This window comes from Salvia splendens, chromosome 7 (assembly GCF_004379255.2).
Source record: "Salvia splendens isolate huo1 chromosome 7, SspV2, whole genome shotgun sequence".
NCBI classification, from domain to species: Eukaryota; Viridiplantae; Streptophyta; class Magnoliopsida; order Lamiales; family Lamiaceae; genus Salvia; species Salvia splendens.
Window position 1 is genome coordinate 18504502 of NC_056038.1, and position 72089 is coordinate 18576590.

The following is a 72089-nucleotide window of genomic DNA, read 5'->3' on the forward strand; positions in this document are numbered from 1 at the left end:
AGACGTAAAAGACCTATATGGTAGTTTGAACGATCAAAATGCTTACTCCGAGTAAGATAAGTAAGCCACAAGAACAAAGACTCAATTATGGGCATGTAACGAAAGCCATGGAGAAAGTACGAGTGTATTCGTAGTTTATGTTTGACGGAACAAATCCCATCAGCAAAAGGGATTCGTCTAAGAGGTGGCCAGGAAAAAGGCTAAAGCTGGAGAGACATTCGGGAAGAGGAACGCGTGATAGCACCGCTACCCTCACCGTCCCTACTATGAAGGGAGAAATTGAATTTTTCCTTTTAAAAGAAGTTATCGCAAGAGAACAGGATTTAGAGCCCTATAATATAGAGCAAGGGCAAACGTGGGCAATAAAATGCGACGAATTATTCTACGATATGCCACGTCTCAATTAAGCAGCTCAGAAAGGAGCTGTCGATAGAGTTTTGTGTTAATCTGGACACGAGATCTAGATCACTTTGGAAAGTCATGCTAGATGATTTCACCATGAATCGCTCAGTCGAACCAAAAGGGGCATGGAGACAGTAGCGTTGGGAGAAAGAAGCCAACACCTCCACATGCACTAAACCAATATTCAAGGATTGACGCGAGTAGAACAAGTCTGTACTAAATCATGACGAAAGAGTCGCAGTAAGCACAAAAGCACCTTGAAAGCGGTAAAAGTAGACTACCTCAACTGAGCGAGAGGTTACGAGATCATTATGGCAGCTCAATGACTACCTTTACGATCGATGCAAGCGTTAGAGAACTCAATACCTGGCGATGAAATCTAAGATTAGAGATAGCTTCATCACCCAGACGAAATGAATTACTAAAGGAATGACTTGAATCAGTCATATTATCTCAGTCACCATATAGAATGGCGCTCAAGAAATAAGAAGAACTTAAGATCCAGTTACAAGAATAAGTAGACCTGGGTTTCATCAGACCCAGTGTATCGTTTTTGGGCGCATCAGTACTCTTCATGAAGAAGAAGGATGGGACTTTGCGAATGTGTATCGACTATCGAGAGCTAAATAAGTTAACCCTCAAGAACAAGTACCTCTACCGAGAATCAACGACCTCTTCGACCAGCTGCGAGGAGCCAGCGTATTCTCGAAGATGGGCTTGAGATCGGGTTATCACTAGCTGGGAGTTCGACAAGACGGTATACCTAAGACTGCACCTCGCACCAGATATGACCATTACGAGTTTACTGTAATGCCTTTTTGGGCTTACAAACGCCCCAGCCGTGTTCATGAACCTAATGAACCGCGTGTTCCGCCCATATTTGGACAAGGTCGTCCTAGCTTTTAAAGACGACGTGCTCATGTACTCAAAGAACGAGAAGAAACACGAGGAGCGCTTGAGAACTACGTTAGAGACGTTAAGAGCCGAGAAGTTCTATGCTAAGTTTAGCAAGTGTGAGTTCTGGCTTAACAAAGTGAACTTTCTTGGACACTTAGTGACAGCAGAAGGGATCCGAGTAGACCCTGCTAAAGTTGAAGCCGTGCAACGTTGGCAGTCACCAGCGACGCCTAATGAAATTCGGAGTTTCCTAGGACTGACATGATGCTACCGAAGGTTCATTGAGGGGTTTTCTAAAATAGCGAGGCCGATGACTCAACAGCTCAAGAAAGGAGTTAAAGTCAATTGGACCCCAGAATGTGAAGCAAGCTTCCAGTTGCTAAAGGAAAAGTTGACCACAGCGCCAGTTCTAGCTGTGCCAGAAGCGGGAGTCAACTATGTGGTGTATACAGATGCATCGAAGGTTGGACTCGGGTGCGTGCTGATGCAGAAAGGCAAGGTGATAGCATATGCGTCACGCCAGTTGAGGCCGCACGAGTTGAACTACCCGACGCACGACCTGGAACTAGCAGAAGTGGTACACGCTTTGAAGATTTGGGGACATCACCTCTATGGAGTTCGATGTGAGATCTTCACAGATCATAAGAGTCTCAAATACTTCTTCGAGCAGAAGGACCTGAATATGAGACAGCGCAGATGGCTGGAACTAGTCAAAGACTACGACTGTGGTATAAATTACCACCCAGGCAAAGCCAATGTGGTAACAGATGCCTTGAGCAGAAAGACTGCGCCTCAAGTGGCTACTTTCCTCACCCTAGAGGAAGAGCTTATCCGGGAATTCGCCAAGATGCGACTGGAGATAGTGAGAGCCCCGGAGACAGTGGACAACAGAATATCCACCTTGGTCTTAGAACCAGATTTAAGAGCTAGAATCATTGACGCCCAGAGATACGATGAAGCCCTAGAAAAGGTTCGTCTCAGAGTGAGGACCGGAAAAGGGGATTGTTACCGCGAAGAGGCGGATAATGCTCTCACTTTCAAAGGGAGACTATGCGTACCCAAAGAGGAGGCACTTAGGAACGAGGTCATGAGTGAAGCTCATGAGACACCCTACACTGCCCATCCTGGGAGTACAAAGATGTATCAGGACTTGAAGAAGCAATTTTGGTGGGATGGCATGAAGAAAAGCATAGCATCGTTTGTAGAAAGATGCCTGGCTTGCCAGCAAGTGAAGGCGTTACATCAACGACCCTATGGAAAGTTACAGCCTCTCGAGATTCCAGAATGGAAATGGGAGCATATAGCAATGGATTTTGTGACAGGATTGCCAAAATCACAGCAAGGAAACACTGCCATCTGGGTGATTATAGATCGACTCACCAAAAGTGCTCACTTCATACCAATTCGTATCACATACGGATCTGACAAGTTGGCACAGATTTATGTGCAAGAGATTGTGCGCCTACATGGTGTACCAGTAACGATCACCTCAGATCGAGATTCAAAATTTACTTCTAGATTTTGGATAAGCCTACAGCGAGAGTTAGGCACTCAGCTGAATTTCAGCACAGCATTCCATCCACAGACAGACGGACAGTCCGAAAGGACGATTCAGACATTAGAAGATATGCTAAGAGCCGTAGTGCTCGACCGTGGAGTAAGCTGGGAGTCAGTACTTCCACTTATAGAGTTCGCCTACAACAACAGTCACCAGGCAACTATTGATATGGCCCCATATGAGGCACTATATGGGAGAAAGTGTAGATCACCACTTTACTGGGATAAAGTTGGTGAGAGAAGGATTCTCGGACCAGACTCGGTAGAGGAGATGATAGAAATTGTCCGACAAATCCGAGGGAGAATCAAAGAAGCTCAAGATAGACAGAAATCCTATGCAGATGCTCGCAGAACGGATTTACAGTTCAAAGCAGGAGACAAGGTCTTTCTGAAAGTATCCCCATCGAAAGGGATAACCAGATTCGGCGTCAAGGGCGAGCTGAAACCGCGTTTTATCGGACCTTACGAGATCCAAGAAATAGTCGGCCCTGTGGCGTACAGATTAGCGCTCCCGCCAAGCTTCGGGAATGTTCACAATGTGTTTCATGTATCACAGTTGAGAAAGTATGTGTTTGACCCCAAACACATAGTGCACCAAGAAGAAATGGTGTTAGAACCAGATTTGAGCTATGAAGAAAAGCCAGAAGCAATTCTGGACAGAAAAGTTAAAGAGTTGAGAAATAAAAATATCGTAACAGTGAAAGTCCTATGGAAGCACCACGGACGCGAGGAGGCGACGTGGGAGCTCGAGGACCAGATGAAAGAAAAGTACCCGCAGCTTTTTGCCTAACCGAGACAAAATTTCGGGACGAAATTTTTGTTAAGGGGGGTAGAATGTAATAGCCGAGACTTAGATTCTCGGGAGTTACGAAATAAAATACTAAAACTTTAATTAAAGTATGAATGAGTATTTTTATTTCTTGAAAAAGGGTACAGTTATAATTTTTTTCAGAATCTCAAACAAAAGAATTTCATTCTTTGACGACAAAAAAATAAAAGTCGAGCTACACTATTACATCTAGAAATCCCTAACAACTACTTTGGCCTTCGTCACCGGGCCATCTCGGCCCCAGATTTTCAAACGAGCCGGGAGGGTGAGACCACGAGGAAAGACAGCCTCGTTGGCCAACCGCAACCCCTGCCAGAAACCACAAAAAAAGGAGAGTTAAATGTATGGAATAGAATGCAAACTAACATCATGTATTGAAAGGGGAAAGAGAGACAGTACCTTTTAGAAAAGTGAGTGAAGGTTGGGCCGAGAAGGGCAAGATCAGCCAGCCAAGTTCCCCTCCAATCGCTGTACTGCGAGGCTGCAGATAACAGCCTGTACCACCCCTTTCACACCTGATATGGTCATGGATATCAGCCACAAAAGCTATCTCCTGTGTGCACCTGCAATAAGAGACAACAGCCATTAATTCACCAAGTACTAGACCCCAGATAGAGCCAAATTCAGTTAAAGGTGGAGCAAGGAATGCAGGAGTTTGTACACCAGAAATTCAGTGTTAAAATCATAACACAGCAAGGAGCACTATGCTCATTCATCTCACGAGACACCACCAAGAAACACCAGAAACAGTTGGGAAAGAAGCCAATAATTCAGAGATACACTCTGCAAAGCTGCAGACCCTCTTTAGCCAGAGATCAGCCTTTTTCAGGCTTTCAGTTAGGCCACAAGCATAAGTAAGGCCTCAGCCTCTCCTTTCCCTCAGCACAAAAAGATCGATCACAAGATAGTGAAGTAAAGGGTGAGAAGGACCAAGGCAGAGAGGGATCGAAGCCAAGGAGGAAGAGGAGCCGAGTTAGGGATCAAGGCCAGAAGCAGAGGCGACATAACAGTAGCAGTGAAGGTAACCCCTTTCACTCTCAAGACAGCTTGGCATTTCATGTCATCATATAGTTAAAATCCAAACATAGAAACATTAGGAAGCATGCTCACACTTAGGCTTACCACTCCAGATCTGTAGCTTCAAAAACATTGATAGTACCAGCCTCGTACCATAAGAAAAACTACAAGGCTATCTTTTTGTTCAAATCAACAGTAAACTCAAAGATTTCGAAACCTGTTAAAATCCCATGAATCCTTAACCAAGTCGTAAGGGAATTTCAAACTAGCTAAGTAGAGAGACTTAGCTTTAAGGGTTCGTCGGCGGCGCTGACTGCGAGACAGCGGCGACCCGTTGTCAGAGCAGCACGTGCGGCGGAGAGTCGAGGCTGCAGGCGATCCCCGACTCGCAGACGCCAGGAGTGGGATGAACGAGCGGCGACTACCCTGAGACGAGCCGAGACAGGCGCGCTCAAACCCTCCGTCGTCTTCACGGTAGTGGCTGGACGAGCAGCGTCGGGGTGAGCGACGGACGATGTTCTTCTGGGGAGGAGTCGACCACGAAGCCGGCCGGACGGGGGCGAGAAACCGTTGGTACTGGCGGCGAGTCGATGGACTCCAAGGGACGATGGCCGCGTGGTTTCCAAGAGAAAAGAGAGGAAGCAGCCACTGAGAATGAGAGTGTGAGACGAAAGAGAGAAGGGTAGCGCCGACGATGGTGGTGCACGGCAGCCGGTGCATCAGCGATTTCCGTCGAGAGAGGGGGCAGATTGAGAAGCTAGGGATTTAGAAATCAAATTAGAGAAGAGGAGGTGGGCCGATGCTATATGGAGGAATAGAAAATTGGGCCTCAGTTTAAAACAAAAAAAAAAGAAAGAGAAGGGGATTTGGGCCTGAGGGAATAAAAATAGTCTGGGCCGAAAATGCCTAAGAATTTACTTCTGGAAATAATTCCTAAGCCACGGGAGAAGGAAATAATAAGCCGTGAGGGACAGCCTTTCGGAAAATAATTTAAGCCGTGTTGAAATGGTAGTCGATAAAATAATTAAAGCGGACTTTAATAGTCGCAGTTTTAATTAAAGAATTTAGATCTCTAAGATTTGGAACGAAAGAGATGAAATAAAATAGCGCACGCTTAGGCATGCATTCATGCAAGATAAACAATTATATTTTTTTTAAAGCCTAATTTAAGTATATTAAATTTTGTAAAGGAAAGTCGTCGCTCGACGAGTAATCTCAGGACAGGAAAGCACCGTTTTGCAAGAATTTAAGCAATTAAGGTGGACCTTCTCTTCCTTCTTTTAAAGCGTGTTTTATGTGAAAACATGATTATTTGAATGAGTTGTCATGCCATGTTTTGTTTTATGATTGCCTATCTGTTGGCTATGCCAACCCAGTTAAATCGAATTCGGGTCCCAGTAGGTCAGTAAATCCTACTCGGACTAGTGTACACATAGGGACCGTGAGCTAGCGCTAGGTTGGCCGGTCCGTGGGTCGTGAGCTAGCTCCAGGTTGGCCGGCCCAGTGGTCGTGGAATGTGGCCACATTCCCGATTCACGCAGCTGATATGGCATATCATCAGAAGTTTAAATGACTGCAGTCTATTTTCAGAAAGAAATAACAGATTTTAGTGACCGGGATAGATTTTCAGTAAAACCCCGCGTTCACTCAGCTTGGCTGACAACTAAAAGAAAATATTTTCGGCATGAGCCCACTGAGTGCATCAAGTACTCAGCCCTGCATTTTGTTTTCCTTAATGTGCAGGTTGATTGTTGTCGAAGCCGAGGAGGTGTTGGGACAGAAGACTAAATAAGCAGAAGGATAGCTGGTGTAGTATGTCTTCATACATACTACATCTGTCTTGGTACTCTTCCGTTGCGCAAATTTTAGAACTTGCTTTCAGCAAAGACAATTGTTCCATAACTACTCTGATTCAGTATAATTTGTACCCTCAACACATTTCAGACAATGTTTTCCTTTGATCTAAGCATCTTATGATGAGTTGAGACAGCTTCAGTAAGTTTTAGTCGCGATATAGCTACACTTTCTTTGACTAGGGAGATGTGGTCGTGACAGAGTGGTATCAGAGCACTTTTCTTTCGCTCTGACCCAAGAACCTTCTTTCTAAGCCTCAGTCCAGAACAGTAGCACTAGGCTAGAAAGTGAACAGAATGATCAGTACAAGATCCCAACACCTCAGCTCGACACGATCAACTGCACCAGAAACAGGGGTCGACGCCCGCTCGTCCAGAAAAGGGAATTTTAAAGAAAGAAAATATTTTTCCATTTTGAGAAGGAAAATGAAATTTTCTAAGTTTTCAGAAAAAGAAAAAAAAAAAAAAACAAATTTCATAGCCCTAAATGGGAACGAAAATGTTTATTTGAAAAGTTTGCAAGACGCAACGTGCTAGCTGATACTTTGCATGAGATATGCTTAATGTATCTGTGATTTATGTTTAAAGAGCTTGACATGAATGTATAGATGTCATGGGGACTATGTATGTGAACCTAGAGTGCTTTAGAAAAGTACCTTAGGTGAGACATGCAGAATCAAGTACTAGCAGAACGAGAATTTGTTACCGCCCCCCAGGGCGACGAGACCAACTAAAACCCATCAGTTTGGGCAAGCTTCAAATTCCAAGGAATTATAAGAAAGGAAAGACGAGCCAAAAAGTACTATTGTACTACTTATAGACAGCAATTAAAGGAAGTCCATTCTTTTAAGCAAACAGATAGTATACATATGTATACTAGACGATGAACCAAGAAGTTCCCAATGTCTTTACAAAGACCAAGTCATAACGAAAATAGTTTACTTTCCAGCCTGTTCGGGAGATGCATCCCTACACGGAAAGAGATCATACCCGCGATCTAGTAAAGTGATCTAATGTGGCGTAACAAGCCCAAGTGGCTACGTGATCCAGAAGCGATACTTATAGCGTGCTACGAAGCACGAGGGAGAATGTAATGTTTTACCAGAATCAGCGTTCTAAGTTATCGAGAACGATATGAAAGTATGACCTCCAGCTGCGGTTATCAGTTTAACAGCACGAGGAACCCCATCTTGGAATGTATGGTTTCCCAGAACGCGTTTATCATGTGCGAGCTCCACAAGAAAAACAAGGGAGTGTCACATAACTAGAACCGATGATTATAATCAATAGTACTTACTTGGATTCCCAATGAAATCCCTTCTAAGAGTCCTTCCAAGGACGATACCCTCGTCTATTCAGACTCTAGTTTTGACTCGCAAGTACCATGTCAGTGTTCCTTTTTCTGTGCGAGGTTTGACTCATTTCCAGCTTATGGACTGCAGTCCTTTTTGACTCATCGTACATAAAGAGTAAAGTTTTGACTGTTTAAGCTCCAGTCGTAAACCCTAAATTCTACAGTTGTTCATATCCATGATCTTCGGAATGAGCGTATTCCTCAGACATTCTTTGAACCTCCGGGACAACGATGTCCTGTCGGCTATTAAGACCTTTGATTGACTCACGTTCTGCAAGTAGTACGCCACTTTCATTCTCTTCAGGAAAGCGGCGACTCAGTTTCAGTTCCCAAATTTTGGATACCTTTATGTTTCAAGCATCGTTATTTGTTGTTGTCTCCTTTGAGCCACAATATTGGAGATTTATATCTCGATTTCTTAGACCTATGCAATGAAATTTCATTCTTACGATGCTTACGTTGTGATCCCCAGAGTGATCAAGACAGTTAAACATTTTCCTCAGGGAATTTCATGTGGTGCTGGAACTTTTGTTTACCTCCCTATTTTGAAATCCTACAAAGGTGAAATTTTTCGACCTCGATCCCAGTACATGTATTATTCCTAGTCTCGGAATTTTTCTGCAGCTCGAAGTTAAGGCAAGCATATTGCACCTTTCCCTAACGAGCTTGCCCTAGCTGATTTTTCTGAATAGTTCATTTCAGTGTGTTGCCTTAATGAACCTATGAAATCATTGATGTGATTTTGTTATTCCATATCAAGATGCCTTTGAAGCATGATCAATGTTTCCTTCATTGCAATCGCCTACGTTTATAAATTTTCACGGTTGATCATCTTAGGCGATGACATGTTTGAACCACTGTCCTTGATGCTCAGATCCTTTCAGTTTAATTGGACAACTATATTGTCCTATTTTGCAGCTTACTATGGGAATTTACAGTTAATTCATTTCCATCCAGTTTTCATGACCTATCTCATGATTATTTCTATCTCCCACCAGGGGTGAGCCTCAGCTTCTATGAGTTTGCCTGGAACCAGTTGAGCTACGTAGTTCTTTGAATGAACTCAATACTTACCTTCAAGGTCGATTATCGACGAAAATTCATATAAGTTGAACAAGAGATGTTATTCTAGTCCAGTTGGGTATTCAGTAGCCCTTCAAATTTTCAGTCATACTCTCTTGTGTGAATAATAATCCAAGTTAAGACTATTAGATTAATCATCGAGTTATTGATACGAGGCTAGCAGAAAAAGGCATGGTCTCAATTTCTTTCAGATACGCATAATAAATACATCCCCATGGAGACACGTGCAGGAAATGATGCACCAACCAGAAGCGTCGCATAACCGACAGCAAAGCGTTAAATACTTCGAATCTACGTACCGCTTGTGACAAGCAGGTGGAAGATCGAATATTTTGTTGTATAGAGAAGCAACTAGCCTTGGGTAGAGAAATATCAAGGAATATTTGTGGATTAAATGATGTCCGAAGACGTAAAAGACCTATATGGTAGTTTGAACGATCAAAATGCTTACTCCGAGTAAGATAAGTAAGCCACAAGAACAAAGACTCAATTATGGGCATGTAACGAAAGCCATGGAGAAAGTACGAGTGTATTCGTAGTTTATGTTTGACGGAACAAATCCCATCAGCAAAAGGGATTCGTCTAAGAGGTGGCCAGGAAAAAGGCTAAAGCTGGAGAGACATTCGGGAAGAGGAACGCGTGATAGCACCGCTACCCTCACCGTCCCTACTATGAAGGGAGAAATTGAATTTTTCCTTTTAAAAGAAGTTATCGCAAGAGAACAGGATTTAGAGCCCTATAATATAGAGCAAGGGCAAACGTGGGCAATAAAATGCGACGAATTATTCTACGATATGCCACGTCTCAATTAAGCAGCTCAGAAAGGAGCTGTCGATAGAGTTTTGTGTTAATCTGGACACGAGATCTAGATCACTTTGGAAAGTCATGCTAGATGATTTCACCATGAATCGCTCAGTCGAACCAAAAGGGGCATGGAGACAGTAGCGTTGGGAGAAAGAAGCCAACACCTCCACATGCACTAAACCAATATTCAAGGATTGACGCGAGTAGAACAAGTCTGTACTAAATCATGACGAAAGAGTCGCAGTAAGCACAAAAGCACCTTGAAAGCGGTAAAAGTAGACTACCTCAACTGAGCGAGAGGTTACGAGATCATTATGGCAGCTCAATGACTACCTTTACGATCGATGCAAGCGTTAGAGAACTCAATACCTGGCGATGAAATCTAAGATTAGAGATAGCTTCATCACCCAGACGAAATGAATTACTAAAGGAATGACTTGAATCAGTCATATTATCTCAGTCACCATATAGAATGGCGCTCAAGAAATAAGAAGAACTTAAGATCCAGTTACAAGAATAAGTAGACCTGGGTTTCATCAGACCCAGTGTATCGTTTTTGGGCGCATCAGTACTCTTCATGAAGAAGAAGGATGGGACTTTGCGAATGTGTATCGACTATCGAGAGCTAAATAAGTTAACCCTCAAGAACAAGTACCTCTACCGAGAATCAACGACCTCTTCGACCAGCTGCGAGGAGCCAGCGTATTCTCGAAGATGGGCTTGAGATCGGGTTATCACTAGCTGGGAGTTCGACAAGACGGTATACCTAAGACTGCACCTCGCACCAGATATGACCATTACGAGTTTACTGTAATGCCTTTTTGGGCTTACAAACGCCCCAGCCGTGTTCATGAACCTAATGAACCGCGTGTTCCGCCCATATTTGGACAAGGTCGTCCTAGCTTTTAAAGACGACGTGCTCATGTACTCAAAGAACGAGAAGAAACACGAGGAGCGCTTGAGAACTACGTTAGAGACGTTAAGAGCCGAGAAGTTCTATGCTAAGTTTAGCAAGTGTGAGTTCTGGCTTAACAAAGTGAACTTTCTTGGACACTTAGTGACAGCAGAAGGGATCCGAGTAGACCCTGCTAAAGTTGAAGCCGTGCAACGTTGGCAGTCACCAGCGACGCCTAATGAAATTCGGAGTTTCCTAGGACTGACATGATGCTACCGAAGGTTCATTGAGGGGTTTTCTAAAATAGCGAGGCCGATGACTCAACAGCTCAAGAAAGGAGTTAAAGTCAATTGGACCCCAGAATGTGAAGCAAGCTTCCAGTTGCTAAAGGAAAAGTTGACCACAGCGCCAGTTCTAGCTGTGCCAGAAGCGGGAGTCAACTATGTGGTGTATACAGATGCATCGAAGGTCGGACTCGGGTGCGTGCTGATGCAGAAAGGCAAGGTGATAGCATATGCGTCACGCCAGTTGAGGCCGCACGAGTTGAACTACCCGACGCACGACCTGGAACTAGCAGAAGTGGTACACGCTTTGAAGATTTGGGGACATCACCTCTATGGAGTTCGATGTGAGATCTTCACAGATCATAAGAGTCTCAAATACTTCTTCGAGCAGAAGGACCTGAATATGAGACAGCGCAGATGGCTGGAACTAGTCAAAGACTACGACTGTGGTATTAATTACCACCCAGGCAAAGCCAATGTGGTAACAGATGCCTTGAGCAGAAAGACTGCGCCTCAAGTGGCTACTTTCCTCACCCTAGAGGAAGAGCTTATCCGGGAATTCGCCAAGATGCGACTGGAGATAGTGAGAGCCCCGGAGACAGTGGACAACAGAATATCCACCTTGGTCTTAGAACCAGATTTAAGAGCTAGAATCATTGACGCCCAGAGATACGATGAAGCCCTAGAAAAGGTTCGTCTCAGAGTGAGGACCGGAAAAGGGGATTGTTACCGCGAAGAGGCGGATAATGCTCTCACTTTCAAAGGGAGACTATGCGTACCCAAAGAGGAGGCACTTAGGAACGAGGTCATGAGTGAAGCTCATGAGACACCCTACACTGCCCATCCTGGGAGTACAAAGATGTATCAGGACTTGAAGAAGCAATTTTGGTGGGATGGCATGAAGAAAAGCATAGCATCGTTTGTAGAAAGATGCCTGGCTTGCCAGCAAGTGAAGGCGTTACATCAACGACCCTATGGAAAGTTACAGCCTCTCGAGATTCCAGAATGGAAATGGGAGCATATAGCAATGGATTTTGTGACAGGATTGCCAAAATCACAGCAAGGAAACACTGCCATCTGGGTGATTATAGATCGACTCACCAAAAGTGCTCACTTCATACCAATTCGTATCACATACGGATCTGACAAGTTGGCACAGATTTATGTGCAAGAGATTGTGCGCCTACATGGTGTACCAGTAACGATCACCTCAGATCGAGATTCAAAATTTACTTCTAGATTTTGGATAAGCCTACAGCGAGAGTTAGGCACTCAGCTGAATTTCAGCACAGCATTCCATCCACAGACAGACGGACAGTCCGAAAGGACGATTCAGACATTAGAAGATATGCTAAGAGCCGTAGTGCTCGACCGTGGAGTAAGCTGGGAGTCAGTACTTCCACTTATAGAGTTCGCCTACAACAACAGTCACCAGACAACTATTGATATGGCCCCATATGAGGCACTATATGGGATAAAGTGTAGATCACCACTTTACTGGGATAAAGTTGGTGAGAGAAGGATTCTCGGACCAGACTCGGTAGAGGAGATGATAGAAATTGTCCGACAAATCCGAGGGAGAATCAAAGAAGCTCAAGATAGACAGAAATCCTATGCAGATGCTCGCAGAACGGATTTACAGTTCAAAGCAGGAGACAAGGTCTTTCTGAAAGTATCCCCATCGAAAGGGATAACCAGATTCGGCGTCAAGGGCGAGCTGAAACCGCATTTTATCGGACCTTACGAGATCCAAGAAATAGTCGGCCCTGTGGCGTACAGATTAGCGCTCCCGCCAAGCTTCGGGAATGTTCACAATGTGTTTCATGTATCACAGTTGAGAAAGTATGTGTTTGACCCCAAACACATAGTGCACCAAGAAGAAATGGTGTTAGAACCAGATTTGAGCTATGAAGAAAAGCCAGAAGCAATTCTGGACAGAAAAGTTAAAGAGTTGAGAAATAAAAATATCGTAACAGTGAAAGTCCTATGGAAGCACCACGGACGCGAGGAGGCGACGTGGGAGCTCGAGGACCAGATGAAAGAAAAGTACCCGCAGCTTTTTGCCTAACCGAGACAAAATTTCGGGACGAAATTTTTGTTAAGGGGGGTAGAATGTAATAGCCGAGACTTAGATTCTCGGAAGTTACGAAATAAAATACTAGAACTTTAATTAAAGTATGAATGAGTATTTTTATTTCTTGAAAAAGGGTACAGTTATAATTTTTTTCAGAATCTCAAACAAAAGAATTTCATTCTTTGAAGACAAAAAAATAAAAGTCGAGCTACACTATTACATCTAGAAATCCCTAACAACTACTTTGGCCTTCGTCACCGGGCCATCTCGGCCCCAGATTTTCAAACGAGCCGGGAGGGTGAGACCACGAGGAAAGACAGCCTCGTTGGCCAACCGCAACCCCTGCCAGAAACCACAAAAAAAGGAGAGTTAAATGTATGGAATAGAATGCAAACTAACATCATGTATTGAAAGGGGAAAGAGAGACAGTACCTTTTAGAAAAGTGAGTGAAGGTTGGGCCGAGAAGGGCAAGATCAGCCAGCCAAGTTCCCCTCCAATCGCTGTACTGCGAGGCTGCAGATAACAGCCTGTACCACCCCTTTCACACCTGATATGGTCATGGATATCAACCACAAAAGCTATCTCCTGTGTGCACCTGCAATAAGAGACAACAGCCATTAATTCACCAAGTACTAGACCCCAGATAGAGCCAAATTCAGTTAAAGGTGGAGCAAGGAATGCAGGAGTTTGTACACCAGAAATTCAGTGTTAAAATCATAACACAGCAAGGAGCACTATGCTCATTCATCTCACGAGACACCACCAAGAAACACCAGAAACAGTTGGGAAAGAAGCCAATAATTCAGAGATACACTCTGCAAAGCTGCAGACCCTCTTTAGCCAGAGATCAGCCTTTTTCAGGCTTTCAGTTAGGCCACAAGCATAAGTAAGGCCTCAGCCTCTCCTTTCCCTCAGCACAAAAAGATCGATCACAAGATAGTGAAGTAAAGGGTGAGAAGGACCAAGGCAGAGAGGGATCGAAGCCAAGGAGGAAGAGGAGCCGAGTTAGGGATCAAGGCCAGAAGCAGAGGCGACATAACAGTAGCAGTGAAGGTAACCCCTTTCACTCTCAAGACAGCTTGGCATTTCATGTCATCATATAGTTAAAATCCAAACATAGAAACATTAGGAAGCATGCTCACACTTAGGCTTACCACTCCAGATCTGTAGCTTCAAAAACATTGATAGTACCAGCCTCGTACCATAAGAAAAACTACAAGGCTATCTTTTTGTTCAAATCAACAGTAAACTTAAAGATTTCGAAACCTGTTAAAATCCCATGAATCCTTAACCAAGTCGTAAGGGAATTTCAAACTAGCTAAGTAGAGAGACTTAGCTTTAAGGGTTCGTCGGCGGCGCTGACTGCGAGACAGCGGCGACCCGTTGTCAGAGCAGCACGTGCGGCGGAGAGTCGAGGCTGCAGGCGATCCCCGACTCGCAGACGCCAGGAGTGGGATGAACGAGCGGCGACTACCCTGAGACGAGCCGAGACAGGCGCGCTCAAACCCTCCGTCGTCTTCACGGTAGTGGCTGGACGAGCAGCGTCGGGGTGAGCGACGGACGATGTTCTTCTGGGGAGGAGTCGACCACGAAGCCGGCCGGGCGGGGGTGAGAAACCGTTGGTACTGGCGGCGAGTCGATGGACTCCAAGGGACGATGGCCGCGTGGTTTCCAAGAGAAAAGAGAGGAAGCAGCCACTGAGAATGAGAGTGTGAGACGAAAGAGAGAAGGGTAGCGCCGACGATGGTGGTGCACGGCAGCCGGTGCATCAGCGATTTCCGTCGAGAGAGGGGGCAGATTGAGAAGCTAGGGATTTAGAAATCAAATTAGAGAAGAGGAGGTGGGCCGATGCTATTTGGAGGAATAGAAAATTGGGCCTCAGTTTAAAACAAAAAAAAAAAGAAAGAGAAGGGGATTTGGGCCTGAGGGAATAAAAATAGTCTGGGCCGAAAATGCCTAAGAATTTACTTCTGGAAATAATTCCTAAGCCACGGGAGAAGGAAATAATAAGCCGTGAGGGACAGCCTTTTGGAAAATAATTTAAGCCGTGTTGAAATGGTAGTCGATAAAATAATTAAAGCGGACTTTAATAGTCGCAGTTTTAATTAAAGAATTTAGATCTCTAAGATTTGGAACGAAAGAGATGAAATAAAATAGCGCACGCTTAGGCATGCATTCATGCAAGATAAACAATTATATTTTTTTTAAAGCCTAATTTAAGTATATTAAATTTTGTAAAGGAAAGTCGTCGCTCGACGAGTAATCTCAGGACAGGAAAGCACCGTTTTGCAAGAATTTAAGCAATTAAGGTGGACCTTCTCTTCCTTCTTTTAAAGCGTGTTTTATGTGAAAACATGATTATTTGAATGAGTTGTCATGCCATGTTTTGTTTTATGATTGCCTATCTGTTGGCTATGCCAACCCAGTTAAATCGAATTCGGGTCCCAGTAGGTCAGTAAATCCTACTCGGACTAGTGTACACATAGGGACCGTGAGCTAGCGCTAGGTTGGCCGGTCCGTGGGTCGTGAGCTAGCGCCAGGTTGGCCGGCCCAGTGGTCGTGGAATGTGGCCACATTCCCGATTCACGCAGCTGATATGGCATATCATCAGAAGTTTAAATGACTGCAGTCTATTTTCAGAAAGAAATAACAGATTTTAGTGACCGGGATAGATTTTCAGTAAAACCCCGCGTTCACTCAGCTTGGCTGACAACTAAAAGAAAATATTTTCGGCATGAGCCCACTGAGTGCATCAAGTACTCAGCCCTGCATTTTGTTTTCCTTAATGTGCAGGTTGATTGTTGTCGAAGCCGAGGAGGTGTTGGGACAGAAGACTAAATAAGCAGAAGGATAGCTGGTGTAGTATGTCTTCATACATACTACATCTGTCTTGGTACTCTTCCGTTGCGCAAATTTTAGAACTTGCTTTCAGCAAAGACAATTGTTCCATAACTACTCTGATTCAGTATAATTTGTACCCTCAACACATTTCAGACAATGTTTTCCTTTGATCTAAGCATCTTATGATGAGTTGAGACAGCTTCAGTAAGTTTTAGTCGCGATATAGCTACACTTTCTTTGACTAGGGAGATGTGGTCGTGACAATGAATGAACTTGTGGATGATTCGTTGGTGAATGATATGTGAATATATGAGAACATGGTGGTGAGATCTTTTTAAAGTATGATTATGTGTTGGAAGCATGAATATATGTGTTTGGATGAATGATAGATAAACCCTAATTTGAATTTGTGAAGCATGAAAACTGTGGTGTTCGGACAGTGGATTCCAACGTGTGTTTGACCGATCAAACGATCTTATTTTGGCACGAATTTTTAACTGAGTAAAATTTGAGATGTCTTCTGTGTTTTGTATAAATGTCAGCCTCTTTTGACCAAAGATGAATTTTAAATGAATTTGTAAAGTTAACTGCGCAGTTCTGTCAGAAATTGAATTCTCGTCTAGTGAGTTTCATTTTTGATTTGACTGACCTAAAGATGTGATTTAGATGTTAAATTTTGATTGGATAATCATTTATGTGTCTACTGTATTTTGGTAAAATTTCAGCCCCAACGGAGGTCGGATGGATTTTTAATGATTTTTAAAAAACGACCGCGCAGTTCTGTCTGATTTCTGTCATGTTAAAATAATACTTGTTGTCAAGTTTTGAGTGAATAAACGATACATGTGTGATTAAGGAACGTATCTTATGGCGTGGTTATGTGTTATACGTTGAGGTATACTATGGGGTGTTTCCTTATGTTGGTGAACGTTTGGGATGTGTAATTTAAGAAAACGATGAAAGGAACGATAGTACGTGCATGATAAATTGTATTGATGGAAGGCTGATTGTGCTGTATTATGTGGTTATGGTATTGATAAGGGTTATTGTGCGTACGTGGGTACGAAGAGCATGGATTTCAATAAAGTTGTGAACCGTGTTTGTAAGCAATCGAGGTGGGCTTTCTTTTACTAAAATTCTTTTATGTTTCGAAATATGATTGTGGAGCTATAAGGGTGGTTTAAAGTGTTATGTTATGTCATGATTATTTTGATGTTGAGATTGTTGCCTGATGCCTAGTTCGTTTGAGCTTGCTCCGTTAGGCTATAGGGCTATGTTGAGATTGTGCTTGATGCCTAGTTTGTGAGTGTGCTCCATTAGGCTATAGGGCTATGATAAACGAATTCGGGTCTGAGTAGGGCCGCAAACCCTATCAGGCTGTGTACACAGAGGGGATCTTGAGCCGTCCTTGCTAGTCGGCCGGTCTCGTGGGCGAATAGTGTGGCCACACTTTCGTCGCACTATGGTAAGAGGATGTGATTGATTGATGAGAAAGTGGGGAGATTGTTTTGTCTGGCCAGACTATGAAAATATTTTTGTGTTCTCGATGATATTTCTTAACTACATGTAAAACTCGAGTTCATTGGTATGGATGACATAACTGTTATAAAATGTTTTCGGCATGAGCCCATTGAGTACAACAAGTACTCAGCCCTGCATTTCTTTTTAAAATTTTGCAGGTTGAGCGGGATGTTGCGATGGATGTTGAGTGAGCTTTAGGAATTCCCGGATGCGTCGTGTCTTCATACATGGGCGTCATCGTATGACTCGCCTTTGATACTTGTTTTTCCGCTGCATTGTTTCAAATCATTCTTGATAAAGTTTTATTTTTTTTTCCAAACAACGTTATGACATTATTTACCTTGAGACATTAATCTGTTGTTTAACTATTCGATAGACCAAAATATTTCTTTTTGAAGTTAATTGGGTTTTCATATTCAATCTCGTCCTTTATTGTTGTCTTTCATTGCGTCCCCCTTTTCTTCCCCGCTCCTTAGTCCCTCCCCTCATCACGTTTTCCCCGTCTTCACTATCCTTAGTAAGGGCGGTCGTGATAAAGTGGTATCAGAGCTTCGTTCTTTCGCTCTGGTCTGAGAGTCTTCTTTCAGATTAAGTCTAGATTAGTACCCCTAGACTAAAAGTGTCACGAAGGCTCAACATCCAAAGCATCGCGCTCAACTAAAGAAAGTGATTTATGTTTTAAGTTGTTGAAAGAATGTGAGATCGATGTATAAAATTGATGATGATATGATGAGAATGTTTTGGCAAGTGTACGCATGTGAATAAATGTTATGTGTGAATATGATAATGTGATAGTGTGATTATGTGGAATATGAGCATGATTGGCAAAATGATCTAAGCACGTGTTGTATGTGCGAATATGATATTGTTATGGTATGATTATGTGGGACATGAGCATGAATTACATGATGTCATAAGTATGTGTTATGTGTGAAAGTACTACGACGTAAGCATGTGAAAATAGGAAGCCTTAGGACGGCCTCAAATTTGGTGATGTGTGACGAACTCTAGATCTATCACAAATAATGAGATGAAATATATGTTGGAAAACCTTCGTCTTCGCGTAGATGACACGGATAAAACAACGCGCACACGAGGGCGCTCAATTTAGTGTCAGAGTGCGACGAATGCAAGGAAGTTATGATTTTGATAACAACGATGCTAACATGTGTTTTGGATCAGAATGCCACCGAGACGCAGAGGGAAGAGGGTGTCATCACCCGTAGGAGGTCTAATTGATATTGTGCAAACTTGCCCGAACGTAGAGTTTGTTTTAGGAGAGTTAGGAGTAGTAGCTCATCTTTTACACGTCATGCCTTTGGAGAACGTCGACATAATTTTGGGAATGGATTGGCTTGTCGAGAACCACGCGACGATCCACTGCAAGGAGAGACAAATTCCCTTTCGAGCCCCTGGCAAAGAGCCGACTATCTTGTATGGAATCTCCATGAACCGACGAACCTCCATAATCTCCGCTTTGCGAGCAACCACGATGATCAGAAAAGGGCGTCCGGCGTATCTTGTGTACTTGAATGGAGAGGAGAAGAAGGAATTGAAGGTGGAAGACGTGGCCGTAGTATGAGACTTTCCCGACGTGTTTCCTGAAACTTTGCCTGGACCGCCGCCTGACAGGCAAGTGGAGCTTACCATCGACTTGGAACCCGGATCTGCGCCGGTATCGAAAGCACCATACCAAATGGCCCCTAAGGAGTTGGCGGAATTGAAGATTCAGTTGCAAGAATTACTAGATTTAGGCTTCATTCGACCTAGTGTGTCACCGTGGGGAGCGCATGTTTTATTCGTGAAGAAGAAGGATGGAACGATGAGGTTGGTGAAAAGAAGGATGTTAGGACCCGACGCTATCAAGGAGATGATCGAAATTGTACATCAAATTCGTGCAAGGATCAAAGAAGCTCAATATAGGCAGAAGTCGTAAGCTGACGTTGCAACTCCTCTCGATGTTAGTGACAAAGTCTTCTTGAAAGTATCCCCGACGAGAGGAGTTGTGAGGTTTGAAGTGAAGGGAAAATTGAAACCACGTTTTGTAGGGTCGTACGAGATTATTGATGAAGTAGGTCCTGTAGCGTATCGTATGGCGTTACCTCCTAGTTTTAGGAATGTGCACAAAGTGTTCCACGTGTCGCAGTTGAGCAAGTACGTGTTTGATCCCAAGCATGTGATCCACCAAGAAGAGGTTGTCCTGACAACTGACATGAGCTACGAGGAGAGGCCCGAAGCAATCTTAGATCGAAAGGTGCAAGAGTTACGAAACAGGTCAATACCATCCGTGAAAGTGTTGTGGGAACACCCTGGTCCCGAGGAAGCCACGTGGGAGTTAGAAGATAAGATGAAAGAGAAGTACCCCGAATTGTTTATGGAAGACGACCAAATTTCAGAACGAAATTTCTGTTAAGAGGGGAAGGATGTAGCACCCCGGAAATTGGATACTTGTTTTTCCGCTGCCTTGTTTCGAATCGTTCTTGATAAAGTCTTTCATTTTTTTCCCACACTACGTTATGACATTATTTACCTTGAGACATTAATCCGTTTTAACTATTCGATAGACCAAAATATTTCTTTTTGAAGTTAATTGGGTTTTCATATTCAATCTCGTCCTTTATTGTTGTCTTTCATTGCATCCCTCTTTTTTTCCTCGCTCCTTAGTCCCTCCCCTCGTCACGTTTTCCCCGTCTTCACTATCCTTAGTAAGGGCGGTCGTGACCTAACTCTTCTTGTATTGCCAACTGCCACTCTTTAATTTCAGAGGCTTGTTTGCATGTGTGGGGTTCATATATAGCAGACATGAGAATGACATATTTCAAGTATTCAAGAGATAGATTAGACAAGGTGAAGTGAGCAGATATGGGATAGAGAGTAGAAGATGCAATGGAATTGCAGATGAAATCAGTCAAATGGGCTGGAGTTTTGGTTTGTCTGCTAGTTCTTGTGAATGTGGAATAAGAAGAGGTGGTTTTAGGATAAGTTATGGGTGCTGGGCAATTTGAAGAATCAGTGATGGTTGGAGAAAGTGCAGGAGCTGGGGAGGAAGTTTGCTGAGGAGAAGAAGGAAAAGATGATGATGGGAGATGGGCAATAGGAAATATTGAAGGGGTTTGCTGCGGAAGCGTGCATTCTAACGGATCACATAAAAACCGATCTATTTAGCAGATTATTTAGATAAACTCTATTCGCGTAATTCGCACATGTATCATGCTCACAACTTGAATTTAAACATGCTTTAGCACAAATAATCCCTAAAACATGCTTGCTACGGAGTTAGCCAATTTACCTCGTTGATTCACTTAAGAATCGAAGATGGATTGCGTCTTCTCTACATGAAGATCTTGAGTACTCGACCTCGGATCTTCTAACTGGTATCCCGGACTGTAATATGTTATTTGTGTGGGCAAATCTCACCAGTATCCCGGACAGAACCCTGCTCACGGAAGGAGAGCAAAAATCGTTACTCTCCTTGGAATAGGGGGGACGAAAATTGTAAAATAAAACAAGTGTTTTTTTTCTTCTGTCTCATTTATTCTCCTATTTATATTAAGTCACATATTGGGCCCAGTCAGGGATCTAAGGAAGAATTTGGATATGGCCTCCCCCAATTAGCTTTTTACTAATTAAATTGAACCCACAATTTAATATGAGCTTATATTGGAATATTACAATAACACACTAAAGAAGTAATATTGCACTGCCCATCCAAATCCGAAATTACAAATATTCCGGGTTTCCATTTGTTTGTCATTTATTTCCCATGCTTAAGATAGAAACATCCATTAATTAATCAATGTCTGCTATGGACTTAATTAATTAACATATTATAAACTCCAAGAGTGGACTTAGCAAGAAACACTTATTTATTATTCATAGAGTAATCAAACTCCAACTAGCTAGGTTCCGAATAATAAAACCTTGTTTCGAGCTCCTCTTGTGGATGTTATCAAACGAGACTCACCTCACGCACGATTCAATATAATAGCAATCCTAGAACCTCTAGATATTAATCGCCACTATCCAAGATACCGGGATCGTTGGGTTACGAAAAACTCGCACCTATTGGTAAGTCAAAGTAGTAGATAATAAATATTGTATGCTCAATGCTAACCTACATTGATTAAGAAATTAATTATCAAGACCCCGTCTTTCAGTAGATAGAGTAAAGGCTCGTCTTGCCGTTTAGATCCAATTCAGTGCTATACCACACCAACGTCATCTTAGTTCAATAAGGCTTAGAAATAATCGGACTGACATTGCAACCTTTCACGATAGGTAGTCTAGGCCTATCTAGGTTGTGAAATTCTTATTTTTCTTTGTTTAGAACTGACCGTGTTACCTTAAAGTGGACGACGCCCACAACCGGTCTACTAAAACAAAGACTTAGACTTTGTTACGTCTGCTTATACATTTAAATATGTAATAAACATCCATTAAATGTAAAACATAACAACATTATGACAAAATTAATCTGTTGCATTCATTGGAAAAGAATATATAGAGTTTTACAGTATTCAATCACTTGAAAATGTGATTTCTAGTATACAAAACCCTAACAGCTTCAACAATACGCCATTAACAAACAACAATATGTTCCTAGCTAAAAGAGCAGTAGACATAGATCGATTCCAATTAATGTAATTGGAACCGGTGAGTAGCTGAGGTACCAATTGAAGACAGGAATTATCACTCGGATGAAGATAGTAAAGGCTTGAGAAATCCTCCGACGGCTGGATCTGACCGCCGCTGCCGCGAGGAGCCATTGATAATGAAGGAAATCAAATAGAAAACACCGGAAATTGAGTAATTGTCACTTATACCATGTAGAAAAAGATGAATTAAGAAACATGGAATAAATTTGAGAGAAGATCTTTATTGATCACACTCAAAAACATGTTTTACAAAGCTAAGAGAAGAGCTATTTATACTAAACTACTTAAGCTAAACTAACACATTTTGTAGCTTAACTAACTAACTCTTCTTCCATCCACACATGCTGACTAGACTCCAGCTAAGCGCCAGCTGGATGTAGATATTTTCCACATTATCACTTCACATCCATGCATATAATCTTCACGTTCATGCATGACGCGTGCTGATTTCTCCATGCACACTTCAATTTCTGCACTCTGCATTCTTCTCCTGTGAGTTGCAATCTGCCGATTTCAACAATTTACGAGCTTAAACAATTAACACCATCGTGTTATAATAGGTTACCACATGTAGCTTGGCAAACATAATGAGAGGCAATCGAATGCGAGCCATAATGGCAACAGATGGAATGGAGATGTATGAATTGATCGAAGATTATGTAATCACCATGGTGTCCTTGACTTGCAGCTATATGCAGAGGATCAAACAACGACCTATTCTTCTTGGCAAGTGTTTCCTTGTTTGCATATTTGATCAGCTCTTTAACAACATCAAGATGCCCCTTCTCTGCTGCAGTAAACAACGCTGTCTCTCCCAGCTCGTTTCCCTCACTTACGAGTGATGCCCTGATCTCTGCAACCTCCTGGTCGAATTCCGAACCACTTAAACTCCCCACCATTTGAGAATGAATATCTTCGAGTATCTGCTTCACAGCTGCGAGATCACCCCTTTGAGCTGCCAAATGCAGCTCCGTATCATTGTGGCGGCCAGTCACCTGTTTTACGTACTTCTTTCTCCCAACTTGGTCGATCCTCTTCCCTGAATTCGATAGAACAAGATCTGGGGAAGTAGACGAAGATGGTGATGGTGCGGGCGACGGCTCTGCCAATGGATTGGCGCTTTATTTGGGACTAACCAACACTTTCCCTAAATCTCCATCAGCAGCTGCAAGATTCAGTTCATTCATTAAACCAATATCAAATATTATACTACCAGATATATTTGTTTCTTTTTCCAGCCCCATCCATATGATATCCTCTACAAATTAAAATTAGTGATTAAACAGCCAAAATTATGCATTTCAGTTGCTTCTCTCCGAATTTTCCCCAATTCCGAAAACAAAGCCCTCATAAAAAACACACAGACCTAAAATAGATAAATTGGTATACTGAAACACTCAAACAATTGTGCCTCAGTGATTAAAAATCAAATTTTGATTAAATTAAGTTTCCAACTGAACAAGATTGAATTCGAATTCTGGCGGAAGTTGAATGGAGAATAGTACTATTGAAGAAGATAGAGAGAGCACTGGAGAAAGGGAAAAACAAAAGCAAAAGCAAAAGCAAAAGCAAAAGCAAAAGCAAAAGAGAAAGAAAAGCAGCATACCATTTTTGACGTGCGAAGACATGATCGTTGCAAGTCAAGCCAGAGGCTCAGATATTTGGGAGGAAATTTTGGTGAGGTGCGAATTGGAAGAGGAAAGTGGGTGATGATGAGGAACATAGGTGGAAAAACTGGGAGCTACACGACAGTACACAAGAAAGTGTTGGGAAGCACAAGCCTCCCCCACCAAAAAAGAAAGAAAAATACTCCCTCGGGCCAACTAAGTTAAGTTTAACTCACTCCCACTTCGCAAATAGGAGTTCGGTTTCCTTTTAGCATGAGTTTTAAGAAATATTCAAAAGAGTACACGGAAGAAAGTTAATAAAATATAAGTCTCACTTGTATATATTAGGTTTAAATGATATGTGAGTGAAATGTGAGGCATTTTACCATTTATGGTAATTATGAACCGAAACTCTATTCACGGATGGACCAAAATGAAAAAATTGGACTCCTATTCACGAACAGATGAAGTATTTCTTTTTTAATGTTCCAACTAAGTTGAGTCATTTCATTTTTTGTTAAAAAAAATAAAACACCCCATCACTCTTTTACTTTAGTCCTTCATCTACTTTACTCTCTCTTTATACTTCCTCCGTCCCAACTAAGTTGAGTCTTACATTTTGGTATGTCCCAACTTACTAAGTTGAGTCATTTGCCTTTCTTTTAAAAAAAATAAAATATCAATTCACTCTTACTTTATTCCATCATCTACTGTACTCTCTCTATATCTTTACTACTTTATTAATCTCTCCTACTTTTCAATACAATTTCATAATCTCCATACCAAAAGTTTTGTCTCAACTTAGTTGGGAGGACGGAGGAAGTATTTCATACTCTATTCATTTCTCCAACTTTTTAACATAATTTTTTAATCTTCATGTCTAAAATTTTGACTCAACCTACTTGGGACGAAGGGATATATGCTTACTTTAAAATAAACATATACGTTCTATATTAGAAGTCCCATTTTTTTACTAATTGTTTAATTTTATAAATAGAAATAGTAAAAAGAATTAGTAAAATATGGCTTTTAATTTTATAGTACTATATAACAAAATGTGAATAAAGTAAATATAATGAAATATGAGATTCACTTATTAAAGGTAATAAAAATTAAATGAAATTTCTAATAGAGATCGGATAAAGATTATAGAATGGAACTTTTAATGGGGACAGAAGATAGTATTGCCTTTTAGAGCATCCGCATCGGTGCTTGTGGGGAAGGACAGCGTCCATGCCGTCGGCACGACATGCCCCTGTCCGCCGCTGTGCTATTGGCTAACGGCAAAGCCTTTGACATTTTTTTTTTTTTTAAATCGAAAATAATACTAAAACTTAAAAATATGTATATTTTCGGATTCCCAAAAATATAGTCGTTTTATTACCATTTTTTTGAATTTTTTTAAAAAAAAATTAATCTCAAAATCATCTATAAATACACACATTCATCATCCATATTTTCATACAACTCATCTACATCTTCCTCTCTCAATCAAACCCTCTCTAAATTAAAAAATGGATATCAACGATTTTTAATTTTAATTTTTAATTTTTAGGATTTTAATTATGTAATTTTTAATTTTTTAGTAATTAGTAATAGTATTTTGGGTATTTTTAATGCATTTTAATATTGTGAATTTTTTTTATTTAAATTGAATAATAGAATGATGGGACACTTGAGCATGTCCCTGCGGAAGAGCATGAATGTGGGTGTTGTGTTCTTGCCAAAGAGCATGGAGTAAAAAATGAATAAAAGTGGATCCGGGCCCACATCCATGCTTTTTGGCAAGAGCATGGATGGGGATGCTATTATGTTATTCAATTTTGATTACGTTTTGTTTGGAGTTCGTTGAAATGGCATCAAATTCAAATTAATCATTATTTTATTGGCAGTTAATTGCTGAAAATTTCATGAACATGAACAGTTAATCTCAAATAATGGGCTCATATAATCATATTATATATTATGTCGTGCTCCCCCTTATTCATATTATGTTGCGCTCTCCCGTGTGTGAATAGGAGTCTATTTTTTCCGGTATGTGTTTTAAGAAATATTGAAAAAGTGGTGGAAAAAAGTTATGGGTATATGAATCCCATTTATATTAATTAGTTTTAAATAAAATGTAAGCTCTATTACCGTTTATAGTGTAAATGAGACTTCTATTCGCGAAACTCCTATTCGTGGACGGATAGATTATCACTTAAGAGAACGATGTCAAATGGTTACAAAAACCGAAACCAAATTCGAAATCGAGATTGATTTGGGATATTATTATTGTACCCGAACCGTAATATTTGTTCAAAACTAAAGTCATATCAAATTTTATGAATATTTTAGAAAATTCGTTTTGAAAATATAATACACATTCATTGACTTAAGCAAGCTTACGATCTCGATTTATTAACTATTGATAATAAGATTGTTGGAATCGTGCTTGGTCAAAAGTTTTTTATTAATAATAAATGTTACAAGACATTTAATTTTGTGAAATTAAATGCAATAGTGTCGATCTAAGTTCCGAGTAGATGACCGTAACATATTCATTTTCTCAAATCCGATTCCCGGTGAGTGAGAAATAATATATTAAAGTTAGTCACAATAAAGCTAGAAATGAGCTATGAGAAAAAAACTAAGGGATTAATTAACTAAGTGTTAATTATCCCACATCGGGGATGATAAACTTCTTTGATGAAGTATTTAAAAAGATGAATTATTATCTGTAATAATTATCGTGGAATAAAATGGGTGACAGAGCCCACATGCGCGCGCACGGCGCGCCGCCGTTGCCCGCGAGCAGCGAGCCGCTTACCGTGCCCCGTGCACCGGGCGCCGTGTGCCTTGTGCCTTGGCAATTGGTCTTTGGGGTGTTTTTTGGAGCTGGTCGTTGAGCGTGGTTCAAGCCCCGCTTGTTCATTTTAGACCACCTCAAACTCCACGCTATCCCCGACGGACCCCGACTCATTGTGGTCCCGGTCCACGTCAGTTCACCGCTGGACCCTGACGGTCCATGGTGTATCCCGTCGTGTAGTGTGTCCAGATGCATCGTGTCTCTTCAGATGCATCCCGACGAGCCGCGCATCGTGCCCCGTGCACCGGGCACCGGGTGGTTGGTATATCGACACGGGCGTCACTGCCCACGTGTATGCCGTAGAAATAAGTTCTACATTTACAAGACTGTTGAGGGCAGGAAGCTCAACATGGGAAACCAAGCTTCGTCCAAATGTGTCGACTTTGGAGATGCAGTCCTCAAGATGACGTCCGACGTGACAATCACTCTAAGAAAATGTTACATGTCCCGAACATATGCAAGCACATAGTTTCTGGATCAATACTTGTAAATAAGGGTTTAAACTTGTATTTGAGTCCAATAGTTCTTTGTGTATAAGTTTGAAAAACCCCATCGGAAAATGTTATGTAACCGAGGGTTCTCTTTAAACTAAGTGTATCGGCTATTCGCCGCGTTGAAAAGCCATTGGCTAATAATGGAAATGCTACTACCTTCTCTTATTTGACTGAGTGTTCAACTTGGTGGCTTTATAAATTATGACATGTAAATCCTAATGCTATAAAACGTTTAGTAAACTTGGATTTACTAAAGACAAAAGAAGTCAATACCCAAAACAAATGTGAGATTTGTCTTGATGCGAAAATTACTAGATTATTATTTCATTCTATTGAACAAAACGTGAAACCCCTTGAAAATTTACATTGTTGTATGTGATTTAAAATTCGTGCAAACTAGTACTACGTTCATAGATGATTGCACAAGAAGTTGCTATCTTTATCTTTTAAGAAGTAAAGATGAAGCAATTGAAGTGTTCAGAAATTATAAGAACAAAGTCGAGAATCAAAATGATTCGAAGTGATAGAGGAGGCGAATACGTAGCCCTATTTGACGAATTATGCAACGCATGTGGTATAACTCATCAAACGACTGCTCCATATTCACCACAATCTAATCGTGTTGCAGAACGCAAGAATCAAAATCTTAAATAGATGACGAATGCGTTACTGATAAGTTCAGGGATGCCCCAGAACATGTGGGGGAAGTTGTTTTGACAGCCAACTACATCCTAAACAAAATCCCACTCAAAAGTAAGGATGTCACTCCTTATGAGTTGTGGAAGAGAAGGAAGTCATCCTACAAATACCTCAAAGTGTGGGGGTGTTTGGCAAAGGTGATGGTTCCTCCGCCGAAAGAAGTTACAATCGGTTAAAAAACGGTTGATTGCATCTTCATTGTGTATGTACTTAATAATAGTGCATATCAATTTATTGTCTACAAGTCTGAAATACCGACTTGTGACCGTATGAACAACAATCGAGTCAAGAAATGTCATATATTTTAAAATACATTTCCTCACAAAGACATGGAAAATGTTGCATCCAATTCTGAGACGAGAATTGAGAATGAAACCACTAGTTCTAAATCAACGGATGAAGCGCTAGAATCGCACAAGCGAACAAAGCCTGATCCAACAATACAGTACTAAGACATGGTAATATGGTCAGAGAACCAAAGACCTTTGGTCCTGAGTACATTGCTTTTATGTTGGATGAAAAACCAGCATCAATAAAAGTAGTCTTTGCTGGCCCTAACGGGTTGCATTGGAGAAAAACTGTTCAAAGAGAAATTGATTCAATTTTGCTAAACCTCACTTGGGTGTTGGTTGATCTACCTAAGGGTGCTAAACATTTAGGATGCAAATGAGTCCTTAAAAGGAAGTTTAAGGACGATGGAACAGTTGATAAGTATAGAGTCTGACTGGTAGTCAAAGACTTTAAAGAAAAAGGAAGGGTATGATTTCTTCGATACCTACTCACCTGTAACAAGGATTGCATCAATTCGAGTGCTTCTCGCAATTGCTGTTGTACACAATCTTGAGATTCATCAAATGGATGTTAAGACTGCGTTTCTAAATGGTGACCCTGAAGAGGAAATCTATATGGAACAACCTTAAGGTTTTGTAGTACCTGGACAAGAGAAAAAGGTATGCAAACTGGTTAAATCCCTCTATGGATTGAAACAAGCGTCGTTGCAGTGACACTTGAAATTTGATAACGTGATGTTATCAAATGGATTTAAAATCAACGAATGCGACAAATGTGTCTACATTAAAAACACTGATAATGGATACGTTATAGTGTGTCTCTATGTTGATGATATGCTAATCATGGGTAGTAACACCCAAGTGATTAACGACACGAAAGCCATGTTAAAGATAAACTTCGACATGAAGGATATGGGTCTAGCCGATGTAATTCTTGGAATGAAAATTCTAAGAACATCCAAAGGAATCACCTTAACACAATCTCATTATGTTGAGAAAGTACTAAAGAGGTTCAACGCCTATGATGACATCCCAGCTAAAACGCCTATAGAGCTCAATGTTCACTTGAGCAAGAACAGGGGTGAGCCTGTTGCACAAGAAGATTATGCACGGGTCATTGGATGCATTATGTATCTTACTAATTGCACTCGACCTGATACTGCTTGCGCCGTAAACAAGTTGAGCCGTTATACGAGCAATCCAGACAAAGAGCATTAGAAAGCTCTTGTAAGAGTTTTGAGGTATCTCAAGTATACTCAAAATCATGAGCTACACTTTTCGAGATACCCTCGGTACTTGAAGGGTACTGCTATGCAAACTAGATATCCGATAACAAAGACTCACTTTCGACAAGTGGATATGTCTTTACCATTGGGGGTGGTGCTGTCTCGTGGAAATCCATGAAACAGACATGTATAGCCCGATCCACCATGAAATCAAAATTTATAGCTTTAGATAAAGCTGCGGAAGAAGCAGAATGGCTTAAAAATTCCTTAAAGATACTGTGATAGCCAAGCCGCTATTGGGAGGGCAAACAGTGACTTGTACAATGGTAAGTCTCGACACATTCGTTGACGACATAATACCGTGAGACATTTGTTCACAACAGGGGTGATTACAATTGATTACGTGAAGTCATTGGATAATCTAGCGGATCCACTAACCAAAGGGTTAAATCGTGATCAAATGAATAAATTACTAGAGGGAATGAGTTTGAAATCCACAAACTAAAGAATTGTCATAGTGGTAACCCGACCATGATGACTGGAGATCCCAAGAACTTGGTTCAATGGGAAAACTAAGTTGTGAGAATTCGTGTGAACACTCATCTACATCTATTCCCTAGAGAGTAATAGAGTGTTGAAAAAACTTGCCTAGTGGTGAGGTTAAGTCTATGACTTTTAATGATCCCAAAAGGATCTCGTTAAGATGAAGTTCTCAAGGAAACTGAGTATGGCAAGATACTTAACTAGGAAATACCTATGTAAGTGTGAAGTGGGGCCGCTTAAAACAATACACTTATGAATCCAAAGTGGTGTTCAAGGCCTGAAATGGAAACCAAACCTGAGAACGGATGAGGTTGAGGTGTTTAAGTGTTAACATCATTGTCTCGGTGCACGCCATTGAGGAATAGTTCAAAGCCTCGCGCTACTAGTCCACCTGTGTATTCGATGGTGTTGACTATGGATGGTTCAAAGCCAAAAACTGCATATCCTTATGCTTACATACCTCTTGAGGGTTGAGCTTGTGTCTGCATACATATGCATTTGACAATTTTCAATCATGTGGGGGATTGTTGGAATCGTGCTTGATCAAACGACTTTGACTAATAAAAAATGATACAAAACATTTAATTTTGTGAAATTAAATGCAATAGCGTCATCTAAGTTCCAAGTAGATGACCGTACCATATTCATTTTCTCAAATCCGATTCCCGGTGAGTGAGAAATAATATATTAAAGTTAGTCACAATAAAGCTAGAAATGAGCTATGAGTAAAAAACTAAGGGATTAATTAACTAAGTGTTAATTATTCCACACCGGGGATGATAAACTTCTTTGATGAAGTATTTAATAAGATGAATTATTATGTGTAATAATTATCGTGGAATAAGATGGGTAACAGAGCCCACACGCCCGCAAACGAGCGCGCCGCCGTCGCGAGCCGCGAGACGCGCACCGTGCCTCGTGCATCGGGCGCCGTGAGCCGTGGATCTTGGCAATTGGTCTTTGGAGCTGGTTGTTGAGTGTGGTTCAAGCCCCGCTTGTTCCTTTTAGACCAGCTCAAACTCCACGCTATCCCCGACGGAACCCGACTCATGGTGGTCCCGGTCTATGTCAGGTCCCCACTGGACCCCGACGCATAACGGGAGACAAAAGGTCCCCGCTGGACCCCGACGCATAACGGGAGACAAAAGGTCCCCGATGGACCCCGACGGTCCATGGTGTATCCTGTCGTGTAGTGTGTCCAAATGCATCGTGTCTCTTCAGCTCCCAACGGCTAGTGCACCAGTCAGTAACATCTGACGGTTACGGTCAATGACCTTGTTGACAGACACTACGTCTGTTGACTTCAGCCATCCCTGCGGGTGGACTTGGCCTATAAATAGGCATGCATTCATCGCATTCAAGATAAAACAAACTCAAGCATTCTTGCATACACGCTCTCTCCCTCTCTGCATAATCTTCCCGTCGAAGCTTTGCCCCCGCCTTAGACTCGTTCGCCGGAGCTCTGCTGCTAGTGGTGCTGCTACTTCAGAGACGAAGCCGTTTTATCTTTGGGGACGACACGCCAATCCGAGAGCACTACCGGGGCGTATCTCGTCTTGCGGAAAGCGGACTCCTTGACTCGGCTTACATCTTTACGGTTTATTGTTTCGAATTCTTCTTTGTAATTTCAATTCAATTTATTTCCGTTTAATTTCTCCATTCTTCGTTGGGTTGGCGTGACAGAAATACAAATAATCCCAAGGTAAGTAAACTTCTATTGCAATCTATGAACTAATCTAATAGAAAATACTAGTACTAAGTAATGCATAAAAAAATATAAAAGAAAATGAAAGGGTTATGTATTCCACTTCAGACCTTTGGACCTCCTCCAATGGAAATGAAGGAAATTGAATGACAATTTTCACCAAGCAATCTACCTAAATTGGTTCACCTATCTAGCAACACTTAGGGCTGGAAAATCGTGCGGATTGGGTCGTTATCGGGTCAACCTGATAATGACCAAACCCAATAAGGCCTAACCTGAACCCGACCTGTTAAGGAAACTATAAATCCGAACACGAACCCGACCTGCTACCTTCAAATCCGAACACGACCCGCACCCGACACGAACCCGTTATCGACACGATATAATATGGGTTGACACGACACGATAACAACCCGAACCTGATATTACACGATTAAAACCTAATATTACACGATTAAACCTTAATTTTTAACCTAATTACACAATTAAAATTCGTTTTATACTATTTAAACCTAATTTATAAGAAATTAAAAAAATAAAGTAATATATATTTTTAAATAATAATAAAATTAATAATATTATTTCTTAATGGGTTACCCGTATCCGACCAGCATCCGACCCGAACCCAACCCGAAATTATCGGGTTCTTAATGGGTCAACCCGATAAGGACACGGATCCAATAAGACTTGACTCCAACCCAATAATTTCGTGCGGATTCGTGTCAGATTATCGTGTCGTGTCGAAAATTGCCAGCCCTAGCAACACTCAATCTAGAAGGCATCCTTTAAATGAAATGAAAGATCTATTAAATGCAATTAAAATAAAAGTGGAATTGCCAGATTTCTATAACGGAGAATATCAAAGCGCTTAAAAGAGTATAAATGTTTAAACATTCATCAAAATATGATCTAAATAGGAATGCAATAGGTATTCATAGTCATGGTCTGTTTCGTTTGCTAGTAGTCGACAATAAATAGGAATACAATTTAGAAGGGAGTTTATCGAAAAGCAGTTTTTTAAAGGAATAGATATACACGTACACGAGCGGAGTGATCAATAGTTAAAGTCAACATTTAATTGCTAACTATAACTAATTTAGAATCATAATATTTGTTGAGATCTAGTGGTCTATAAATCGTCATATATAATTTTATTTTATTATTATTTAAATTTAAATAGATATAAAACTATCAAAATTAGGGTTTTTATCAAAATATCAATATATTGCATTAACATATCAATATGATTCATTAAATATGTCAACACAATTTAACATTGACATTGTATATGTATTATATTGACATATTAGTTACATTGACATTAAGCTACTTTTGAAAAATATGAAAATTAAAAAAAAATTCAAATTTTGACATCGAAACATATGCAAGTAAGATCTCGTTAGAATCGTTATAAAACTATCTTTAATTTGATAAAAGTTTTGTAAAAAAATAATATAAATTGAGATAGTTATAATCATTTAAAGTTTTTGGACATTTTTTTAAAGTTAGTTATAACTAACTTTTAGTCAATTGACATTAATACCCCTAATACTCATGGATGGATAATCTTGTGCCTTAATTTCATGATTCAATGTCTATTATTTAATTGTAGTTAGCAATTTAGGGTTGAGTTACAATATAACACACCCCAACATAAAGATAACTTTTTGTATCTCACACTTCCATTTTTCATGAATTTCCCACCTTATTCTTGTTTGTTAACCTTAAGGGCTCGTTTGATAAATGAGATGGGATATGGCTAGATTAGTTAGTAATCAAGATTTAGGACGAAATTAGAAAAAGATTTGATTTTAAATGCTTGATATCCGAGTTAATTTTAATTTTTTTTCTAATTAGTCCGTTTTGTTTGATAGAAAAGTTATGAAATCAAAAATAAATTGTTAGGGACATATTTGACCTTATCTGTCACGACCACAACTCCCTAGTCAAAGAAAGTGTAGCTATTTCGCGACTAAACTTACTAAATGGTCTCAACTCATCATAAAAGGATAATCAAATCAGGAGAAACATTGTCTAAATGCAAAAAAGAGTAAAACCATACTGAATCAGAGTAATTTCTGGGCATTGTCTTTTCTAAAAACAAAGTCTAGATTCTCGCAGCGGAAGAGTACCAAGACGGTGCAATATGTATGAAGACATACTACATCAGCTATCTTCCTACTTATTTAAATTTTTGTCCCAACACCTCATCTGCATCGACCGATCAACCTGCACATTAAGGAAAATAATATGCAGGGCTGAGTACTTGATATACTTAGTGGGCTCATACCGAAAACATTTCTCTTTTAGGTGTCAGCCAAACTTGAGTGAACACCGGGTTTTTCTGAAAACAATTTCCGGTCACTAAAACTGTTATTTCTTTATGAAAATAGACTGCCGTCATAGAACTTCTCATGAAATACCATATCTGATCTGTGTGAACCGAGAATGTGGCCACATTCCACGACGGTCACTGGACCGGCCAACGCTTGCGCTAGCTCACGGTCCCTATGTGTACACTAGTCCGAGTAGGGTTTGTGGACCTACTGGGACCCTAAATCAATTTAACTGATTTGGCATAGCCAACAGATAGGCAATCATAAATAAAACTAGGCATGACAATTCATCTAAAAATATTCATGTTTTTCACATAAAACACATTTTGAAAGAAAATCCCACCTCGTCTGCTTAACTCTTTCAAACTGGCGCTTCCTGACTTGGGATTACTCGTCGTGCGACGACGTTCCTTTATAAAAATAATGTACTTAAATTAGGCTTTAAGTAATTATTTATCTTGTTTGTATGCATGCCTAAGCGTGTGCTTATTATTTTACTTCTTACCTTCTAATTTTAGAAGTCTTAAAACTTTAATTAAATCGGCGATTTAATTTATTCTGAATCTAGCCGATCTGTTCGGGTATAATAAATACCAGGATTAATTTCATTAAGTATTTGAAATACTTTCTGTGACTAATGAAATTCTCATCTAATCATATACTGAGTACTATTTCAACATGGCTTAATTATTTCTTTTCTTCTGTGGCTTAAGGAATAAATTCCATGGATTAAATTCTGTTATGGGCGGTGGCCCAAATAATTAAGCGTGGCCCAATTATTTAATTTAGGGTTCCTTAAATTTTTTTCCGGCCCAGCTTAATAAAAAATGCAGCGGCCCAATCTAAAACCCTTCTTCTTTTCCCCTTTCTTTTGTTTTCTTTTTTTGTTATTCCTTTAGCCCAAAGGCCAAAATTCTATTTCTTTTAAGGGAGGCCCAATTTTTTAGTGATCTGGCCCAAAATACTCCCTAATACCGTCGCCTCTCTCTCATTTCATCTTCACCAAAATCCCCAATTCAAATTTCCAAACCCTAACTCTCTCTACTCCCTTTCTCAGCAAAGCCGACTCCCAAAACGGAAAGGTCGACTCAAATCCCCTTCAATTCTGCTCCTCCTTCATCACAGTCACCACTACCATATCGCCGATGCAGGCGGTGGCTACCTACTGAGGCGACCTTCGATTTTCCTCTCCGGGACGGGGTGGCGATCCTTTGCGCTGGGGTTATCGGCGCGATTCCCAGCCGCCGCCACCAGACCGGGCACCATCAAAAACTTGCCTTCCGGCGGATCCCCCTCGCCCTTGCTTGACAAATTTCTCGGCTCTCCACCTCGGCCTCCATCACTTCGCGTAGCTGTCCTCGGAGTATGGCGGAGGGCATCATCGTCGAGCTACCGTCATCGCCCCTTCGTCTCACCTCCGAACCAGCGGTGCTCTCGGTACGACCGGTACATACTCAACCACTCCACCGCCGCTCCACCACTCCTTTAAATAGTGACGTTTCTGTCATGGTATGGTCGGCGTAACCAACACTGCTGCTGTCTCCCAGCCGTCGCCGGGTCGGCCGTCGTGCCAAGCTAAGTCTCTACACTCCTTTCTCAATTCGTTTGATTAAGGGGTGTTTAGCTCTTTCTCACTTTTCTGAAAGGTAATGTCCCTCTTCCCTCTTCTAATATAGGGTGTTTGTTCGTCTTTTATTCATGCATCTAAAACCCCACCTAATGTGTGTTTCGGTCTGATTTTGGATAGGTATTGGCAGTGCCCAACGCTAGCTGCCGAGATTGTTTCCCTCGTGATCTCACCCTCTCGGGCTTTCTACAATCTGGGGGTCGACATAGTCGCTAGGGGTCTCGAGTTGTAATAGCGTAGTTCGACTTAACTTTCTTTCCAACATGTACGCAAAACTCGTTAATAGTTGGTATGTATTTCTTTCTAGCATTTGTAACTCATTAGCTTGAAATTCTTTATATTGTATTTATTGGTTTTTATTCAAGAAATAAAAATACCCTTTTATTCTTTATCAAATTTCTACTATTTATTTCATAATTCTACCCCCCTTAACAAAATTTTGTCCCGAAATTTTGTCTCGGTTAGGCAAAAAGCTCTGGGTATTTCTCTTTCATCTGGTCCTCAAGCTCCCACGTCGCCTCCTTGCGTCCGTGGTGCTTTCATAGGACTTTTACTGTTACAATAGCTTTATTTCTCAATTCTTTTACTTTCTGTCCATAATTGCTTCCGGCTTTCTTCATAGCTCAGATTTGGCTCTAACACCATTTCTTCTTGGTGTACTATGTGTTTGGGGTCGAACACATATTTCCTCAACTGTGATACATGAAACACATTGTGCACATTTCCGAAGCTTGGCGGGAGTGCTCCCTCGGATCTGTCGGACAATTTCTATCATTTCATCTACAGAGTCTGGTCCAAGAATCCTTCTCTCACCAACTTCATCCCAGTAAAGCGGTGATCTACACTTCTTCCCATAAAGTGCTTCATATGGGGCCATATTTATAGTTGCCTGGTAGCTGTTATTGTAGGCGAACTCTATAAGTGGCAGTACTAGCTCCCAGTTTACTACACGATCGAGCACTACGGCTCTCAACATATCCTCTAGCATCTGAATTGTCATGCTAGACATCTTTCTACAAACGACGCTATGCTTCTCTTCATGCCATCCCACCAGAATTGCTTCTTCAAATCCAGGTACATCTTCGTACTTCCAGGATGGGCAGTGTAGGGCGTCTCATGAGCTTCACTCATGATCTCGTTCTTAGTGCCTCATCATTGGGTACGCATAGTTTCCCTTCGAAAGTGAGAGCGTTACCCGCCTTTACGCGGCAACTGTCCGCTTTTCTGGTCCTCACTTTGAGATGAATCTTTTCTAATGCCTCATCGCGTCTCTGGGCGTCGATGATTCTGGCTCTTAAGTCTGGTTCTATGACTAAGGTGGAAATTATGATGTCCACCATTTCCGAGGCTCTTACTATCTCCAGTCGCTTCTTGGCGAATTCACGGAGGAGCTCTTCCTCTTGTGTGAGGAAAGTAGCCACTTAGGGTGCAGTCTTTCTGCTCAAGGCATCTGCTACCACGTTGGCTTTGCCTGGGTGGTAATTTATACAACAGTCGTAGTCCTTGACTAATTCTAGCCATCTGCGTTGTCTCATATTCAGATCCTTCTGCTCAAATAAGTATTTGAGGCTCTTATGATCTGTGAAGATCTCACATCGAACTCCATATAGATGATGCCTCCAGATCTTTAAAGCGTGCACCACTGCTGCCAATTCCAAGTCGTGCGTAGGGTAGTTCAACTCGTGCGGCCTTAGCTGGCGTGATGCATATGCAATCACCTTTCCCTTCTACATCAGCACGCACCCGAGTCCGACCTTCGATGCATCTGTATACACCACATAGTCGACTCCCGCTTCCGGCACGGCTAGAACTGGTGCCGTGGTCAAATTTTCCTTTAGCAGTTGGAAGCTTGCTTCTCATTCCGGGGTCCAATTGACTTTGAGTCCTTTCTTGAGCTGTTGAGTCATTGACCTCTCTATCTTAGAAAATCCTTCAATGAATCGTCGGTAGTATCCTGCCAGTCTTAGGAAACTCCAAATTTCCTTGGGCGTCGTTGGTGAGTGCCAACGTTGCACAGCTTCCACTTTAGCTGGGTCCACTAGGATCCCTTCTGCCGTCACTATGTGTCCGAGGAAGTTCACTTCGCTAAGCCAGAACTCGCATTTGCTAAACTTAGCATAGAGTTTCTCGGCTCTTAACCTCTGTAGAGTGGCCCTCAAACGTTCCTCGTGTTCCTTCTCGTTCTTCGAGTAGATGAGCACATCATCTATAAAGACTAGGACGAACTTGACAAGTATGGATGGAATGAAGGTGTTGGCAACGGAAGCGTGCGTTTCTTACGAATCACATAACACTGATCTATTTAGCAGATTATTTAGACAAATTCTATTCGCGTAATTATCACATGTATCATGCTCATAACTTGAATTTTAAACATGCTTTAGCACAAACAATTCCTAAAACATGCTTTCTACGGAGTTAGCCAATTTACCTTGATTCACTTAAGAATCGAAGATGGCTTCCGTCTTCTCCACGTGAAGATCTTGAGAACTCGACCTCGGATCTTCTGACTGGTGTCCCAGACTGTAGACTGATATTTGTGTGGGCAAATCTCACCAGTGTACTAGGACTTAAATAACGAAGACAGAAACCTGCTCACGGAAGGAGAGCAATTTTTTATCATTTCTCAATTATGAGGGGGACGAAAATTATGATGTGGAAAAAGTGTATTTTATGTCTCCTTTATTCTCCTATTTATATTAAGTCACGTATTGGGCCCAGTCAGGGATCTAAGGAAGAATTTGGACATGGTCTCACATAGTTAGATTTTTACTAATTAAATTGAACCCACAATTTAATACAAGCTTATATTGGAATATTACAAGCAGTCACTACAGAAGTAATATTGCACTGCCTTTCCAAATCCGAAATTACAAGTATTTCGGGTTTCCTTTTGTGTGTGTAATTCATTTCCCGTGCTTAAGATAGAAACATCCATTAAATAATCAATGTCTGCTATGGACTTAATTAATTAACATATTTTAATCTCCAAGAGTGGACTTAGCAAGAAACTCTTATTTATTATTCATAGAGTAATCAAACTCCAACTAGCTAGGTTCCGAATAATAAAACCTTGTTTCGAGCATGGATGTTATCAAACGAGACTCTCCTCGCGCACGATTCAACATAATAGCAATCCTAGAATCGCCAGATAATGATCACCACTACCCAATATACCTGGATGGTTGGGTGATGAAAAACCCGCACCTTTGGTAAGTCAAAGTAGTAGATACTCAATATCGTATGCTCAATGCTAACGTACATTGATTAAGAAATTAATTATCAACACCTCGTCTTTCAGTAGATAGCATAAAGACTCGTCTTGCTATTAGATCCATTCAGTGCTATACCACACCAACGTCATCTTATTTCAATAAGGCTTAGAAATAATCGGACTGACATTGCAACCTTTCACGATAAGTAGTCTAGGCCTATCTAGGTTGTGAAATTATTATTTTTCTTTGTTCAGGACTGACTGCGTACCTTAAATTGAGCGCAACCCACAACCGGTCTACTAAACAAAGACTTAAACTTTGTTATGTTTGCTAATACATTTAAATATGCAATAAGCATCCATTAAATGTAAATCATAACAACATCATGACAAAAATAATCTGTTGCATTCATTGGAAAATAATAATTAAAGTTTTACAGTATTCAATCACTCGAAAAAGGTGATTTCTAGTATACAAACCGTAACAATCTCCCACTTATACTCAAAACAGCTTTCGAGTATACAAGACAGTAGTGCACATGCCTAAATTTCTCACACTTATACTAAAAGCGGGTTGAGGTCTTGAATGAGTCGAACTCCCATCCCTTCAACGTGGCCCTCGAACGGTTTCACCGCCAATGCCTTTGTAAAAGGATCTGCCAGGTTGTTCTCTGACGCAATCTTAACCACTTGTATGTATCCTCTCTGCACTATATCCCTGATGATATGATACTTCCGTTCTATGTGTTTGTTCGCTTTGTGAGCTCTTGGGTCCTTCGAATTCGCCACAGCACCAGAATTGTCACAATAAACGGTGATGCTCTCGGGCAGATTCGTAACCACACCTAAATCCATAAGGAAGTTCTTGAACCATACTGCCTCTTTTGCAGCCTCCGAAGCGGCCACATACTCGGCTTCCATGGTCGAGTCCGCGATGCATTTATGCTACACACTCTTTCAAATTACGGCTCCACCTCCTAAGGTGAACACATATCCTGAAGTATATTTTCTCGAGTCCTGATCAGCTTGAAAGTCTGAGTCAGAGCTCGACTGCATTGTAAACAAGAGCATAGTCCTTAGTCCGTTTAAGGTACTTGAGTATGTTCTTTACGGCAGTCCAATATCCTTGGCCCGGATTAGACTGATATCTTGCCACCATGCCAACAACAAAGCAAATATCAGGTCTCGTACAAAGCATAGCATACATGAGACTTCCAACTTCCAAAGCATATGTAATCCTTCTCATTGCTTGTATCTTAGACGGCGTTTTGGGGCACATCTCTTGAGATAGATGGATGCCATGTTTAAAAGGTAAGAAACCTTTCTTGGCGTCCTACATGCTAAAATGACTAAGTACTGTGTTGATGTAAGGTTCTTGAGATAAGCACAACATCTTCTTGTCTCGATTCTGAAGAACCTTGATTCTGAGGATGTATCCCGCGTCTCCCATATCTTTCATCTCGAACTGATTTGACAACCATGTTCGTACTGATGACAACATCTTTTTATAAAACTAAGAACACTACATTCCCCTTTTCAACCTTCTTATACACGCAGCTTTCATTTGGGCACTTTTCGAATCCAAACTTTCAAACAGTCTGATCGAAACACTGGTTCCATGATCTAGATGTCTGCTTAAGACCATAAATAGTCATCTTAAGCTTCTAAACCATGTGTTCTTTGCCCTTTATGGCATATCCTTCGGGTTATTCCACGTAGATGGTCTCCTCAAGACCGCCGTTTAGAAACGCAGTCTTAACGTCCATCTGCCATACATCCCAATCCATATAAGCTGCAATAGACAATAGTATCCGGATCGATTTGAGCATGGCCACCGGGGAGAAGGTCTCATCGTAATCGACACCTTCCTTTTGGGTATACCCCTTGGCCACTAGTCTTGACTTGAAGACTTTAACTCGTCAATCGGGTCCACGTTTACGTTTATATATCCACTTACTCCCAATGGCAGTACAGCCTTCGGGTAGGGCGGACAAATCGTAGACGTCTTTGTCTATCATAGATTGTAGTTTTGAATCCATTGCTTTCACCCATTCGCAATGATCGACATCTGCCAGCGCCTCCGCAAAGTTCCAGGGATCTAATACATTGCTGTCCGGGGAGTGATCCATAGATTCCCCCAAACCAATGTATCTATCGGGCTCATGAGAGACCCTCCCACTGCGGCGCAGCACTACAATGTTTAGAGTAGAAGTTGAAATTTTGGGAATTGTTTGTACACTTGGTACTCGTTCTTGGTTAATGGAACTTGTGACAGAAGTTAGCTCTTCAAGAGCCACTTCACTGCTGGGTTTATGATTCATTATATAGTCTTCTTCTAAGAATGTGGCGTGAGTGCTCACAATAACTTTCTTATCTCGGAGACTAAAGAATTCATAACTTTTCGTCCCTCTGGGGTACCCTATAAACAAACATACCTCCGTCCTTGATCCTAGCTTAGTTGGATCATTTTCCAATACATGAGCCGGGCAACCCCAAATCTTGAGATGTGCTAGATTGGGCTTGCGCCCAGTCCATAACTCATAAGGTGTAGTAGGTACGGATTTCGACAGTAAATTGTCTAATACATGGCTTGCAGAAAGCAAGGCATGTCCCCAAAACGAAATAGGTAGTCGTGCATAACTCATCATCGATCGTACCATGTTTAACAAGGTCCTGTTCCTTCTTTCAGCCACGCCGTTCTGCTGGGGCGTGCCCGGCGCAATCAGTTGGGATTCAATTCCCGACTCTGATAAGTAGTCCAAAAACTCGGCACTGAGGTATTCGTCTCCACGATCAGATCGCAGGCATTTGATACTCTTACCATGATGCTTCTCCACTTGAGCCTTAAAGTTCTTGAACTTGTCAAAAGACTCTGACTTGTGGGTCATCAAATAGACATATCCAATTTTCGAGAAGTCATCAATGAACGTGATGAAGTATCGAAAACCACCTCTTGCTTCAGTAGACATTGGTCCACATACATCGGAATGAACGAGCTCAAGTACTTCCTTGGCCCTATTGCCCTTAGCCTGAAAAGGCCTCTTGGTCATCTTGCCTTCTAAGCATGACTCACACTTATGAAAAGGTTCCTCCTCTAGACCTTTAATAAGATCTTGTTTAACAAGAGAATGGATCCTCCTTTCATTGGCATGATCAAGTCTAAAGGTGCCATAAGTACGTTTCGTTCATTGAACTTGAAGGTTCCTTTCGTTTCTTTGAAATTTTCGATGTTGTATTGAGTTCTGATTTGCGATTATTAAATTGTGTTGATGTGATTGTGTACAGATCGTTTTCCATGATACAACGACAGACATAAGAACCATCTTTCTTAATAACGCTGTTGTCATTAAAAGAAATCAAATATCTCAAAAACTAACTTAGAAACTGAAATTAAATTTCTTCTAAAAGAAGGTATCAATAAAACACCTTTCGAATGATTGGATACTGTAAAACTCTTTGCTTCAGTAGACCAGTTGTGGTCGTCGTCCAATTTAAGGTAACACGGTCAGTTCTAAACAAAGAAAAATAAGAATTTCACAACCTAGATAGGCCACACTACCTATCGCGAAAGGTTGCAATGTCAGTCCGATTATTTCTAAGTCTTATTGAAATAAGATGACGTTGGTGTGGTATAGCACTGAATGGATCTAACAGCAAGACGAGTCTTTATGCTATCTACTGAAAGACGAGGTCTTGATAATTAATTTCTTAATCAATGTACGTTAGCATTGAGCATACGATATTGAGTATTTACTACTTTGACTTACCAAAGGTGCGAGTTTTTCGTCACCCAACGATCCAGGCATATTGGGTAGTGGTGATCATTATCAAGCGGTGCTAGGATTGATATTACGTCGAATCGTGCGCGAGGAGAGTCTCGTTTGATAACATCCACAAGAGGAGCTCGAAACAAGGTTTTATTATTCGGAACCTAGCTAGTTAGAGTTTAATTACTCTATGAATAATAAATAAAAGTTTCTTGCTAAGTCCACTCTTGGAAATTAAAATATGTTAATTAATTAAGTCCATAGCAGACAATAATTAATTAATGGATGTTTCTATCTTAAGCGCGAGAAATAAATTAAATGCAATTAAAGGAAACCCGGAATACTTGTAATTTTGGATATGGAAGGCAGTGCAATATTACTTTTATAGTGGCTGCTTGTAATATTCCAATATAAGCTTATATTAAATTGTGGGTTCAATTTAATTAGTAAAAAGCTAATTGGGTGTGGCCTGATCCAAATTCTTCCTTAGATCCCTGACTAGGCCCAATATGTGACTTATATAAATAGGAGAATAAAGGAGACAGAAAACACAATTTTTCCTATCCAAATTTTCGTCCCCCTCTAGAGAGAGAGAGTTAGAAATTTGTGCTTCCTCCGTGAGCAGTTTCTGTCTTCGTTATTCAAGTCCTAGTACGTTGGTGATATTTGCCCACACAAATATCAGCGTATAGTCCGGGACACCAGTCAGAAGGTCCGAGGTCGAGTACTGAAGATCTTCACGTGGAGAAGACGCAAGCTATCTTCTATTTTTGATCGAATCAACGAGGTAATTTGGCTAACTCCGTAGTATGCATGTTTTAGGGATTTTATATTCTAAAGCATGATTTTAATTCAAGTTATGAGCATGATACATGTGATAATTACGCAAATAGAATTTGTCTAATTAATCTGCTAAGTAGATCAAATTTATGATCTTACCATGATGCTTCTCCACTTGAGCCTTAAAGTTCTTGAACTTGTCAAAAGACTCTTACTTGTGGGTCATCAAATAGACATATCCAATTTTCGAGAAGTCATCAATGAACGTGATGATGTATCGAAAACCACCTCTTGCTTCAGTAGACATTGGTCCACATACATCGGAATGAACGAGCTCAAGTACTTCCTTGTCCCTATTGCCCTTAGCCTGAAAAGGCCTCTTGGTCATCTTGCCTTCTAAGCATGACTCACACTTATGAAAAGGTTCCTCCTCTAGACCTTTAATAAGATCTTGTTTAACAAGAGAATGGATCCTCCTTTCATTGGCATGACCAAGTCTAAGATGCCATAAGTACGTTTCGTTCATTGAACTTGATGGTTCCTTTCGTTTCTTTGAAATTTTCGATGTTGTATTGAGTTCTGATTTGCGATTATTAAACTGTGTTGATGTGATTGTGTACAGATCGTTTTCCATGATACCACGACAGACATAAGAACCATCTTTCTTAATAACGCAGTTGTCATTAAAAGAAATCGAATATCCATCAAAAACTAATTTAGAAACTGAAATTAAATTTCTTCTAAAAGAAGGTATCAATAAAATATTCTTCAAAATAAAAAATCTATCACTACTAAAGCGCAAATAAACGTCTCCCACTGCGTAGAGATAGAGGCCCTTGACGCCGAATCGTGTTATCCCTTTCGTAAGAATTTCCTTTTGTGTGTGTAAATAGTAAGGCCCAATAAATCGCGGCTTCAGTTCGCCCTTGAGCTACGAGGAGAGACCCCAATCAATTTTGGACCGAAAGATCCAGAATGCGAGAAATAAACCTGTTGCTTTTGTGAAGGTACTTTGGAAAAATCATAGGCATGAAGAAGCCACGTGGGAGAATGAGTATAAGATGATGGAATTGTACCCAGAACTCTTTACTTGAGAGTAACAAATTTCGGGACGAAATTTCTGTTAAGGTTGGTAGGATGTAACGCCCCACTTTTTGAACCCTAATTTTCGAACCATAAAGTACTTGCAATTAGTGCTTTAATGTCGCGAAGTCCGTGAATTAATTGTCGAAGGGAATTGTTGTTGGATACTGTACGTGACCTAATTTTGAGTTGGAATTTTGACTTGGTCAACTTTGTGAAATACGTGCTTCTTTGAATATTTGACGTGGGGTGAAATTAAATGTTTGTGAATAATTGATAATTTATTTTAGAGCTCGAAATTGTGAAGTAAATCACAATGCGGATTTTAAATCATTCCTGTCCGTGAGGAATATTTATTGGACTCAACCCGCGAGTTGGATCGGATAAATTGAGTAAATAATATAAAAATCCAGTCTGTGATAAATAAATTGTGTACTACATAATTTAATTAAAATACAAAGGACCGTGAATTAAACAAATCAAATTAAATCCTCTTCCTGTTGACTTGGTCACCAAGTCGATAATTCAATTTAATTAAAGATTCTCCGAAATTTTTCTCCTCCGTGATGAGGTATTCCTCCTCCGTAATCTGCAAATAAAATATTAAATAAATTCAATTTAATTCAAAAAAAAGAAAAAATCGAAAACCTCCCTCCACCCACGTCTACAACCGTTCCTTCTCTCCCTCCCTAAATCCCTCCCACAACCAAACCAAATCATCTTCCTCTATATTATTCACGGCACAATCAAATTTCTCCTATTCATTCTCTACAACAAGAAAAACAAGCTTTATTTTCTGCACTTCAATTCAAGGTAATTGTGCTGAAGTTCCCTCTAGATCTCATGATTCAAACCAACTCATTTAATCTTCTTCCGGCAGAAACCGAGAACCCAACACGAAGGAGGGAGCTACCGGTTGTTCTTTCGAAATCTGTTCAAGGTATACTCCCTCCCAATTCCAATTCCTATCATGTTCAGCATACTAGAGCATACCTTATAGTTTGGAATTCAAATATCTGCTAGAACATATCACTTTGTTGCATCAATCGAAACTCGAAATCAAAGTAAAAATAAATCAAAGAATTGAACCTTATTTCACTAAATCAAAAATTAAGAACTCATCTGGCCGGGCTGTTTCGGGGTAAATCGGGGCAACGGTTTGCGGCGGAGGTTTACCGACGGACACTGCCGTCGGCGGCGACAGCAGCGTCTCCTGGCGGTGACGGCGACGCACGGCTAGGCCGCTGCCGTCTGAATCAGAGACGACGATTGACAGCCGTCGGAAATGGTGGCGCGCGGCTGACAACGGTAGCGGCGCGAATTGGAGGTCTCGCCGGCGAAGGAAGGAATTTGAGTTGGGATTGATAAATGGTTGTGCGCTGATTCGGGGATTTGTTATTTCTAATTTGAGTTGGGGTTAATGAAGAAGCCGAAGTAGAGAGAGAAACGAAAGTGGAAGTCAGGGAGTATATATATTGATAACTAAGTCTAAATCCTTTCTTCTGTTTTCTTTTTTTTGTTCTTTGATTCTTCTTTTTAATTTTGTGTTAATGAGCTTGGACTAATGAAGTTTAAAATGGAGGGGCTCTTTTACTTCTTACCAAACGTTTGTCTTGGGCCATTGTATTTTTATTGATTTGGGGTCAAATTCTTTGACTTGGGCTTGAGACTTAATTAATTGTGGGACTCCGAGTAGCAAATCTAATTTCACGAACCTGTCTTGAGGAAGAAGGGGAGTATTGATAACTACGGCATGAGAATTTTCTGAAGACTTGGGCGGCTGCCGAATAATCGAAAACCGAGAAAAACGAGATAAACAACTTTAATTGGGGAAGCATGTATTATTTATTTATTTATTTATTTGAAATGTGTTTTGATTTATGTATTATCTAAATGTTAAAGGTGAATCATCGCAAGTGAAACGTGATACCAAGGGGAAGAAAGTACTTGAGAATTAAGCAGTCGAGGTGGGCTTTCTTTTAAATAAGGACAACGTCCTAAATATTTTTATCGATGGAAATGAAACTGTATTTATCATGCCGTAATTTGTGTTTTTACGTGCCTATCTGGTATGGCTATGTGCCATTGTTATATAAATCGAATTCGGGTCCTCGTAGGGCCGCAAACCCTACCTGGACTAGTGTACACCTATGGTAGATCGTGTGCTAGCTACGGGCTGGCCGGTCTAGTGGCTTGGTTTGTGGCCACATTCCAAGTCATGTATTGGCAGATATGGCGAACGTCTATGGAAAAATGACTGATCAGTCGAATTTTACAATGGGAAATGATTTTGAGTGCCTCGGGTATTTCTAAAGCTAAACCCCGATGGTTACTTGTGAATGGCATGATAAATTACTCTTTATTGAAAATGTTTTCGGCATGAGCCCATTGAGTATTCTTAAAATACTCAGCCCTGCATGTGTTTTCCCTATGTGCAGGTTGAGCGGCGACGAGGATGTGGTGGTGTTGAGCAAATGAAATTTTAAGATACTATTGTTGTTTTGAACCTTGAGTGTCGTTGTGTCTTCACACATGACGTCACTCTCTCTCTTGGTCGTTTTCGCTGTGATATTGATTACACTTATTATTTATTGGGCTTGCAAACTTAAATCTGTTGGATATTTAATACTTGAGATTTCGTTGGATAATAATATTAAACTCTTGGTTATTTAATTGGATGGTCCAACTTGTGTTGAAACCCTAATCTTTTTTTGTCTTTTATTAAATTCTCTTAATCACGATCGCCCGTATTTATTAACCCTAAAGGGCGGTCGTGACACCTCGTCCTTCAGTAAATAGCTAAGAATGATATATCTACATTGTTAGATTCATTCAGTGTTATATCACACCATTGTCATTAGTTGTCCTAGCGTAAGGAAACTTGTAGACTGACTCTGCTATTCTGCATGATCAGGTAGCAAAAAACTATCTAGATTGTGAAATACTGTTTTACTTCTATAAAGAACCGTCTGCGTCACATTATGTGATGACATGTTTCACGATTAGTCTACATGCAGAAGAATTATACTCCATCCATCTCATAATATAGATGTCACACAATTTCCTTTTTAGTTTGTCTTCCAAAAGATGTCACATTTTCTTTTTGAAAATCTATTTCTCTCACATTTATATAAATATGCTATTTTCTCTCTATTTGAAACACAAAACAATACTTTCTCGGTCCCACAAGAATATGCACTTTCTAATTTGGAAACTCTTTTATCTCGAATGAGGTGGGACCCATTCTCCGCTAACAATACTTTAATTACTTTTTCCCTCTACATGTCTCTTGCTTTAACAATTTTTGCATTAAAACCCGTGTCGAACCCAAAATTGCATATTATTTGGGGACTGAGGAGTATCTCCTAAAATCTCGTGTCATTACCCCCAAGTGTGGCATCTATCATAAGACAGATAGAGTACTTATTTGGATCTTATACATTTAAATCTTTAAGGAACAGTATAACCCACATTCTACTATGTATTTTCATTTACTTTTCTAGCCAAACAATTTTTTAAAATTCATATAAATCAAATAGAGTATGAGATTTCAAGGGAGTATATCTTTTTAAATATTTCATATAAACTAATAGTCATGTTTCAACAAAAAATCCCGCTTATCATGATTCTACACTTAATCTCCAAAATCATTTTCCATATACATTCCATATGTTCCATTAAAAATGAAATGTTTCCTAAAATGAAAACATTATTATCTCATTTTTTTATCTCTCTTACTTTATTCTCTCATCATTAACTCACAAAACAACAATGCATAAAATCTCGTGCCGAAAAACAAATACTTTGCTAATGGAAATGAGGGAATATATTGTATTACTCCATTTGTTCTCAAAGAGTATGAACTATTTTTTTCGTCCATCCCTAAAAAGTTACGAACTTTCTATTTTTGGAAAATCCAAACAACATATAATGTAGACCCACTCTCTACTAATACCATTACAATAATGTAGACCCACTCTCAACTAATACCATTACAATAATGTAGACCCACTCTCAACTAAAACTATTTCCACTACCATTTCTCTCTCTTTTACTTTTTCCCTAACTTATTAAAATTCGTACATAACTCATTGTTCATACTCTTTGGAGACGGAAGATATTAAGTATCTCCTACAAACTATTCTATTCCATATTACAGTTAAAGAAGAAAAAAATCACGATTGCAACATAAAATCTCGATTCTATTTTGAAATCTTCTAAACTTTTTCATGTACTATGTTATTTTGTCTTACTAAATATTTTCTCCGAATTAACTTTTTAAATTGTTAACTCTAGTAACTCATCAATGCAGTATATTAAAAATGTTAACACGGTGAAATTTTAGTCAAAATATAATGTGAACACAATATATGGAAATATCAACAAAATTATGTGTTAACATTTTAATATTATCGTATTGATATTTTCAATACACTGCGTTGATGAGTTAGCTGAGTTAACAACTTGAAAAGTTAGCAATTGATCAACCTCCACTAATATATATTTAATTTTTGTAGAATTAAAAAGAAAAATGTCTCATATAGAATAGCAACCGGTTCCGGATCAAACTTGGATAATATTTCATGGAAGGAAGGAATAGCTTAGTTAGAGCATCTGCATCGCTATCTCAATGCGGGCTCGGTCTCCTCTAGGCGAGACGAGACAACATCGAGACGGTGATGCGGATGCTCCGTCTCGTCCCGTCGCGTCCCACGTCCCTCCGAGGAGAGGAGGTTGGCGAGCTCCCGGGCGTTCGTGACGCCTACTCATCGGCCCGCGAGTGGGCGTTGTTTATATTCGTTGAATTTTTTTTTTAAATTGTAAAAAAAATCGAAAAAAAATTCCCCCAAAAATTACTAGCCGTTTTCTTTTTCCAATATTTTAATTTTTTTTCTATTTTTTTAAGCTCCCAATCACTTCTATAAATAATAGGATTTCAATTATATATTTTTCGTATTTTCGGATGTTGTAATTTTCGTGGTTTTTAATGATTTTATGAATTATTAGTATTAATTTAATATTTCAATGAAATATTAATTTAATTTGTTGGAAATAAAAATAAAAAATGAAATTCAATAAATAGTTAAGGGATGAGATGGTTAAAAGATAGAGGGATGCATGTACGGTATCTTAACTAAGATATGAGGTAAAAAGTGCAGTGGGTTCCATAAATAGTGAAGATTAGACGGTATTGAGACAGAGACGACATGGACGACCTTACATTAAATCCAAAAATTCCATACTTCAAAAAAGTAAAATATATATAGTCAAAATGAAAAATCCAACTGATCAGAGACACCTCGCTAACTTCAACTTGTAGTGCGACGACGACAATGGCGACGCCGGCGACGAATCCTCCGATATCTCAACAGCCGCATGGAACAAATCCGACAGATAATTCCCCAAATTGTCCGGCGAAAACCTAACCAAAACCTCCAGATTCCACTCTTCGTTCTCAATTGCCACGTAGCAGCTCTCATAAAACCGCCGGTACGCCGGAACAACCTTCCGCGCGATCGACATTTTTATCTCGTCGCGCAGCTTCGGATCCGGCACGCTCCACGCGCTCTGCTTTTTGCACGCCGCCTGGAAAGCCGTTTTGAATCTCCTGAAATGCTCCTTGCACGCGGCGGCGGGGGACGATTCCGCCTCCGCAACCGCCGGCAGCGCCGCCATCACCTTCGCCCACGCGACCGACTCGTAGCTCCCGGCGTAGAGCTTCACCTTCTTCTCCTGATTCGACAGCCATTCCTCGCCGAGGAGTAATCTCAGGGAGGTTGCTGCGGCTCTGTCGACAACGAATTGGAGGTTGTTGGCGAGGAAGAGGTAGGAAAGCCCTATGTCTTTGTAGATCTCTGCTTTTTTGTCTAGTTTGCAGAGGAGGACGAGAATGATCCACGCGATTCGACTCGCTACTCCGGAATTGGGGGTAGGGCTCGCGCTGTCGAAGTAGGATTCAGGAAAAGGCGATTGAGCGGCGGAGTCGTCGCCGGAGATAATATCGGAGAGCGTTCCGGCGCGATCCGCTAGCAGAGCGACGTAATCCATCACTTTGTAGGTCAGCGGATGAATTCCGCCGCCGGCAGGGGGCGTTTTCGACGCGTTTTTCTGAATCGACGAGACGAACTCGGCGAGGATCGCTTGAGTCGACTCGGTAAGCTTCTGGATTGAGGCGAGCGCCTGCGATTTCATCGGCGAAAGCGTTTCGTACGAAAAAATAGACTCGATTTCCGGCCAGAGATCGGAGATGGTCTCGAACAGGTTAATGAGGAGGACAATCTTCTCCGGCGATGCCTTGGTTTTAGCGACGACCTCTGGAAATCGGAGCAGATTCATCCCTGCTTCCATGGTTGTATGCGCGATACATGTTTGATTCATTGTGTCTGAGACCGCAAAAACACGATCACACAGCACTTTCTCGCCTCGGAAGATGGATTTCACCGCGATTTTCGCGGCAAAAATCCATTTGTCGACGTAACGCTGCAGGGATTTATGATCTAATCTCATAATCTGAGACGGATTGTAGGTTCTGATGCCAAGGCGATACACCTCTTCATCAACAATGGATTTCCTCGTGACTCTGTAAATGTTTCCGCACTCCTTGCTATATCCACAAGCAATCATTGTCTCTGCAATCATTTTCAAATCCGTCATGGCTCGGTCGAGCAGCAGGGAATCTGCATCCTTGTTGTCGTCCTCCTCGGAGTTGCTGAAGGAGAGCGACCTCGGGGAGAGACGGGAGGAGCCGCTGGAGACGGATTGAGGGGTCAAGCAGTCCCTGTTTGCGGAGAGGATGTAAAAGAACTCCTTCTCGAGGCGAAGCATGGCCAGTTTGATGAGATTGTTGGCTTCCGCGAGGAGGTGGGAGTAGGGGCGGTGGGCGATGAGGAAATGCATCGCGGTGCGCAGCTCCTCGACGCAGGCGATGAATTCCTGCGCTTGGGGTTGGTTTTGGTGGAAGATGGAGGTGAATTTTTGGGTGGGGTCCCATTTGGCGATTAGGTTTGTGGCGTTTTGGATGGTTGCTTGGGTGGGAGTGAGAGAGAGGTTGTTTGTGAAGTCTGGGATTTCAGAGAGGGAGAGGAGAGCGGCCATAGTCATGCGGCCAGTTGTGATTGCCATTTTGGAGTTGGGATTGTGATGAAGAGTTGATTATATGATATGATTGTTCTGGGATAGGAAGAGTTGGAGTGAGTTAGTGGTTAATATAGAAGAAAGGGAGGGGGTTGTAGAAGTTCGGTGGAGTTGACATTTGACTGACTCAGTTGGATGCTGGAATTTGGAAGTCAGTAGTCTCCATTTTTTATGTAGTTCAAAAGTTTTTCTGATTTTGCGGGCTCATGTGGTCGCGACGTTATGTTAGTCTTGTTAAAATTATTTTGTAACTAGAGGTTATTATTAATTTTATAATATTTTTTTCGTTTGTGCTATTTTCAAAAGTCCAATTTGTGACAACGTATGTATATTGGCGCCCCTGTCAAGATTATACTCCCTCGACACCAAATAAATATGCTAGGGTAGATTGTTATGACAATATTTTGGGTATGTTGCGACATTCCAAAGTGGTATACGAGTCTAATATCTAGTTACCATAAAGTAGATTGTTATCATAAATAAAAATAACTCAAGTATGTTGCGACATTCCAAAGTGATATACGAGTCTAAGAGCATCCACAACCGTGCTCTTGCCAGCGGCACGGTTGTGGGCTCGGGCGGTACTATTCATGCCTGCTCTCTGGCAAGAGCACAACACCCACAACTGTGCTCTTCCGCAAGGACGAGCACAATTAATATAAAATTCAATTACACAAAAACATTTTCATAATACTAAAATTCATTAAAAAAACCACAATAAAAATAACAAATTACAAATAAAATAAAAAGACATAATTAAAATCCTAAAAATTAAAAATTACATAATTAAAATACTAAAAATTAAAAATTACATAATTAAACTCCTAAAAATTAAAAATTACATAATTATTGGCTAATATAACCCGAGGAAGACTACGCATCCGGCGGCATCAACCCCAATTGTTTTTGGAGACCCAATATCATGGACTCGTGCGTTTGAAGTTGCGTGGGGGTCATAGTTGACCTATCGGCCATATTGAGTTGGGCCAAAAGGGCCCACAACGAGTTGTTCGGGGGTGGAGGTGGAACATAGGGTGCGGGTTCGGGAGCAGGGGCAGATGGAGTCGCGGCGCGACGTCGTTCGGCCGCCGCCTTCTTCCTACCTTGCGGTCGGCGTCGGGAACCGCTTGGTTGGGCATCGGGGCTACCCAAGTTAGCTTCGGCGAGTTGGCTAGCCACTTCTTCGCCGGCGTCGGATAGGGATGCCGACCATGAGCGTTTGGAGGAGCCGCTAGAGGAGGATGTTATGCCTCCCTTATACTTCGGGTGCGTCCGCGTCTCCTGCCAAACGTTAAGATAATTGAACGACTTACCGTTCATGGATTGGTAGGTGCTCAGCGAGGCGGTGATGATGTCGACCTCGCTTCGGCCGCTCCCGGCATTCCGGGACTCCTGGATGAAATAGCCGTTGAACTTGCCAATTTCTTCGTTGGCTCGGCCGATGCAGTTGCGCACCATACTCTCGTTGCGCTCGATCGTTCCCGGCGGCCGGTGTGCATTGTACCGGCTAGAGACGCGCCACCAAAAGTGATCGCCGGATTGGTTCGTTCCAACCACCGCATCTTCGGAGATTTCCAAGTACGCCTTGAACAATCTTTCCATCTCCGCCGGTGAGTACGGTGTGCGGACACCGGCGCGAGATGGAGGATTCGGCATTTGGGAAGGGGCGCGAGGCCTAGGCTCCGGTGTCCACCCGTAGCGCCCATCGGAGGCACCTTGATCGTCGATTGGGTATGGCCGGTAGCCACTCGGAACGCCCGAATCTTGGGTGAGAGGAGGGGCCGAATATTCCGTTTCCGGACTATGAAACGGTTGCGAACCGAACCATTCGGGGTTCCAACCGTGAGAGCCGCTTGGGTTGTCGTCGTTACCGGACATAGTGGTGTTGTAGGGTGTGAGAGGAAGATGAAATGGATATGAGAGATTGATGATGAGAATTGTGTAGTGAAAGTGTGAATTTTTTGGAGTGAAATTGGGGGTATTTATAGATGAAAGTGTGTATTTTTGGGGTAAAAAAAATAAAAAAAAAATTAAAAAGTGGGGAAAAACGGTTATAAACGGATATAATTTTTTGGGGAAGTGAAATTTTTTTTTTTTATTTTTTATCGATTTTTTTAATAAAAATCCGATTTTTTAAAAAAAAAATAAAAAAATGTTTGAAACCAACGGCTATGCCGTTGGCGAATCGGAGACCGCCACGTGTGCGTCCGCTGGCACGGACGTGCTCGATACATCGAGCAGCGCCGTGCCAGCGGCGCGGTTGCAGCGGTGGCGGTCCTTCGCCTTGCCGCTGGCACGGACGGCGGTGGCGCCAACCGCCACCGCTGCGGATGCTCTAATATCTTGGGATGGAGGGTATTCTATATTTCTTTTTTTTGTTTGTTCCATAGAAATAGTCTATATCTAGTTATGACAATATTTTTCTTCTTTCTTACTTTATCATTTATGAACCCATCACCAGGGACGGATCTATATGGCTTTGACAAGGGGCAAATGCCCCACCTAGAAAAAATTCATGTATGCTATTTTTAATAATTAATTTTATTTTTTTAAATAACCTTTATTTTGCCCCTTCTTAATGTACTAAAATATCTTTATGTATATTTTTGCCCCACCCATGTAGAATTTCTGGCTCCGTCCCTGCCCATCATCCCCTCTACACAATTTCAACTACCATTTCTCATTTTATCTTACTTTACTAATTATACATTAAAATCCGTGTCAACTTTAAATGACGTATTTCCAAGGGAGGGTATATTATATCTGATGATTAGCATATCATCTTCATTTGTGTAATTATTTTAAATCTAGACAAGTCTTAATGTTTCATATGTATAACTATTTTAAATCTAGACAAGTCTTAATGTTTTATATTTGAGATTATATTTCACTATTTGTCTAATATATTGAACATATCATTAAATATTGAACTTAGGTGATCAATTCAATCTATCACTGAAGTCAACCCTAATTATGTCGGGAAATGACCAAGCTTATTTATTTTTCTATCACAGAGCCTATCGCGAAATCTATTTGACTTAGGAATTTTAATAGGATTATTTTATGATCAGGTTTCAGTTTTTGAATTCGCAAATCCTCTAATGTCAACCAATCCAAATACACTCACCTAAACACATTCTTCCCGGAAGTTTCTTCCACATTTCACAAAATTTTATACTCCAGTGTTTATTAATAAAAGATAAATACAAATGTGAACAAGTGCTATAAAGTTGTTGAATGACATCTCGTTTGCTTAACTGATTAAAACGTCATATCTGCGATGAAATTTCTAAACATACATGCATGTGTTCAAATGCAGTCTACCCACAGTGTATCTCTATGTGATTCTACACGAGAACTAGTGTGGAAGTCTTGATCAATTTTGTAGAAATATGTGACTGGAAAAGAAATATGTGACTGGAATATTTTCTTTTCCATATATCCGTGGTAGGATGATGCCATAACTCTTATAACTTGGTGATGGAGTGCGTACTAAACAAGCCCAACAGCAATGACGGCCCATCAGCCCAAAGCCCAAGGAAGAGTATGAGTTCGGCATTACCAAAGAGTTCGGCCTCAGCCTACAGCTCGGTAAAAGCCAACCTATCAAGCTCTGCTCTCAGGTCGGCATCAAGCTCTACTCTCAGATCGGCAACCAAAGCAGGAGTATGAGTTCGGCATTACCAAAGAGTTCGGCCTCAGCCTACAGCTCGGTAAAAGCCATCCAATCAAGCTCTGCTCTCAGGTCGGCATCAAGCTCTACTCTCAGATCGGCAACCAAAGCAGTTCGGTCTCAGTATTCGACCGAACAAGGAGTTAGTGGACCCATACAGGATGTCCAACACACCCACTACCACGTGGTGTCAACTCAGGCCACGATCGTAGGCCATGACCTACGCTACATCCACGATCTTAGGCCATGACCTACACGACATCCACGACTTAGGGTGGTGATGCAAGCCACGATCTTAGTTCAAGATATAAATAGAACTTAGATCAGATAGAAGAAGGTTAAGCTCTCTAGAGATAAAACACCATATAGCAAATAGCAAGTTTGTATTTGTAAGCTGTAGAAAACAGATCAAGCAATACAACTCTGCCCCCTTTTCTTCCCGTGGACGTAGATTTACCTCAGTAAATCGAACCACGTAATTTCTTTGTGTCATAATCTTCATTCTCTACCAGCATTTACTAACGTCAGAAATTCGCGGATCCATCACTGGCGCCGTCTGTGGGAAACAGAGAACAAAATTTGTGATAAAGCGAATTTTTGATCCATTTTTTCCACCCAAAAAATGCATACCAGATCGCAGAGTACCCGTATTCCTGCCCGTGAGAACCAGGAGGAAGCCAATCCATCCCATAGGTCTGGAAAACAGCCTAGGGATAAATCCACCACCAGTTCTCATGGCGAAGGAACAGGCCGCTCCAAAAATCGTCCCACTGAGTCTTCCCAGCAGCCTGATTTGAATGAGGCTGTCAAGCTGTTCTTGGCTGAGAAGCAGGATGAGTTCTTAGCCTTCCTGCAAAAGAGCCAAGAGCCGAAGACGAAAACGGAGGATTCTCCTTCCTCATCCAGACATGAAAGTCACTACCGCAGTAGTGCCGTGTCTTCCAGGAAGAAGAATCCTCAACCCCGACATATTCCTGTTCTTCCTCGGTACCGGAATCACAGGAGAACTCAATCTCCTCCATACCGACGAGATATCGGATTCGCCGTGTACGGAGCACTGAAGACTCCGTTCTCGGACGACATCACCCGAACTCCCCTACCACAGAACTACCGAACTCCGTCGATGACTTACGACGGGCTCGTGGACCCTCACGATTTCTTGGGGCGCTATCAGTATAACATGGCGAACCAGGGTCTCAACGAGGTCCACATGTGCAAGCTGTTTCCCGAGCTGCTCATCGGGAACGCGAGAAGGTGGTTCGATAGCCTCCCCCAGGGCAGCATCAGATCTTACCGAGATCTAATGGATGCCTTCCACAGGAGGTTCTTTCAGAAAGCGGAAGCCCGAATCACTTCGGCTCAGCTGCTTTCCATTCGTCAAGGTCGCGACGAAAAAATCAGCGACTTTATGACAAGATTCCACAAGGAATGCCTGCAAGTAGACGATCTCAACGATCTGCTTGTCATCTCGGCATTCCAAAATGGAATCCTGCCCGGAGCTCTCTACAGGAAGCTCGTTGAGTGCGGTCCGCAGACAGCTCAGGAAATGTGGGACATTGCGGACCAGTACTCCCGGGCCGATGAGGCAGACCGTCGCAAACGGTCGTTAGACAGCTCATCGTCCCGAGGAGACAGGAGGAAGCCCGATCATAGCGATCAGGGACATCCTCGCCGAACTCCTTTTGGCGATTAGGGACATCCTCGCCGAACTCCTTTTGAAAGGATTCAAAGGACTCCGGTGCAAGACAGATTGGGACCCCGTCTCAATCCCGAGAAGCCGCCCGCTCAGTTCGTACCGCTGAACAAGCCGAGAGCGGAAATTTTCGAACTACACTCTGACCTGTTCGAAAAGCCAAAGCGGATGACGAAATCTGCCGCGCGCCGACCCCAGGATAACTACTGCTCCTACCATCAAGACCACGGTCACGATACCGAGGAGTGCAGAAACTTGGCTGCAGGTATCGATGTTCTTGTGAGGGCAGGGACATTGAAAAAATACCAAAACAAGCAGTCAAAGAAGAATAAGAAGCAGAGAGGTGCGAACTGCGCTCCTCAGGATCCGAAAAGGCAGCCGGATCCCGAAGACGATGACGAGCCGCAATATGATGGAGTAATCCTGACTATTGACGCTCTCCCTGCCGGGAAGACCAAGTCGTCCCTGAAGTCAGAGCGCAGAGGCTCCAATCGAGAAGAGCCAACGCATAAAAGGCTGAAGCAGGACGAAGTGATTACGTTCTCGGATGCTGATCCCGTCCCGGCCATCTCTCCTCACCAAGACGCCATTGTCATCCAAGCCGGAGTGGCAAACAAACTGATCCACAGGGTGTTTGTGGATACAGGAGCGTCAGTCAGCATTCTTTTTAAAGAGTGCTTCGACAAACTAGAAGTGGACCCAGCTCGGCTCAGCCCGGCTCCGCTTCCCCTGAAGAGCTTCGCCCAGGAGGACACCCGCCCTGAAGGTATTATCAGCCTTCCGATCACGGTGGGGAAAGCGCCTACTAGCTCCAGTACGATGATTGAGTTTTTCGTGGTGAAAGCTCGGTCCCCGTACAACGTCATCCTGGGAAGAGACTGGCTCAACACAGTTCGGGCCATTTGCTCCACTTATCACCTCACCATCAAGATCCCTACTAAAGGAGGGATAGCGGTCATCCGAGGTGACCAAAAGAGAGCAAAGGAATGTCTGCAAATTGCGCTTAGAAGTGCCGAGCAGTCAGATCGGCACCACCAAGCATAGCAATCACAGCAGCCGGAGTCAGAGGCAATGACCGAAGTCATACCGGAGCCGAATTCGATGACAGTTCAGCTGTACGAAGACGATCCATCCAGAACGGTTAAGATCGGCTTCGCGGGAACGCCTCTACTTCGGGAAAAAACCATCCAGCTCCTCAAGGAGTACAAAGACGTCTTTGCATGGTCTCCGTTGGACATGACCGGAGTGCCCCCCGAGGTAATCACTCATCGTTTAAATATTGATCCTTCGGTCCGGCCGATAAAACAGAAGCAAAGACTCTTTGCGGCAGAACGAAGTCAAGTCATCCATGACGAAGTCCGTCAATTATTGAAGGCGGATGTGTTATTCGAAGTGAAGTATCCTTCGTGGGTGGCCAATCCTGTCATGATCAAGAAAAAGGAAGGAGGATGGCGGATGTGCATAGATTTCACCGATCTAAATAAGCACTGTCCCAAAGATTGCTATCCCCTTCCGAACATAGATAAAAAAGTAGAAGCTCTGATAGGCTTTGAAATTTTTTGTTTTCTTGATCTATACAAAGGATACCATCAGGTTTTAATGGATGAGATTGACGCTTCAAAAACGGCCTTCATTACTGATTTCGGCATTTTCGCTTATAAAAAGATGCCATTCGGTTTGAAGAATGCCGGAGCCACTTATCAAAGGATGGTAGACAAGCTTTTTCGGCACCTGATTGGAAAGGAGGTCGAAGTGTATGTTGACGATATAGTCGTCAAGAGCAAAAGCACCTCGGAGTACGAGCACAACCTCAAGTCCACTCTCGACGTGCTCAAGAAAGCCAACCTCAAACTTAATCCCCAAAAGTGTACCTTTTTGGTAGATTCGGGAAAGTTTCTGGGTTGTTGGGTTTCAAAGGACGGACTCAAGGCAAACCCCTCAAAAGTTCAAGTCGTTCAGAACATGGCAATGCCGAAGTCAATACATGACGTGCAAAGGCTAACCGGATGTCTAGCCGCACTGAATCGATTCCTTTCCCAAGCAGCCGAAAAGCAACTGCCGTTCTTCAAGGTGTTGAAAAAGGCACCAAAGTTCGAATGGGGAGCCGAGCAGAAAAAGGCCTTTGACGAGCTCAAAAGTTGTCTAGCCGAGCTTCCTACTCTCTCTGCTCCAACCGAAGCCAAAGAAATATTCTTATACTTAGCGGCATCGGATCAAACCATCAGCGCGGTGCTTGTACGAGAAGAAGGCCTAAAGCAGCTTCCCATCTATTTTACAAGCCGAGCATTAAGAGGTCCAGAAACCAGGTATCAACCTCTGGAAAAGATTGCTCTGGCATTAGTAAATGCAGCAAGGAGACTGCGGCCATACTTCTATGCTCACAAGGTATGCGTCTTAACTGATCTGCCACTTCGGCAAGTGTTGACCAAACCAGAAGCATCAGGCAGAATCGCCAAGTGGGCTATAGAGTTGGGAGAGCACACAATTGAATATCTACCTCGGAAAGCCATCAAGGGACAAGCCTTGGCGGATTTTCTTGCAGAAGCGAAGTTCGATCAAGCAATTCCTGTTATTGCCGAACAGAAGAATTCTGCCAATGCCGAACTAGCACAGCCCTTGGAATCCGAAGTAGAGCCGCCGGACTGCTGGAGCGGATTCGTAGATGGAGCTTCAAACAAGATGGGAAGTGGAGCTGGTATTTTACTTGTCGCTCCCGACGGACACGAGGTAACCTACTCACTTCGTTTCCTATTCCCCACTACTAATAATGAAGCCGAGTACGAAGCCCTCCTGGCCGGACTCCAGTTAGCGCAAAGTCTGCTCGTCAAATCTCTCAAAGTCCATTGTGATTCACAAGTCATAGTAAATCACATGTTGGGTACAAGTGAAGCTCGTGACGAGAGAATGAAGAAGTATTTGGACAAAGCGCGAAGCATCAGCCGAAGTTTCTCCTATTTTCGGATAATCCGCATTCCCAGAGCGGAAAATAGCCGAGCAGATACCTTAAGTAAGTTGGCCTCAGATCCGAGCTCAAAGGTGGAAGAATTAATGCATCGAAGCATTGATGAAGCCGAGGTACATTCAGTATCCAGCTCGCCGAACTGGATGACGCCGATCTTGCGGTATCTGGATCAAGGACAATTGCCCGAGGATAAGAGAGAAGCTCGGAAGATCACGTGCCGAGCACTTCGGTACGAACTTCATGAAGGAGTCCTCTTTAGAAAGTCTTACCTCCAGCCGTTGTTGCGGTGCGTAGGACCAGAAGAGACGGACTACATCCTCAGAGAAGTTCATGAAGGATCGTGCGGTAGCCACATCGGAGCCAGAGCTTTAGCTACAAAAGTTCTGAGATGGGGATATTATTGGCCAACCATGGTACAAGAGGCAGTGCAGCTCGTCAAGAAGTGTACGAAGTGCCAAATTCATGCAAATGTCCCAAGGATGCCGCAGACCGATCTATACACTATGCAAAGCCCTTGGCCTTTCATGCAATGGGGCATAGACATAGTGGGACCACTTCCTCAAGCTCCTCGGCAAATGAAATTCCTTATCGTTGCCGTGGACTACTTCACGAAGTGGGTGGAGGCCGAACCACTAGCTACGATAACGAGCTCAAAGGCATTGGACTTCGTCTGGAAGAACATAGTGTGCCGATTTGGCATACCCCACATCCTCATCTCGGATAATGGGACTCAGTTCACCGACAAGACGTTCAAGAATTGGTGCCAAGAGCTGAACATTCAACAGCGGTTCACTTCGGTCTCCCATCCCCAAGCAAACGGACAAACGGAAGTAACGAACCGGATTCTGGTGAAAGGGTTAAAAGTTCGGTTAGAACAAGCCAAAGGACAATGGGTAGAAAATCTCCCTCAAGTCCTATGGTCCTACCGAACTACACCCAAAACCTCCAACGGTGAAACTCCGTATAGTCTGGTGTACGGCACTGAAGCCGTAATTCCGGTGGAGATCGGCGTACCCAGTCCCCGAACTCTAAATTTCTCCTCAGAAATGAATGACGACGGACTGAGAGCAGAACTAGATCTCGCCGAAGAAAGAAGAGAATTGGCGTGCATAAAAGCAGCCAAGTATAAGGAGCAAGTAGCCCGGTATTATAACCAAAGGGTGAAAAAGCTTCAATTTCAAGTGGGAGATCTCGTCTTGAGAAACAACGAAGTAAGCCGAGCAGAAAAGCTGGGCAAACTTGAACCCACATGGGAGGGTCCATATCGGGTGTCAGAAGTCCTCGGCAAAGGGTCTTATAAATTGACTCACATGTCAGGAGAACAAGTACCCCGAACATGGCACATCTCCAACCTCAAGAAGTTCCACTTGTAAGAGACAAAAGTCCGGTCAGTCCGTCTCGTGTCTAGTTCGGTCATAGGGGTATGTGTTTTTATTTGTTTGTTTTTTACTTGTACCTTTTACTTGTCGTTTTTTAAAAAAAAAAAAAGGGGTTTAAAGTTTTTTTCCTTCGTCCTTTTCATTTTTTCTCTATGTGTTTTGTCTCTATGTGCTTGTCGTCTCTTACAAATGGTACCAAGGTATATCGTTCTTTAAAGACTGATCTCCTTTTTAGATCGATTATTAAAGACTATTGTGAGTCCAAGCTTCTACGGAGGATATAGGACCACAATTCAGCTTAACAAGCAGTCCGTCTGAAACGAACTGCAATAAGCCAACGATTGTGAGTCCAAGCTTCCAAGGAGGATACAAGACCGCGATTCAGCTTAACAAGCACTTCGTCTGAAACGAACTGCAATAAGGGAAAGTCCGATCCACGCGATAAACCTCGCCGAATTAGGACGACCAAGTTCGGTCAAAGAAGTTTACCTCATAAGACCGGGGACGACCATGTCTAGTCAAAGAGGTTTACTGCATAAGACCACTTCGGTTAACAGGGAAAGTCCGATCCACGCGATAAAACTCGCCGAATTAGGACAAGGGAAAGTTCGATCCCGGCGACAAAAATCGCCAAATTAGAACACAAACCAAGTCCGGTCAAAGATGTTTATTTCATCAGACCAAAGACGAGTCCGGTCAAAGATGTTTATTTCATCAGACCAAAGACGAGTCCGGTCAAAGATGTTTATTTCATCAGACCAAAGACGAGTCCGGTCAAAGATGTTTATTTCATCAGACCAAAGACGAGTCCGGTCAAAGATGTTTATTTCATCAGACCAAGGACCAAGTCCGGTCAAAGAAGTTTACTTCATAAGACCAAGGCCCAAGTCCGGTCAAAGAAGTTTGCTTCATAAGACCGAGGACGAGTACGATGAAATTTTTTCGCTAAGCTGTAAATACAGTGTTAGAAGCGAAAACAAAATTTCATTTTTCAAATCTTGTTCGGCATACAACTTAGCTACCCTACAAAATGGCGTTACGCTATTACAAAGGACTATTCTACTGTCCAGGGTTGCTAAAGTTAAGCCACCTATCTGCAAAATCCTCTGGAAGCCGAGTTCGGTTGTTCCGAGCAGATGAAGAATAAGCAGGTCGACGAGATGCTATCCTCGACCCAACGCCTCTTCCCCGAGCCCGAGAAGTCCTAACACCTCGGCGATGAAGAGTCTCTGCAATAAGCATCTGCTGATCTTGCTCGCTCATAGTCACAACTCCTCGGCGAATTCCAGTCCGTCCCTGTCTTGACGATTCCGGTTGCTCCTGAGCCCGTTCTCGTCTTGACGTTTCCGGCTGTTCCGGAGTTCGTTGTTGGCTGGGAGTAGGATTTTGAACAAGGGAACCAGAGGTTTGATCTGGAGTGCGAGCATCTGTTGGCGCGATATGCCGAAGGAATCTTTCTATGGAGGGGCGCCGAGAAAGAACAATGTTGTACCGAGAAGCCCAACGCCGCAGTGATGTCACAACTTGTTGGCAAGCCGGGCTCTCCAGCACATTGTTCATACGGAGTACATGATATTCCTCCCACAGTTCGTCAATTGACTCTGAACATCTGATATGGTCATTCCCCCGCGCACACGGATGTAATCCTCATACGCAGTCCTCTCAGCAATGGCCGTATTCAGCTCGGCCTCCAGATCTTTCTTATCGGACTCTAAGTCCTTGATATCGGCCTCCAGCTTCACTAAACGAGCCAGAAGCTCGTCATTCTTCGTCTGATCGGCTATAGCTCTTCTCTCAGCTTCGTCCAAAGCCGAAGAGTACAGCCGTTTCCAGTGAAGTATCTCCATCTCCTTGGGTACAAAGCAGCTATATTAGTTCGGCAGCTGTACCGAGCAGATAGTAAAATACAACAGGAATAAAGGCGAGTACGAAAAGCTATACGAAGACAAGTGTAGAGAATTTTTCATTCACAAGGAAAATTTTTTACACTAGGGCTTCAAGGCCATTTTACAAGGAAGAAACTAGACTAAGAGAAGGGAGACGAAATCATACTCCGCCAGCTTCGTCTCCGGCTCCTTGGTCTGGTTCAGCTTCTTTCTCCTGAGCTACCTCAGCCTCGGCCTCGCATCCTGCCGGCCTCGCCTCCGCCTCCTGATCGGCCTCCTTCTCCGGATGCCCGGCCCGCTCGACTTCGGCCTCCAGCTCCAGCGGCTCGGCCTCACCCTCTCCGTGGTAAGTCGAAGCGGGTGAAACGGGTCCCACGGAGACAAAGATAGCCTCCAGGTTCTCGTCCCGATCAGCTCGACAACTCCGGACTCGGTCTGCAGAAAGCAGGACCGAAGATGAAGCGAGCTCCTCAAGGAGCGGCAGATTCTGAAGCCGAGCCGCTATCTCTCGGCTGTACAGAGGCAGCACGACGTCGGCCCCCTGCTCGCCCTTATCGGCAATTAGCCTTACCAGACTACCGACAAAGGCCGAGAACTGGCTGCTCAAAAAGAGTTTCTCCGTGTAAACACGGAGAGCCTCCCCTTGGGCAACCACGGCAGCAGCATCCCTCCGTTTCGTCTGCTCCCGCTGGATGACGAGCTGGTTTTTGGCAAACTGAGCTTCATCCTGGGCCGAAATCCTAGCAGCTCTGGCCTTCTCAAAGTTAGCCTCAGCCTGTTCGGCCCGATGACAAGCAGCCGCCAACTTCCTCTGCATCTCAGCATAGTCATTGGACGCTTTGGAGAGTTCGACGGCGACGAGCTTGGAGAGCATATCGTTCCTCTGAAAATGAATAAAGAAAAAAGTCAACAAAGGGACCACAAAAAACACAGGAAAAAAGCAAGGCCAGAAAATCAAGAAGAGAATTCACCTCGGCGAAGTCCGTGGGCCATAAAAACGGCTCACAGATATGTTCCGAAGGAGGCGCCAAGACCACGTCTTTCTCTGGCGCTCTCGGGGGCTTCTGGGCCTTCCCCCTCCCCTTTGCCGAAGTTGACTCCGGCTTCTTCGGATCCGAAGAGGTTTTTTGCCTTTTCGGAGTCCTCTCGGCATCAGACGCCGAGCTGGTGGTTTTCGGCCTCTCCGGCTCCTTGGACTCCGAAGATTTTCGGGTAGCCTTGTTCAGCATGTACACTGCCAAAAAGCAAGAAAGCAAGGTTAGTTTTCTTCGTTAAAGCAGTAGAACATAAAGGTAAAGAGAAATCCTCACCCTCGGCCTCTTCGTCCGAAGACGAGATGTCGAACACGACGTCGCCCTTGACGAGCTCAGACTCCGTGTATTGTTTCCTAACTACGGGAATCTTGTTGAGCTCGCCATCGAGCTCGGCCAATGGTTCTAACCGAGGATGAGGAATCACGGACTTCGGCCCTCTCCAGGGGAAGCCCGGAGCCGCTGTCCTATTATAAAAAAAGAAGCGGTTTTGCCATTTCGGCCACTTGGTTTTGCAGAATGCCCTAAAAGGCTGTAAGGGGATCAAGTAAAACCAAGATCCCTTCCTTTTAAATTGGAAAAAATTAAGGATTGCCCGCAGAGACAGATCCTTATCTAACCTACGGAGTTCGGCAGCAAAAGCCGACAAGTGCCTCCAAGAATTCGGAGTCACCTGACCTAAAGGGAGTTGAAAAAAATCAAGAAGCTCTACAAAAGGTGGGGGAAGAGGGAAACGAAGCCCGCATTCTAAGCAGGCTTCGTAAACGGTGGCATAACCCTCCGGCGGGTCGTTAGCCCTATGATCATCGTCGGGAACCACCGCCTTCCCCCCAGGAAAAGAGTATTTTTCGTAAAGGGATATCACAGTATCCTTACTCAAGATACTGTGAAAATACTCTACGGTCTTCTCCCCGGATTCTTTCCGGCTAGAAGACCCCTTACCCCCTTTTCTACCGCTACCAGACTCAGACGAAGAAGAAGCAGACATGGTTCTTACTCTTTGAAAGTTTGAAGAAATCCTGAGGAAATTTTTGAAAGCGGAAGGAAATTTTTCACGCAAAAGATAGAGAGTGCAGAAGAAGCCAATAGCAAAGGTGTTCAAATGATGAAGAAAGGCGGTATTTATCAGATTTGGAAAAGATTTCAAATCATCGCACCGTTTCATATTCCACCTTTTCAGGATTCGACGGCCGGATTTTACTGTCGCATTTAATGCCGCATTTAATGCAGTCACGCGCAGGGCACGTCCCCTGACTTCAGCCTCCCCCGTACCCTTTTCCAGAATGCCGAAGTGACTCGCTTCGCCGAAGTGATTCACTTCGCTTTTCGGGGGGGGTAGTGATGGAGTGCGTACTAAACAAGCCCAACAGCAATGACGGCCCATCAGCCCAAAGCCCAAGGAAGAGTATGAGTTCGGCATTACCAAAGAGTTCGGCCTCAGCCTACAGCTCGGTAAAAGCCAACCTATCAAGCTCTGCTCTCAGGTCGGCATCAAGCTCTACTCTCAGATCGGCAACCAAAGCAGGAGTATGAGTTCGGCATTACCAAAGAGTTCGGCCTCAGCCTACAGCTCGGTAAAAGCCATCCAATCAAGCTCTGCTCTCAGGTCGGCATCAAGCTCTACTCTCAGATCGGCAACCAAAGCAGTTCGGTCTCAGTATTCGACCGAACAAGGAGTTAGTGGACCCATACAGGATGTCCAACACACCCACTACCACGTGGTGTCAACTCAGGCCACGATCGTAGGCCATGACCTACGCTACATCCACGATCTTAGGCCATGACCTACACGACATCCACGACTTAGGGTGGTGATGCAAGCCACGATCTTAGTTCAAGATATAAATAGAACTTAGATCAGATAGAAGAAGGTTAAGCTCTCTAGAGATAAAACACCATATAGCAAATAGCAAGTTTGTATTTGTAAGCTGTAGAAAACAGATCAAGCAATACAACTCTGCCCCCTTTTCTTCCCGTGGACGTAGATTTACCTCAGTAAATCGAACCACGTAATTTCTTTGTGTCATAATCTTCATTCTCTACCAGCATTTACTAACGTCAGAAATTCGCGGATCCATCACTTGGAATGATAACAGGATATGGTAGTGATCAATGCATACTAAAAACTACTTAGAGATCAAATCTCAACTATTAAATTAAAAAATGGAATATGAGACCGAATGAATTTTTAACACATGGAGATCGTTTTAAGAGTGTTTTGGTTCACTCCAACAATGTTTTAGTTCATTTTAAATAAATTGTATTGAGTGATATGAACTAAAATGCCTTTATAATGAACTCTGTGTTTTCAAATCCAAAAATTTTAAAGTTCAATCTCATTCTTCCCCTTTTTTTATTCAGTTGTTGAGATTTGATCTCTAGTTATGCACAAAAAAGGTAGTGTGATGTGCATCCTAACATCTTAAAGACGAATCAAATAACCGGATTTGAGAACAAATCCTTTCAAAAAGAAAGAGAGGATGATGTGCATTCGGGAAGCGCCAATCAAATAGATAGAGTGAAGGCATAAAATGAGCCAAATCGGAGCCGGGGTCAGATTCAAATCAGTCCATTGCTGTCAATACGATGTCCAAATTCTCTTATCTTACCACCGTTATCTTCGTCTTTGAAAGAGCTTCCCGTGGATACTTTGTATGCTTCAATCAGAGCTCGGATGAAGAAGTTATGGTCGTTCGACAAAGGCTGCGCGGAGCAGTGCAAATCGAGCCGGGTTCGCAAGGCATGCGAACCTGGCTACCTCCCTGATGCCTATAGGATTTTCTGAGAGTCCCTCCCTATTTCGGGTGATATGAATGTTTGGGATTTAAGACACATATGTTTTCCCTGGACTTGTTCTTGCAAAAATTTCAATAACCCAACAAGAAATGAAACAATAAAAATGGTGGAAAAGAAAGAAGATGAAAGGTTTATGATTTAGATGGATGCTTTGAACCTATAGACTTTCTACAAAAAAATGAAGACAACCCAAGACAACTTTCACCAAAGCAAGAATTAATTGCTTCACAAAACTAGCAACACAAGAACTAGTAAAGCATACCTTAACATTCAACCTAATCCCGACAATAGATTGGAATTCAACCACAAGGAATTTTGATAAATCTTCAAAGATGAAGACGAGTGCTTTTAAATGGAGTCTTTGTTCTTACAAAATTATTCAACGCTGCCCAAGAACAAACCCTAGTGTAGTATTTATACTAGGGTGGGAAAATAGTTCAAAAAAGCTAAAAACACACACCAAAACATGCCTACGGACAAGTCTGGCGGGTCGCAGGCTGGTATGGGCGTGAAGCTGGCGACTCGTTGGTGAAATGCTACAAAAATCCCGTAGGATCTGGCGGGTCGCCAAGTTCGCATGCCTTGCGAACCCGACGATTCGCTAGGTTTGCACTGCTCCGTGTAGCCTTCATCAAACGGCCATAACTTCTTAATCCGGGATCTGATTGAGGCGTACAAAGTACCCACATAAAGCTCTTTTGAAGACAAATTTTAACATTATCTTGACGGGCAACGAACAGTTTGAATCATATCCCGGCTCCAATTTGGCTCATTGTATGCCTTCACTCCTTCTATTGGTTTGGCGCTTCCCAGATTCACATCATAGTGCCTCTATAAAGTTAGTCTAAAATCATATATACAAATATAGATATTTAATGTACTCCTTTTGTCCGCTATTAATAGTCTCATTTGAGTTTAACACGAGTTTTTAAAAAGTTTTAAGGAAAGCGGGTGGAAAAAGATAGTGGAATGTAAGACCCATTTTTATATACTATTCCCTCAGTCTCACAAGGATATGCATTCTTTCTCTTTTAGTCCGTCCCACAAGAATATGCACTTTCCAATTTTAGAAACTCTTTTCTCTTAGGTCAATAATTGAATTACTTTTTCTTTTTATTTATCTCTTACTTTTTCAATTGTCCACTAAAAGTCGTGCCCTACCTAAAATGCATATTCTTATGGAACAGATGGATTATTAGTTTTATAATAAAAGTGAGTGAAATGAGTTAGTGGAATATGATGTCTACCTACCAACTATAGTAAAAGTGAACTAGGACTCCTAATCAAGGACGAACTAAAATGGTAAACTGAAGCCCCTAATGGGACAGAGTGAGTACTCCCTCCGTTCCCTCATAGTTGAGTTATGTTTCCTCATAGTTGAGTCATTTCAATATATAGTACTCCCTCCTTCCCACCATAAGCGAGCCACTTCTTTTGGCACAAGATTTAAGAAATTAATATTCATTTTACTTTACTCTCTCTTGATTCATTTTCTACTCTATTCTCTCTACTTTTTGTCTCTCTCTTACTTTTTTATCTATATATTTAACACATTAAACACCCCTTTTTCAAACTCCGTGCCAAAAAGTTCCGCCTCAACTATGTGGGAACGGAGGGAGTAGTAGTTATTACCAATATTTTTTAGTGCAAAAATGACACGAACTTCAAAAAAGTCAAACTAATATAGGGTTTCATGAATACTAGAAAAACAATTTAGGCGTCATGCCCGGTGTCGCCTGCCTGCGAGTAACTGGCGCTCACCCCAAGGGTGCCATACGGTACGTAGCTACATGTTGGGTTGGGTTCCATGACCCCTCTTCGTTTTTGTTCTTCATTATTTGATTAAAAGAATAAAATATAAACAAAAAAACATCTTAATCTACCACAATCAATACCAATAGGTTTTGTCATGCCCCCTCCCCCAGCTAAGGATAGCCAGAGATGGGGGAATCTGGGATGAGGGGGGGAGATAAGAAGCGAGGAAGAAGACAGATGAATTAATAAACAATAAAGACGGTATTTAACTTGACTCAATAATAAATGAAGGAAATATATTTAATAATAATATCAAAGCAGCGAAATAGTATAATTGTATCAAAGTGTACTTAATGTCATCAAAACGACTATGGTAATAATTGTCTCGGAAAAGATAATATGGTTCGGCAGCGGAAAAAATAGTAATCAAGGGAGTCGTGAGTGTCGCCCATGTATGAGGACACGACGAACTCGGGTTCCAACAACTTCTACTCAACATCAGCCGCAACCATCACCACTCAAAATGCACATAAAGAAAACATATGCAGAGCTGAGTACTTGATATACTCTAAATAATTTAAATAATTATGGTTATGTCATCCATCCAAAATGAAACTCGAGTTTTACCTTAAGAAAAATATCACGAGATCAGAAAACAAATAACGACTGGCCGGTCAAACAATCTCCCATTTTCACAAAAATCCTTCAATCACAATCACTTATCAATGTGTGACGATAGTGTGGCCACACTATTCGTCCATGAGACCGCCCGACTAGCAAAGGACGACTCTCGATCCCACCTGTGTACACTAGCCTGGTAGGGTTTGCGGCCACTACTCAGATCCGAATTCGTGTTTCACAATCACAATCACAAAATAAACCAATCATGACATAACATAATATAGAAACCACCCTTATATCGCTATAATAATAAATTCGAAATATAAAAGAGTTTAGAAGATTATCCACCTTTCTTGCTTAAATAGAAATTCACAACAATAATCACAACTCTTGCTTTCTCGCAAATCGTGTTCGCCCAACACCTTTAAAAAATGCCATATCCTATCATTTCTCACTCAATCACATTACTGATGAGACTCATTTCATGTCTTGGCTTTTGGCTGTTATAACCACTTTTGGAAGAGATAACGCACAAATTTTGAGCTTAAATGTGTAGGATTTGAAAGAGCGAGGGTGTTGTATTAGGTTCGTTGGTGTAATCAACTGATTAGGAGGAGACTCCTAACCTAGTCGTGTCGTTGGCACGATGACCCCTGGTTTCTATAATTTCCTCAACCCACTTCTACTGGCTAGTATAGCGGATGTAAGGGTCGAATCTCACGGAGATAGATGTATGCAAGTTCAGATTGTGGTGATAATCTGAGAAGGGTTGGTTTGCTACCACGCTTTGGGTTGAGTTTTACCTAACGAGTAACCTTAAATGACCTATACTCTACTGATGAGTAAACGAATTAATCTTAGGATGGGACTGGGTACGTAAAAGGTATAGGATAAAGTAGTTTTGGTACATGTGAAAAGTACAGGTTACTATAAATGGCTAAACAAAATAATAGAAAATATTTGGTGGGTTCAGGACTACACACTGTCAGGTCTGCAGGGTGCGCAGAAAAGTAAAGGACAAAAAATAAAAAGGAGCTAAAAGTAAAAGTGGTCCACAAAAGCAGAAAAGGACGTTATCTTCATAACCAAGCTACTCAGAAATGCAGCAAATGCACGAATTCCATTAACAACTTCACATAAATTATGCTAGTGATTTGAAATCGAAACTAAAACTTAAATTAAAAGATTAAAACCGTTAATCCTAAACTACGTTAACTACGAGATATACAAGGTGACAGAACTGACTCGACTAAGACATTTTGCATTTTTCTCCAAATTTTACCGCTTGACACTTAAGAAATTACACAAGCAAACTAGATCTAACTTAATTACAAGAATTCATGCCCGAACGTACGAAATCTACTCTATTGTGGTCCAAGCATGCAATATGTGTATTTGAGCATGAATAAGTTAATCAAATAATCACTTTAATATATTCGTAACTCAGATTTATTCGTCTTTACTATATCTTCCGTTGGAAATCCCTTCAATTGGTATCCTAGAATGATTCTAATTCTGAGTATTAGATAATTTTCGTACTTGTTGATTATATGGAATCTATAAATGGTTTTAATTCGTTTTTATTTATTTATTTGATCTAGTTTAATTGTAACCCGTAGCGATCCACTTTTGGTGACTTGATTTTTCATGAATTACGTGGAAATTTATTTGGTGATCATTTATTTTTCCATTTATTGGAAATGTGTGTTTATTTAATTAATTCTGGCTTGCGTATATTTTATTTGGAGGAAATTAAAGTCCATTAAATTTCCTAAGGGTGTGTTTAATTATTGGGATCATGCATAAAATTTCTAGCCCTTTTTTGAACACCTTTGTTTGTTCCCATGAAATTTTCGTAGAGTAGTGATAAATTAACAAAAATTGTAGATACAAAATTCGACATTTTAGGTATTTTACATTCTCAATAGTTTATACATTACATATTTACCCTTTTTATGACTATTTAGAAAATATTAAGTTTCTAAGTGTAATAACTGCACATTTAGGAAAGATAATTCATTCTATCATAAAGCTACTTAATTATAGCTGAATCAAAACTAAAAGATAAATTTATCACATTCTTCAGTCACCATACATTTTTATAAATATTGGGTTAGTAATTGAAGAATATTAAATTTCTTCTATTTTCTCAACACTCAAATACCGTATGCAATAAAATCTAATGAATAAGTTGACATATAAAATGTTAGTAGTGATTAATAAAAAGTCACATAATATATTTAAATTGTTAGTATTGTCATCCAACTAATCGAATATTAGTATTATTTTAATTTTTAGTATTACCATCCAACTAATTGAAAATTAATATTACAATTAATCAGTAATAAAAAATAAACAAATCCAAAAACAAACTATTTCATTGTGTAATAAAAATTACATAAATTATAAAAATAACTATTTGTAAATATACTTAATTAATTAGTATTATCACCCAACTAGTTAAATATAATTACGTCGATTTCTTTGAGTATTGTATGTCTTTATTTGAAAATTATGAAATAAATATAAAATAGTAAAAAATAAATATTGAAAAATAACAATCATTCGTATCCAACTATTTTAATACTCTTACTAGTAAATTTTAAAATTGTAAATTATAAAACAACCACATGTATATTTACTTAATTTCTTAGTATTTTCATCAAACTAACTGATGATCATTAAACCAATTTTTTTTGTATATTCAGTATCTTGACTCAAAACCATGAAAGAAAATTAATAGAAAACAATAACAATAATCATTCACATCCGACTATTTTATTGTTCAGCAATTTTAAAATTGTAAATTATAAAAATGACTATATATATAATATATATACTTAATTTTTTAGTACTCTCATCCAACTAATTGA

The 72089-nt window shown here is 41.6% G+C and overlaps 1 protein-coding gene and 2 long non-coding RNA genes across 3 annotated transcripts; all 3 read right to left on the reverse strand.

The window, feature by feature from the left end:
- Window positions 1-22268: 22268 nt before the first annotated feature.
- LOC121810878 lies at window positions 22269-23848 on the reverse strand. Its single transcript, XR_006052463.1, has 2 exons — window positions 23674-23848; window positions 22269-23232 (listed from the first exon to the last, which is right to left on the reverse strand). It is a non-coding gene; the product is annotated as an uncharacterized LOC121810878 (long non-coding RNA).
- Window positions 23849-44609: 20761 nt separating this feature from the next.
- LOC121811421 lies at window positions 44610-45884 on the reverse strand. Its single transcript, XR_006052539.1, has 2 exons — window positions 45376-45884; window positions 44610-44875 (listed from the first exon to the last, which is right to left on the reverse strand). It is a non-coding gene; the product is annotated as an uncharacterized LOC121811421 (long non-coding RNA).
- A 3637-nt stretch (window positions 45885-49521) lies between these two features.
- Window positions 49522-51700, reverse strand: LOC121811174 (exocyst complex component EXO70H1-like). Its single transcript, XM_042211974.1, has one exon. It carries the CDS (start codon window positions 51406-51408, stop codon window positions 49576-49578), a length of 1833 nt encoding a protein of 610 aa, XP_042067908.1. The 5' UTR covers window positions 51409-51700; the 3' UTR covers window positions 49522-49575.
- Between the last annotated feature and the right edge of the window lie 20389 nt (window positions 51701-72089).

Excerpts from the sequence above, each read along its gene's own strand:
- LOC121811174 (XM_042211974.1), bottom strand. The coding sequence starts at position 51,408 with ATGGCAATCACAACTGGCCGCATGACTATGGCCGCTCTCCTCTCCCTC.